Source organism: Sorex araneus, chromosome 6, assembly GCF_027595985.1.
Source record: "Sorex araneus isolate mSorAra2 chromosome 6, mSorAra2.pri, whole genome shotgun sequence".
NCBI classification, from domain to species: Eukaryota; Metazoa; Chordata; class Mammalia; order Eulipotyphla; family Soricidae; genus Sorex; species Sorex araneus.
In genome coordinates this window covers 55,262,926-55,335,014 of record NC_073307.1, presented here as the reverse complement: position 1 = coordinate 55,335,014, position 72,089 = coordinate 55,262,926, and the positions used below count along the sequence as shown (strand labels likewise).

The 72,089-nt window shown below is 42.3% G+C and overlaps 1 protein-coding gene across 1 annotated transcript; it reads left to right on the top strand.

The window, feature by feature from the left end:
- Window positions 1-29,765: 29,765 nt before the first annotated feature.
- Window positions 29,766-31,444, top strand: NDN (necdin, MAGE family member). The gene has a single exon (XM_004617497.2). The coding sequence runs from the start codon at window positions 29,901-29,903 to the stop codon at window positions 30,813-30,815; it is 915 nt and encodes a 304-aa protein (XP_004617554.2). The 5' UTR covers window positions 29,766-29,900; the 3' UTR covers window positions 30,816-31,444.
- The last annotated feature ends 40,645 nt before the right edge of the window (window positions 31,445-72,089 follow it).

Genomic DNA, 72,089 nt, shown 5'->3' with positions numbered 1-72,089 from the left:
ATTTTTTTGTGTGTGCTTCGGTTTAGAATCCTAGCAGCAATCCCCCACTAAGATGGGGCAGATTCTTGGCCTTTTCAAAATCTTTAATATTTTCTCGAGCCAGACTGAAGAGGGCAAGTCATTTATGAATTTGATTCAGTCTCTCTCCCGCAGAATAGGAGACCCGGAACTCTACATTTCCAGAGACCAACTCCGGTCCTGCCTTAAAGTAGTTTATGAGGTTAACCCATGGTTCCCAGACGAAGGAACTCTAGAAACCAAGATTTGGAAAAGAGTTAAGAATAATGTCTTTAAGGCATCTAAGAAAGGGACTGAGATCCCCGTGGAATTCTGGACTACATGGGAGATTGTTAATTCTATTCTCCTATTTTTGAATAGTGCAATTGATGTGGAGAACATTAGGAATAATATGGCCTCAGCTCCTCTCACACCTAAGTCTCGAAAGGATTTTAATAGTAAAACTATTTCTGAGGCTGGTGAATATAGCTCTACTTCCAGTGCATTAGATGGAAGTGATGCGGGTTATGAGTCTGCTGCCACTTACTCAGATTGTGAGTCCGAGAGTGACTCAGCCAAGCGGCCTCCAGACCGCTTGGGACATGCTCCCAATCGCCCTGTCCAGGCAGAGAAGCAGCAGCATCCATCTTGTCACAGGTTAAGGATGGATTCTCTCAGTCGTTTCAAACAGGCCTGTGTCTCGTACGGGCCTACATCTCCGTACTGTAGGGAGTATCTTGCATACTGGAGTAAAAAATCCTACTGGGTACCTCAAGATTTTCACATGGTTGCTAAGACATGCTTAAGCCGTTCTCAGTACTTGGAATGGAGAATGTGGCTCTATAATGAGGCCAAGGCAAAGCTTCAAGGCCTAGGCCATGCTGGACAAAACTTTTCAGGTATTCAGTTGACTTGTGAGATATTAACTGGTGAAGGGAAATGGCGCGACCCAGAAAGGCAAGTCACCTTGCCTCATGCTGTTCTTGCTCATGTGCGTGAAATAGCCCTGCGTGCATGGGAGAAAGTTGATGCAGAAGCAGAATTTAAGGGAAGTTTTACAAAGATTTTCCAGAGAGCCTCAGAACCTTATGTAGATTTCATAGGAAGGTTGATGAAAGCCATTGAAATGCAGGTTAAAGATAAGGCAGCTCAGGAACTGTTGACTAAACTATTAGCCTTTGAAAATGCTAATAAGGATTGCCAGGCCATTCTGCTCTCTATTAAGGAGAAGGAAGACATATTTGGGTATTTGGAAGCGTGCAGGAATGTTGGCTCTGCTAAACATAAGGTACAGGTCTATGCCTTACAGAGAGAAGCTCAGAAAAGATGTTTTAATTGTGGAAAACCAGGCCATTTTCGTAGAGATTGCAATGCGCCCCCAAGCCGTGCTACGAGAGCACGTCCTGGGCCCTGTCCCAGGTGTAAGAAGGGAAACCACTGGGCCAGAGACTGCAGAGCCAGACTTACACCTCCGGGGCCCTGTCCCCGGTGTAAGAGGGGAAATCATTGGGCCAGAGATTGTCGCTTTAATTTTGATGTAGTGGGTGACCCCAATTCGGGACACCTGCAAGGGGACCAGCCCCAGGCCCCTCAAAATCAGGAGATGTTCCCAGTTTCAGCCCCTTTCCCCAGTGTGGAGTTTCAGAGCTCCAATCAGTATAATCGCTGCAGCCAGGGACGGCAGGAAGCACAGCCTATTCCCTGCCCCGATAAAGTTACTACAACCCCTTTTCAGTATAGAACACTGCGGCCTTAAGCCCATCACCTCTGCATTTTCAGTGGACATATGGAATGTTAAATCAAATACAAAAAGGAGGTATTTTCTCACTTGAATGTAGCAGGGAAACTCCTCATTCGAGGAAAAGGCTATGCTTTTGTTTCAACAGATGATAACCCCGCTAAGAAACTTTGGATCCCTTTACGTCTTATCAGAAGCAGAATTCAAGCACCTGATTTGGATCTCAGACCACCAGAGTCTCCTGATTCATCGCCAAACTGATTCCACCTATACCCTTTCTGGTGGATGGCACAGCTCGGACCCCGTGTTAACCTGGGCCAGGGGTTCTGTTTTGTGTTTTTCCACAGGTCAGGGCAGAACCAGTGTGGATTCCTGAATGCCTGACACAGAAGACTGCGCCTCCAGTAGACCAAGATGTGCAAACTGGTGCTCGTGCTCAGCCTGATTCCTGTGATATGAGCTGAAGAAGCAGCTTCCTGGGCCATTGCTACAACATGGCCTGCTTTAACGCCTGTGCATAGATTATCCCCTTCCTTACCCATCTTGATAGGCCCAGAGTAGAAGTCCCCTCCATTTATCAAAGAGTGGGCGGGGGTGGGAGCAGTACTGTCCTTATTGCTTCTCGCTGCTTTGGTTTTTGCCTGGTGTCTATATAAAATGCAGCAAGAACAACTACTTATAGGGCGTGGTATTTACGGGCATTTGTGGCCCTGGAAGCACAGCAATCCCCGCAGCTTTGGCTTACTCTCGCTTAGAACAATCAGGTCTAGCCAGATGTAGCAAAGGTATTATGCAGCTGAGAGCCCTTAACTGCAGGGGACCTCCTGTGGTTGAGGAGTTTGAAAGGGTGCACTATACCCCACCTGACCCTTGGACCAACCTAAGACAGGGACCTACAAGCGAGAGGGCTCCCAATGACGGGTAAGGCCAAGGGGGCCGAGGTTGCTACGCAGACTTGTTGTTCTAAAACAAAAAAGGGGGAACTGTGGAGAGCCTCCACGGACCGTGCTTTGCAACAACAGTTGCACTGTGCTTGTAAATTGCACCGTTCTTCGTAAACAACACCTGTGTGCTTCGAAAACAATTCCTAATAAGGAAACAGGATGTCTTGCCACGCCCATAAGCTGTAACTAACCTATCAGATGCAGACACGTGGGCGAAAACAAGCAGCGAGAGGCATATAAGGAGGGAAGCTGCCTAGCTAGTGGGCTCCCCCTGGTTCCCTTTCCTTCGTTCGTCCTTAGTCCGTCCTTCGTTTGTCCTCTTTTCCGTTTGCATGAGAAGGTTTTTTAATAAATCGCTGCAAGAAGAATCTCCGGGTTGCGTGTTACTTTACACAGCACAATTTGTTAAGCATGCTTTCCTTGCTCCACTTCACATTTCATGCTCCCTTATCAAAGATTAGATGATCATATATTTGGGGGGGGTGTCAGAATATTCAACCCTGTTCCATTGGTCTGCAGCTCTGCCTTTGTTCCAGTACCATGCTGTTTTAATTACTACTGCTTTGTAGTAGAATTTGAAGTTGGGGAGGTTGATTCCTCCCATTTTTTTTCCCCAAGAATTGATTTAGCTCTTCGTGAGGGCTTATTGTTCCATACGAATTTCAGGAGTGCTTGTTCCATTTCTTTGAAGAATGTCAAGGGTATCTTTATAGGGATCGTATTGAATTTGTACAAGCATTTTATATTCTATATAGAAGTGATACATATTGCATCTGTCTTTAAAATGTTGACCTTGAACTTACCTCACTTAGCATACTACACTCAGAGTTGATTATTTTTGTTACAATTGATAGGAATTTATTTGTGACATGTTAATTTTTGGTATTGTCCCTGAAAATCATTGCCAAGGATCCTTTACTATTTTCTTTCAAGTTTTCTATCACTTCAGGTATATATTTAAGTCTACTCAACTTCAAGAACACATCTTGAGTGATGTAAGAAATGGGTCCATCTTCATTATTTTGCATATTCAATTTGGCCAATATTACATATTGAAAATACTACCTACCATTTCTTACAGAATGGTATTGGTGTCTTTGTCAAAGATTAGTTGATTATTGATAGCTGTGCTTATTCCTGGGGTTAAATTTTTGTAGCATTGATCTATGTATTGTTTTTTGCAAGATTTTATTTCCCAGCACTATTTCTTCTTATTGCTGTTGTTGTTTTGCTTGGGGACCAAAGCTGGTAGTGTTCAGGGCTTACTCCTGGCTTTGCAGCGTGAATTAGTCCTACTGGTGCTCAGGGGATCATATGAGGTGACAGAGATTGAACTCACACCCCACATACTAGAACATCTCTCTGGCTGAACACCAGTACCGTTTCTATAAGTGTAAAGAATAATTGGTACCAGAATGCTCACCTCTGTATTTTTCTTTCTCTAGTTCACCCTGGTCATTTGTAAACTTCTATAGTTCTGCATGAATTCAAAGAGTTCTTTCCGTGAAAACATATTGACATTTTGATAAAATTTTTATTTAAAATATTTATAGCTTGGGAGAGTCTCTTGCCCCTGTGCCTGGTTGTCTCCACCAGGGCTCCTCAGAGGCAGGTGGGTTGAGTTTCCCTTCCCACCCTGAGCAGAGCCTCAGAAGCCGAAAACCTCCAGAACCCAGCCACAACCATGCTCAAGGCCTCTCTCCACACATTCGGACAAGCCTCATGCATGAAGGAACCAGTAGAGGAACCCAGGTTTGAGGGACCCAGGGCTGAGATCTCAAAGCCTGCTTGGATCGGGACTGGGCCTCCTCCACCCTGATCCCCCATTTTCCAGTAGCTTGGCAGCCACACCCAAAACCTGACCCTGGCTCTCTGTAATCCCATTAATGGCCAAGATACAGAGACTATAAAACAACGCTTCTGGATTGGCGGTCACGTGACCGTTTATAGCCTAGTTTTCCCTCTCAGAGAACCTGGCAAGGTACCGAGAGCATCCTGCCTGATGGCTGAGCCTGGAAACCTCTCCACGGCATATTCAATATGCCAAATACAATAACAATGATGGGTTTCATTCCCCTTACCCTAAAAGAGCCTCCGATATAGCATTGCTGGGAAGAAAGAGTAAAGAGAGACTCCTAAAATCTCAGGGCTAGAACGAATGGATACGTTATTGGAGCCTGCTCGAGCAAATCGATGATCAATGGCATGACAGTGATACAGTCATAGTTTGAGATAGGAGGGGCAGTTTACCAATCATTTCTTCTCATTTACGAGCATAGAGTACTTTTTTCCTTATTCTCCAGATGCATTTGGTTGATTCTATATAACATTCACTGCATAGATCTTTCAACTTCTTTAAGAAATTTTTGATTAGTTGGTTCTTTTAGTCCTATTTTAAATGGTGGTTGTTTTATTAACTTCTCTCATATATTTGGTGATTAGTGCATAGTAACAACACTGATTTTTTTTGCATCCACATGTTGCAGTGATTGAGGGTCCCATAGCTGGGATTTGAACTCCTCCTGAAATTTCTGGGTGGATCACGTAATATTAGAGATTGAACCTGGGTCTGTTGTATGCAAGCAAATACTTATTTAATCCCATTTTCCATTCACCTCGGTTCACAAATTTACTGTTATTGTTGTTGATATGTTTTGTTTTTGGCCCACACAGGGCTACACTCAGGAATTCCTCCTAGTGGGTCTCAAGGTATATGTGATGCCAGAGATCAAATCTGACTGTCACATGCAAAGCAAGCAAGCACTGAACCCACTGTCCCCAAGCTTCAGGAACTTAATTGTTGTTTAGTGTCCGAAAACTTTACTGGTTTTATTAGTTCTAAAATTTTTCTCAGAAAAGATTCTAGATTTTTCCTATATGTAAGATTGTATTATCTGCAAATAGAAACAATTTTATGTTTTTCTTTGCTCTTTTAATTATTTTGCCTATGTTCCCTGAGTAGGACATATGGTTATTTAAATATGTATTTATACTTTCCTTTAATGTTCCTCCTCTAGTAGGGTAACATAATTCTTCTTTCCTTGCATGTGACTAGAAATTAGTGATTTCCTTCAAACGAATGGAAAGGGGAAGTAACAAAAATAGCCAGAAATTTGGGAAATATTAGTCTAAGTGATCTGAATTAGTGTTAGCAATAAATAATGTCTGCATTACACAATACTCTGCTATGTTATGGTGAAAGGATTTCTTACTTCTAAGAAATTGTTCCCTCAAATCCAAAACATACTCACAGTCATGTTAAAATGGCATATCCTACTACAATAAAATGACCTTGTTTTTTAAAGCCTCACCAAGAGACAAAGATAACACGTTTTGCATGTGGAAGGCCTGGACTCAAATCTTGGCATGACATAGTACCTCAAGCACCATTGAAGATAACCCCAAACACAAAACTGGGAGCAGCCAGGCCACCACATCAATGTGGGGTGTGGCCTTCCCCAAATAAGCATCATCAGTAACAACAAAAGTTTCACCAGTTCACTTCAAAGGTGCTTAATGTTCCTTTCAGTAGAATACAGAGGTCAGTCAGAGACAGAAACTAACAGGAAGTAGAAAAAGCTGAGGAGACAGACTGGTGAGATGAGCATGAGAGTCTATATTAGATTCCCCAAAACCTAAATAAATAAATAAATAAATTTGAAGAAAAAAATTAGTTAAAGTTAAAAAGTGGAACCACACAAAGAAATAATACAACTGTAGTAACTGTCCCAATATTTAGACAGGGTTTATTTTGGAATAAAACCGGAGATTACTTCAATACGAGAGGAACTATTAACTGTATTAAATATGTAAATGTTGGGGCCGGAGCGATAGCATAGTATTGCCTTGCATGCAGCAACCTGTGTTTGTTCCCCAGCATCCCATATGGTTCTCTGAGCAGTACCAGGAGGAATTCTGGAGTGCAGAACCACATAAAACCTCTGACAATGCCGGTGTGACACAAAAGCCAAAAAGAAAAAGTAGAAGCCTGGTGTGACAGGACCCACAGCACAGCTCTTGAACCTGTTTGCTGTTCCACTAAACCAGGCGAGGTCAGTCTCCAGCTGCAGTCACGGGACCTGCTGGAGCTGGGGTGAGCCCCTTACTTCCCAGTGGCTCCTAGTAGTCTTCGCAGAACGTGATCTCCCAGTTTATGTTTTGTTTTGAGAGCCACACACAGAGATGCTCAGGGGTTAGTCCTAACACTGCACTTACGAATTACTCCTGACTGTGCTTGGAAGACACTGTGGGATGGTAGGGATGGAACCGAGGTGCAAGGCAAACACCCCGCCCACTATACTATCTCTTCAGCTAATGATCTCACTGAAGAGAACAGAGATAGAAAAACCAAGCCCTCAGTGAAAGGAAATAATTAATATCAGAAGTAGAAAATAGAGAAACAATAAATATTATAAAAAAATATTTGAAAAGATTAACAAAATTGCTATTCTCTAGCCAAACTATTCAAAGAGGGAAGGACAAATTATTCACATGAATATTGTAGAAGAAAAACACACTAAGTTCCAGAAATTATTCAAGAGATAATAATGGCATATAATGAACTCATTGTTAGTAATTAATCCACAAATCAAAGAGATAACACACTTCTTGAGTGGCAGAATCTGCCAAATTGCCCTCAGCAAATACGTAACCTGAATATCTCAATATACTGAGTGGAATTTTGCAGAAAAATCTTTTAAAACTCAAGAGTAAGACCTACACCTGGCCACACCTGGCTCCATGTTGGGGGTCATTCCCAGCAGTATTCATGGAACCAGGAAGTGCTGGAGATCAAACCGAGGCCTTCTGCATGCAAAGCATGTGGTATCCTCCTTGAGATCTCTCCATGCCCAAAGAGAAGAAAATTTCTAAGAGACTGTCAATCTTTGTGAAGGCTGTGTATAATTTCAAATTCGATTAAAGAAACTGATAATAATAAAGTTTAAAAAGCCATATTGTTACCTCAGTAGAACAGAAGAGCATAATACTTAATGGTGTGAATGATGACATTATATCCCTGAATGATTAGGAACCATACAAAAAAGCCCAGTGTCATGAGTAAGGCTCTATTGAGTGCAATGGAACAAGGAAAATAAAAAGCTTTCAGACTCTCCAGGAATAGCTATTATTTTTCTTATCAAAAGATAGGATCAATAATGTACAAGAGTAAATAGAATTTTAAAAACTCAAATAAATAAAACATATTATTTTTATTGCAATTGAATTACCCTGATTGCAATAGTGTAACTTTCTTGATCTTATGGAAAAAGTTTCTGTAGCTTCAGCACCTCCAAAGTGCCACAGACCCTCCACCTTTGTCTAAAGTCTCCTCTAGTTCCCCAGTTCTTTGCTACTCCCCCCACCTATCTCCACTAATTGATCCTCTAGTTATTGTCCATCCCCTTGTTTTGTCTCTCTACATGCCATGGACAATTAAGACTATCTGCTGCTTATCCTTTTCCCAACTGACTTTTTTCATTTAACATGATGTCCAAGTTACAGCAAGCTGCAAGATTTGATTTTCCTTACTACAGCTGTATAGTAAATATATACATATGTGTATATATACATATGTATATGCATATACATATATCACAATTTCTTTATATAATCACCATTGGATATTGTTTTCATATCCAAGGGATTAAATTTATCACTGCAATGAACACACATGTGCATAAATTATTCAAAGTGTATGTGCTTGGGATGGATGCCAAGAATCAAGTTCACTGAGACATATAAAACTAGAATCAGGCTGGAGAGATACTACAGCAGGTATAGCTCTTGCCTTGCATGTGGATGACCTGGTTCCATTCCCGGCACACCATATGGTCCCCCAAGGCCACCAGGAGTAATTTCTGAATGCAGAGCCATGAGGAAGTCCTGCACACAACTGGGTGTAGGCCAAAAACCAAAACAATTTTTTTTAAAGAAACTCTCTAATCTTACTTTCTTGGGGGAATCTCCGCGCTGTTTTCCACAGAGACTGAACCAAATGCCATTCCCACCAATTCCGGATGAGGGTTTCTTTGTCATCACATCCCCACTGTTGCTGGTTATTTCTATATCTTTGACATAAACCATCTCTCTGTCGTTTGATTGGTGTTTCCCTGGTAACAACTGACAATGCACACTTTTTCATATTTCTACTGGACAACCACATGCCTTATTCTGTGCAGAGTCTGTTCACCTCATTTTTCTATTGGAATTTTGTTGTTGACCTATGTGAGTGATTTATATATTTTGCATACATCTTGTCCTCTATATCCAGATTTCCTTCCTTTATCTGATGTATGGTTGTCCAAGTATTTTCTCCTGTTTAGTAGAATGGCTTTGTTACTTAGCCTGAATTTTTCCAGCCTTTTAAAACTCTTTCAGTTATCTTTTTGGTTTATTTTAGGCCATACCCAGCTGTGCTCAGGGCTTTCTTCTGGCTCTGTGTGTGCTCAGGGATCACTCCTGACAGAATCACGGACTATATGGGGGTATCAAAACTGGGTCGGACACACACAAGGCAAATGCCTTACCTGCTGTATCACTCCCCCTACTCCCAATAAACCTTTTAGTTTTATTTGCTCCTACTTTTTCCTTTTTTTGTAGTTGTCTTTGCCAATATAGTCCAATCATTGAGGATGCCTGGGATATTTTACATACAGTTTTCCAAATGGGTTTTATGGATTCTAGTGTGATCTTGAGTTCTTAAATTCACTTTGGAGTTATATCACGTTAATTCTTTTCTTCTTTCCCTCACTGCTAGGAAACCTTGGTTTTCTATTCCAAGTTCAAAGGTTTGTTATAACTTGATACTCTTCATTCTCTGGTTTTGCTTCTTTATATATGACCAAAGAGTGAGAACATCCAGTGTTGGTTCTCTCTGTAATTTACTTAATGTTGCATGCTCTAGTTCCATTTTTATTCCATCACAGGGCAAAATTTTCATTAAGCTTGATAACGTTGCATGTGTATATCTGTACCATGAATTGTTTTATTTTCATTTTAAATTAAGGCACCATGATTCACTGTGTTTGGCATATCCAATACGCACTGGTAGCTTACCAGGCTCTGCCGCGTGGGCTCGATACTCTCGGTAGCTTGCCGGGCTCTCAGAGAGGGGCGGAGGAATCGAACTCGGGTTGGCCGAGTGAAAGGCAAACGCCCAACCGCAAACACAGTAACAATGTCTCACAATGAGAGACGTTACTGGTGCCCACTCGAACAAATCGATGAGCAACGGGATGACAGTGACAGTGACCATGATTCACAAAGTTGTTTATAGTATAGTTTCAGGCATGCAATGTTTCAAAATGGATCTCATCACCAATGTCAACTTCTCTCTACCATTGTTTCCAGCCTTTCACCTCAATTCCAGCCTGTCTCTGTAACGGGTATTGGTTATTGCAGTTTTGGTCTGACTCTCTGTGTTATTGGCTCTGTAAATTAGATACATACATACCCCATCACTGTGCCTGAGGGCCCCACCACCATCTGTTACCTCTTATGATCTGCTTCTTCTTACGTCCCTCCTCAATTTCCATCCCTATTCTCATTTTTCAATACATTAAATATTGGTCCTTTATATGATACATCATATGCTAGTATTTCCTCCAACTCAGTATGGTGCCTATTTATGTTAGCCCAAGTTCTTCTAGCTATGCAAAGCTTTTATAGTTTCATGTAATGAACATGGGTAGTTTTCATTGTCAATGCAGTCAACTCATTGAAGATACCTCTAAGTTTGATACCCTAAAGAGGTATAATCCATGCTTTTATTGGTATATTTTTATAGATTACTGTCTAATATTGAGACTTTCAGTCTGTTTTTGAATTAATTTTTGTGTACAGTGTGAGATATAGAATCAACTTCTTTCTTTCTTCTCTCTCACTTTCTTCCTCTCTCGCACTCTCTTTCTTCCTCTTTCTCTCACTCTCTCTTTCTTGCTCTCTTTATTTTTGTAAATGGCTAATTATTTTCACCAACAGGTTGTTGAAGGGGCTTTTTCCCTGCCACTTAATACAGTTAGCTCCTTTGTTGGTGTATCTGTTAATATATCAGAGGTTTAACTTCTGGATTCTCATTTTTATTTACTGGACTGAGGTCTGCTTTTATTCAGTACCACATTGTTTTGACATCTGTAGCCCTATACTGCTGTTTAAAGTAAGAAACTATAATGGCTCCTTCTTCTTTTACTCAGAATTTATCTGGATATTTAGGGAGTAAAATGGCCTATTTTGCATTATAATCAGTATTAGTAAAGTGGCATATATATGATTAGTATTAAAAGCACTATAGCACTATTGTCCCATTGTTCGTCTATTTGCTCGAGCAGGCACCAGTAATGTCTCCATTGTGAGACTTGTTGTTACTGTTTTTTTTGGCATATCAAATATGCCATGGGTAGCTTGCCAGGCTCTACTGTGCAGGTGAGATACTCTTGGTAGCTTGCCGGACTCTCTAAGAGGGATGGAGGAATTGAACCCAGGTCAGCTGTGTACAAGGCAAATGCCCTACCTGCTGTGCTATCACTCCAGTCCTAGTATTAAAAAATACATATTTATTTATTAGTATTAAAAATCCATATTATTTATTTATTTAGGTATAGTCAATAATTATTAGAAATTGAATTAAAATCTTTTAAATATAAATATCAAGGTGTAAATTTGAATAAATTGACAAAATCTATAGATATCTATACTAAACATTATAAAATATTACAATCAGAATTTATGGAAAACCTTCAATAAAACTAAAAAAAATGATTTATGGAAAACCTAAGTAAATGGAGTGACACCAAATTCAAGGGTAAGAAGACTCAATAGTGTCACCTCTCTAAACATTTGTTAACTGTAAAGAACCTAATAAAAACCATACAACTATTTTGGTAGAAGTTGAAATAGATGACTCAAAGGAGAAATTCAAAGGGCTGGAGCTTATACTTTGCATGTGAGAAGTCTGGGTTCAGCAACCAACATGACATGGCCTACCAAGCACTTCTGGGAACCACCCTCAAGAGTCATCCCAAACTGGAAGGAGCCCCTCAATGACAGAAATCCCAAAACAAAATTGATTTTCTATTCCTATTAAAATAAGACTGGAGCTCTAGTATAGTGGATAGGGTATACTTGCCTTGTATGTAGTTATCCCAGGTTCAATCCTCTGCATCCCACACGAGCCCCAAACCCTGCCAGGAGTGGGCTCTGAGCAATATTGGGTGTGCCCTCCAAAACAAGCCAAACTAACATATAAAGTTTCTAAAATAATTCAAGCACCCTTAAAAAGAGGAAAGTGGGATACTGACTACAAAACTTGAGATAATGCAAATGTTCACCAATACAGTGTGGCGTTGGTGCAAAGTATATAGAAAAGTCAATGGAATGAAGTAGAAATTCCAGAAATAGAACTGCATATATACGAACCACTAAATTCTAGCAAAATTGTAGAGTCAATTCAATGGTATAAGTATAGTCTTATTGACAGAATGAAACTTCATTTATTATTGTGCCTCACCATATATAAAATATGAGTTAGATAATATTCTATAACAAATCCAAGGAGAGGGAGAGAGAGATACAGAGAGAGAGAAAAGTGTCTGTTATATAGGAAGACTGGGAAGGTGGAGGGTGGTAGGAGGGAAATTGGGGACATAGGTGCCGAGAAATGTACCCTGGTGGAGGGACAGGTGTTGGAACACTGTATGACTGAAACACAGTTGTGAGTAGCTTTGTAATAATCTACGTCAGAGTGATTCAATTAAAAAATTGAAGGAAAATAACCTTGGAAATGCACCCCAAAATTAACCTTGAAAGTATAAGAAATCAAAGGGAAAGTAAGGAGATGAGGAAAAGAAGTGATGAGGGAGCAGGAACCAGGAGTCTTGGGTGCATCAGTAATCTGAGTACAGCTATGTATCCAAATGTAGAGTCAATGACACTGGAAACAGGAGATACAAACTACAACAACAAAACCTGAAAATGTGCCTGTTAAATGCTCAGTCTCATGGCTTCATGGCTAATCTCAGAGGAGATGCAAGTCAAGATGCTAAAACTCACAGGAACCCTGGTCTTTGGGCTGAAAAATACTGGGGTGCCCTCAGGACGGGGATAGGTAAAGTTCTTGCCCTGCTGAAGCACCAGCAGCCACACCACACCCCATGGCTGCCGCCATGCCAATAGCCCAATTTGACTGCTTCATGACTAATCTCTACAGAGACGCCAACCAAAGAAATTTTCAGGTACACCAGTTTGGGGGCTGAAAACTCTATCTCACCTCTGCCAATCCCCATTCCAGTGCTGTCAAAGCTCTAAGAGCCACACCCATATCTCACAGCTGCCCACATGTAAAAAATCGCCCAGTTCCACAGCTTCATGACTAATCTCTTAAGAGCTGCTGAAACTCATGGGTACAGCAATCTTCAGGCTGAAAACTCTGGGGTCCCACAGAAGGCAGGTGAGCCAAGATTTATCCCAGTTCTGGTACCCCAGAGGGGGTCGGGTGAGACACCTTCCTGCCCCAAGGGGCCCAGCCCCAGCAGCCGAAAACCTCCAGAACTCAACCACTGCCTTGCTCACGACCGCTCTCCACATGCTCAGGCCGAGCCTTACCCACAAGTGAACCTTTTCCTGGACCATGCACCCGCATTCAAAGCCAAGCAACGTTTCATAGGACAGAGGGTACCCATACTTTAAGACTACCACATCACATTTGATGGGATTCAAAGTAGGAGGAAAACAACTTGGAGGGAAATATATTATTTTAGTTCTGCTTTGGGACAGGGATTGGGATTCGGCATGGAAATACCTGAAATATGGTGGTGGTAAGGTGTAATAATGGTGGAATTGGTGTTTGAATATTAAATGTAATCAAATACTGTGAACTACTTTATAAAAATTTTTTTAAAAGAATTATCCCAGTTTTGCAGTCTCGGGCCAGGGCCGGAGCTCGGGCTCCGGCCGAGATTCGACCTGGGTGGCCATGCCTTTGCACAGCCGCGTGGCTGCGGAATGAGCAGGAGCCAGAGCCAGCTATATGACTTGGGGTTCCAGCAAGTGCTTGCAACCATGTATCCAGATGTGAACTAAGTTTTTGCTCTATGCTGCTCCAGGAAGGGAAATGATACAATTTCCAACTTAAATATCCCTGGACTTAATTACTAAAATACAGAAATTGTAAACCGTGCAGCCGATACTGCGGCCGCGCGACTTTTTATCTCTTCATTATCATCAGTGGAAAACTAATTATCAAGTATTTCCTTGTCAATAGGACTGTATTCTTGGGGGATAAATTCCAACAAAAATAGTGAGTCTATGTTGAAACTCCAACAACAATAGTGAGTTTTGTGTTGAAATATGGAATGTAATCAAGGTAAAGAGAAAAGGAAGTGAAATTTATCAGTTACGCAGGGGGGGGGGTTTGGGAAGTGAGGGGTGGGATGTATACTGGTTTTTTTTTTATTGGTGGTGGAATATGGGCACTGGTGAAGGGACGGGTGTTTGAGCATTGTATAACTGAGACATAAGTCTGAGAACTTTGTAACTTTCCACATGGTGATTCAATAAAATAAATTAAAAAATAAATAAATAAAATAAAATGAACAAATAAAAATGATTGACAACAACAACAAAAAAGAATTATCCCAGTTTTACAGATTCTCGAGTTCCCGGAGCATGTGGCCACACATGCAGCTGAGCAGCCACTCCAAATTGCACAATACTGACAGTCCAGTAGGAGCTCAGCAAATTAGATAGGCAAGTAACACAGAAACCCACTAGGATCAATAAACAAAAACAATAACGCAAAAGGCTCAACCAGCGACAAACAGATCAATCAGCCCTCAACAACTTTAATGATCCCTCGATGAGATATAAAAATTTCCACAAATTTTCTTTTACTGAAATTTTAAAAATAATTCCATTAAATATTGTTTTGGTGTAACAAGCAATATCAAATAAATTATTTTGTGCCTGATAAAGGGCAAGCTTGGGGGTAGGTAGGAAACTGGGGACAATGGTGGAGGAAAGGTCATGTGGGATTCGTGTCAGAACGTTGAATACCCTAAAAAACTATATTATGAATAACTTTGGAAACCACTGTTTAAATAAAGTTTAAAAATTTACCTGTCAAGGGGCTGGAGTGATAACACAGTGGGTAGGGCGTTTGCCTTGCATGCGGCCGACCCAGGTTCAAATCCCAGCATTCCATATGGTCCCCTGAGCACCGCCAGGGGTGATTTCCTGAGTGCATGAACAGGAATAACCCCTATGCATCACTGGTGTGACCCAAAAAGCAAAGAATAAAGAAAAAGAATACTAGTGGAAGGAATTTGACACTGGTAGTGAGATTGGCACTAGAACATTATATATATAAAACATTATATATCTAAAATGCAACTATCAATAACTTTGTAAACCATGATTCTTTGATAAAAAATTTTAAAATAAGATAAGAATAAAACCTCTAAAAGAAACCAAATGAGAAAGTATTTGCGATTGTTTATCTAGGGAACTAAAATTTTAAAAATTCCTTTTAAAAATTTGAGGACTCCCCTTCTCCCCGCCCCAACAAGGCCCCAAGTTGCCACCCACGAACGGCTCCTCCAGCTCCTGAACGACCATGATCCCAGGGGCACACAAACCAATCTCGGAAACCAGCGGCTTTTGCCAAAAATGCATCTGGACTGAGTATTAAACTCGGCGCTATGCCACACCAGGTGGGGAAAAGTCTTTGTCCCTTCCACCTTCCCCCCCCACTCCCAGAGGCGCAGTGGCCACCATCTTTCAGAGCCCACTGGACAGCCAGGTACGAGACTGCAGTGACAAGACACATAGGGCCTCATGGCCCCGAGTTGCTGATCACAAACGGCTCCAGACTTATTACTAAAATATCAGAAATCCAAAATTGTGAGGCTGCTACTGTGGCCATGAGACATCAGACATCATATATTCTTCATAAACAGTAACAGAAAAACGAATTTCTAATGATGACTTTTGGGCAGGTCTGATTGTTGAGGACAATTCCAAATAATAATGTGGGTCTCTTGTCGAAATAGTGAATGTAATCAAAGTAGGGAGAGAGTAACGTGGAAATCATCTGCCACACAGACAGGCGAAGGGGAGGGATGTGGGGGTATACTGGGTTCTTGGTGGTGGAAAATGTGCACTGGTGAAGGGATGGGTGTTTGATCATTGTATGAGCGAGACTTGAAACTTGAAAAACTTGAAAGCTTTGTAACTGTTGTCACAGTGATTCAATAAATAAAAAATAAAAATATTTTAAAAATACTTTTAAAGATTTACTAAAATATTTCTAAAATATAGTTTTTCTCTGTCATGAGCATATGTACAGAATATATTCATTTTTATTAATATGAAATCTGGCCCGGGTTCGATTCCTCTATCCTTCAGAGAGATTGGCAAACTATCGAGAATATCCTGCCCACACGGCAGAGCCTGGAAAGTTACCCATGGCATATTCGATATGCCAAAAATAGTAACAACAAGTCTCACAATGGAGATGTTACTGATGCCCGCTCGAGCAAATAGATGAACAACAGGACAACAGTGCAGTGCAGTGCAGAAATATGGCCACATTATACAAAATTTGTGCTATTAAATTTACTACAGCTCAAAAAAAAGTGAGGACTCATTCATTGTGCTTCTCTTGGAAAAGAGCATAAAATGACTTGCCATAGCCATGCTGCTGGACCCCATATCAGGCTGTTTCATTTGGGGCAACCCAAAGAGGGTCGGGTGAGGCCCATCCTGCCCCAAGGGACCCAGCCCTGGTAGCTGAAAATCTCCAGAACTCATCCACCGCCACGCTCACGGCCACTCTCCGCACACTTGGGCTGAAACTCACCCACGAGTAAACCTATCCCTGGACCACGCAGCTATGATACCTCACACCACTCATATTCCAAGAGTAGTGCAACACATTTGATGGGGTTTAAAGTAGAAGGCAACCAATATTAGAGTGAAATATATTTTTACAGAATATTGTATATATATATATGTGTGTGTGTATATATATTTATATATATAAGCACACAAGGCTCAACCTTTAACAACATATTAGTAGTCTCTTATAGAAGGGCTTAGTGGCTCCTGGGTGAAATACAACAATCTTCACACACTCTTCTCTAATGAAAAATTTTTGGAGTATTTTCAGAGGTTTATTCATAACACAATACGAAATAAATTATTTTGGTTCTGCTTTGAGGCAGGGGTTGGGGTGCAGGATGAAAACGTCCTAAATATTATTGTGGGAAGGTCATTAGATTGGTGCTCAAACATTAAACGTAATCAAATATTGTGAACTACTTTATAAAAATAAAATTAAATAAAAAAATTAAAAATTGACCAATTGGACATCATTAAAATAAAAATTCTTCTCTTTTTAAAATGCCATTGAGAAAAAAAAGCTAGCTCCAATTGGAAAATAATATGTGAAAAGCACATTTCACCAAAGATGATATACGGTTGATGAAAAGCATGACAGGAAACTGAATAATCATTGACCTTTAGGCAACTGTAATTATAATAACAAAGAGATACCAACATAGCCCTATGAGACTGGCCAAAATTTAGAATGTTGTACCAACAAATTGTGATGATGTGGCAAAAGGGATACATTCAGCAACTGCTCATGGAAATGTAAAATGTTCCAATAACTATGGAAAAATCTTTTGGTAAGTTATTTAAAGGTTAAGCATCCATCCACTAAGTGATCTAGCTATTCCACTGCTAGGAGAGAAATCAAAGCTTAAATCCATGTTAAGATTTTTACATGAATGTTCACAGCAAGTTTATTTGAAATAGCTCTGAACTGGAAGCAATCAAAATGTTATCATCAGAGGTTAAACAAACTGCTCAGATAGTTTAGCAAACACAGATAATGCAATGAATGTTACTTAGCAACAAAAGGAATAAACTCATGAAATATGCTCTGACATAGACAAATCTCAAAATAACTACACTTAGTAAAAGAAGTCAGTCAGAAAAGATTACATATTGCATGCTTCCATTTGTGCAAAAGGCTAAGAAATGAAGACAAATGTATTGTCACAGAAAACACATCACTGGTTATCTGAGGCTAACTGTGCGTTTAGACTCAAAAACTTCAAAAGGGAATGAGCAAACTTTCAGCAATGCTGCATATGGTTGTTATCTTGACTAAGATGATTATGTCAATGTCTTATCAGTTTAAAATATTCACAATTCATCCTCTGCCAATTATGCCTTAAAAATCTGCTAAGGGTCTCTAGAGTGAGGGGTTGAGGGGTGTGGAATTTGCATGCGTAGCGGTCCTAGTTCAGACTCCAGCACTGAGCATTGCCTACTCAGGTGAAGAGCTTAAGGCCACTGAATACTGACATGTGTTTCCCTAGTGTTTCCCAAGCACTTCTGGAGTGGCCTCCGGGGGTGGGCAGAATTGCAGGGACAGCACACCAGTTCATCCTTGAGCTGTTACTCTGAACTGTCAACTTAAGTTGCCTGAGTAATGCCCTGAATGCCCCCCAAACTCCTTCAGCACTGTTTGGGAGTCCCCCAACACACACAACATCTGTTCAGTAATATGATATGAGGATTAATTTATGGGAAGAGACAGTAATGAACAAATTGAGATAAAATAATGCCGTCAATTTCATGTACTAAACAGAACCTAATTCATTTGTCCCATGTCCCATAATAAATGAATGGAGTCTTAATACCAAGGAGAGACATCTGAGAATCTAGACCCCTGATTACATGTAAAGCAAAATGTTTTCTCCACATTACATCTACTGAAACCCTCTTTGAATTGAGTTGTTGGGCTTCAGTGTGCCCACTGAATCAAGGATGTCAGAGTACCAGAAGGAAAAACATGAATCTGGGTTGTCCAGTGAGACACTGTGGTATAACTGAGAATTTATTTAGTCATAAAGCTGTGATCGTAAACTTATATAATTTTATAGTACAATGATGACTTAATTTTAATAAAAAGACAGTAACAGCATGTAACATATAAGTGCTAAATAAATGCTACAGGTTGTTACTATCTTGTTATCTCCACATAAATATTTAATGCTTATTAAATGTTTTTTATTAAATTATGGAAATATTTTATTAGTTATGGTGATCTCTTTTGCCAAGAAAATCCAGACCTATAATGGGTTAATCTTGTTCTTAAACAGAAGAAAAACGCAAATATTGTTGATAAAATTTTGTCAACAGTTTTTTTTTTGTCTAGCAATTTTTTCCCTGCTTATTTGTTTTTGTTTGGGGGCTACACCCAGAGGTTTTCAGGACTTATTCCTGGCTCTGTGCTCAGAGGTTACTCCTGACCATGCTCAGAGGACCATCTGGGATTTTGGTGATTGAATCTGGGTAGGCTGTGTGCAAGGCAAACATCCTACCCACTGTAATTTGCTCCAGCCTCCAAGAAATTTTATCTGTAATAATGTTTTTCTGCAATGGTTAAAAAAAACAGGAATTCCAGAGCTGGAGAGATAGCACAGGGATTAAGAGTCTTGCTTTGCAACACAGCCAACCTTGCTTGAGCTCCAGCAGCATATGGTCCCCTGAGCCCTGCTAGAACTGATCGCTGATCACAAAGCAAGATGTAATTGCTGAGTATAGCTGGGTGTGGACTCCAAATCCACCCTCTTCCCTAAAAATATGGTGTGTTTTAGGTAACTGATTCAGAAATCCAAATATTCCTGTCATTTTCCTCAGTGACAAAAGTATTCTTTCTAAGAGTTAAGAGATGTGATCCCTTATGCAAAACACATACCTAGAATGTGTGAGGCCCTGAATTCAGTCCCAGCACCACATAAACACTGTCTGTCTCTGTCTGTCTCTGTGTTTCTATCTGCCCTCTTTTGGGGTTTTTATTTCTTGAATTACACTCAGGGCAACTCCACACTCATTGCCCAAGGTTTTCTGCAACTCTGAGGGGACCATATAGCATTGGGGATAGAATTGGGGTCTCCTGCAGGCAAATCTGGAGCTCAGCCTGTTGAACGGTCTCCCCAGCACCTGCCTTTCCAATATCTTGGGCATGGAACACCTCTTTGTGATAAGAGATATGCCTTAAATGTGGAGGACCTACAAAAAGAAAACTGCCGACCCGATCAAAAAATGGGGTGATGAGATGAACAGAAACTTTCCCAAAGAAGAAATCCAAATGGCTGAGAGGCACATGAGAAAATGCTCCACATCACTAATCATCAGGGAGTTGTAGATCAAAACAACAATGAGATATCATCTCACACCACAGAGACTGGCCCACATCCCCAAAAACAAAAGCAACCGGTCATGGCATGGATGTCGGGAGAAAGGGACTCTTTTTCACTGCTGGTGAGAATGCTGACTGGTTCAGCCCTTCTGGAAAACAATACGGACAATTCTCAAAGAATTAGAAATTGAGCTCCCATTCGACCCAGCAATACCACTCCTGGGAATATATCCCGGAGAGGCAAAAAGGTATAGTAGAAATGACATCTGCATTTCTATGTTTATTGTAGCACTGTTTACAATAGCTACAATCTGGAAAAAACAGAGTGCCCAAAAACAGATGACTGGTCAAAGAAACTTTGGTACATCTACATGATGGAATACTATGCAGCTGTTAGAAAAGATGAAGTCATGAAATTTGCATGTAAGTGGATCAACATGGAAACTATCATGTTGAGTGAAATGAGTCAGAAAGAAAGAGACAGACAGAAAGATTGCACTCGTATGTGGAATATAATGTAGCAGAGAGGTACAAGCTTGCAGTGATGCAATTTCCGGCAGAAATTTCTCTGGACTTAGTTACTAAAATACAGAAATCCAAAACCTCACTTCTCTTCATTCTGAGCAATGAAAAACAAATTATCAAATGCCTCCTTTTCAGCAGGTCTGACTTTGGGGCGGGAGAGAACTCCAAACAATAATAGTGAGTTTTTTGTTTAAATATTGAATGTAATCAAAGTAAAGAGAATGTAAAGTGAAATTTATCAGCTACACAGGCGGGGTTGGGGGGACATTTACTGTGATTCTTGGTGGTGGAATATGTGCACTGGTGAAGGTATAGGTGTTCAAGCATTATATAACTGAGACTTAAGCCTGAAAGCTTTGTAACTTTCCACATGGTGATTCAATTTAAAAAATGTGGAGGACCTGAGTTTGATCTCTGTTACACATAAAGGAAAAAATGGTATCCTTTCTGGTGTGATTCACAGTGAGTGATAAATAATTTCAAATTGATTTCTGATTGACTAGGAAGATCAATCACATGAATAGGGGATTGAGTTCAATCATGGGGTGTGATTCAAATATCTGTGTCTATAATGTAACATAACAAGATCTCTGGGCACCAAGACTCAGGTGTTACATGTGTGTTAGTAATTACATCAATGGATCCTAAATGTTGTGTACCTGAATTCCATGAAAGGAAGGCAGACATTTTGCCTTTGGGGATCTCTCCCAATAAAACAAAACAATCTTATGTCTGGCACTTGTCTTGCACACAGCCAAACTAGTTCAGTCCTTGGTAACATGCACAGTTCCCTGAGGACCAACTGGATGTATCCCAGACTTAGCAATAAGCCCTGAGCACTGTGACATATGATGCCCCCCCAAAAGTTTCTTCTCTAATCTCATGTACATCTTCTTCCGTGAGTTATGAGAACCATTCTAATGAATTATCCCAAAAGGACCATGGGAACAGAATCTGAAGCCATGGAAGTCTAATTTGGGCCCCTGTGGGTTTGTACTAATTTCACGTGGATCTACTGAAATTAAATTACGGCTCATGTTGCAAGCAAAACAGAACACACCTATCTCTTTATCTAGAACTTTAATGGAAAGGTGAACAAGAGAGACCATGGTTATAAAATTAGTTTCTGTCTCATATCATCATGTAATAATAAAATTAATCCCTGGCAGTCAGTGTGGACAGGTGGTAGCTGTCATTCTAACATTAAAGGACACTGAAATAAAATATATAATGGGGTCCCATCTTTGTGAAATGAAGAACCTTTCTTTATCCCAAAAGTGTGCAGTCAAATGTAATATCATGACTTATCAGTGGGATTTCAAGCCACTTTTCTAGGAGACATTCGAACCAAGCCAATGAGATTTAATGATATTAAGACAAGGAGCCTATGGAAATCCTATTATTTGTCTATAGGACACCATGCATTTAAGAGTTATCTTGGGTTTTGTTAGCTTTATCACATCTTATTAAAGTGAAGGACTCCATAAAGTTCCTTGTAAGTTTCAAGCTAATCTACATTATTTTAAAATCATATTTTTATTCACAACTCCGATGGGATGACTGTCTGAAAATAAATGGTTTTATTACGATTATTCTATTCTCTTCAAGCACACCAGATTACTTCTCTACCTCTCTTTCTCTACTGTAATTACTTCTCCTCTTCAGAAACACTTCTTAACCACATCTCACAGTTGCCGCTCTGTACACTCATCAGTCCAGCTCTACAGATTAACAAATAATGAGAAGCAAATCAAACTGTAAAAATTCACAGGTACACTGATTTCCTAGTTGGAAACCCTAGAGCACCCTTGGAAGGCGGGCAGACCAAGTTCCTGTCCTAACAAGGTAGCTACACCCACGCCCCACAGCTGCTGCTATGCCAACAACCCTGCTTCACTGAAGAGATGCCATTCCAGCAAAAGTTCCAGATTCACTGGTTTTCAGGATGAAAATCCTGGAGTCTTCTCTGAGTGCAGGCAGGCAGCCTCACAGCCACCATCATCATGTGATTCATCGGCCCAATTCTACACATCCTAGAGCTCCTGGAGTGACACCTCCACACTCCACAGTAGTAACAGTCCAATAGGAGCACCGAAAATTAGATGGGAAAGTAGCATAGAAGCCAGCTTAGCCCAATAAACCAAAACAATAACAGAAAGACTCAACTAGCAACAAACAGCTTAGTAAAACCTCAGACAAGGAGTTTATGACCCCTGGTGAGATAAAACAATTTTCACAAGTTTTCTTTCACCGAGGAATTTTTAAAAATAATTCCATTAGCCACTTTGTTGTAAAAGGCAATATAAACTAAATTATTTTTGTCTAATAAGGGAGCAGGCTGGGGGTGGGGAGTGGACACTGAGGACAATTGTGGAGTAAAGGTCACACTGGGGGGGTAACTGGTGTTGGAACATTGTATACTTTAACCACTAAACCTCTAAATTATGAACAACTTTGTAAACCAAAGCGTTTAAATAAAGACAAGCCAAAAAACCCCGTAGCCACCCACATTGGGCTTCTGCCACTGCTAGAGAAATGGTCTAGCTGAAGGATTGATATCACAGAGATGCCAGAGAGACACTAGCAGCTGAGCAACCCAGCTCCAAAGCTCCTGAAGTAACACCTCCAAGCTTCACAGAGCTGACAACTCAGGAGAAGGAGAGCAAAATCAGATGGGAAAATTGAGTAGAAGCCTCAATCAGTGAAAATAACACACAAAGCCAAATTCCCACCTACCAGCTCAGTAACTCCTCAGGCCATGACTTTCACAACACCAGTTTGAGATATATGTTGTATCAAACAACAAAATGTGAGAGAGCATGCTTGAAGGGTAGGTGGGAACCTGGGGACATTATGGAGAGACAATTATGTTGGTGGTGAGGTTGATGTTGGAATATTGAATACCTGAAACAATTGTATTGTGAACACCTTTGTAATTCATGGTGTTTAAATAAATTCAAATTCGAGGCTGAAAAAAATAATTTATTAATTAATTTAAAAATTACTTAAGGCTATATCAGGCAGTTGTTGGGAACTACTCTGATTCTGTGTTAAGAAATCAGGACCAGTAATGAATAGGGGACCATATGCATTGCTGGGGATCTAAACAAGGGTCAGTCACAGGAAAGGCAAGTGCCTTAATCTTGTACTATCTCTCTGGCTCCAAGAAATACTTAATTTATGTCTCTACTCCTTAAATTTATGGAATATCTGGCCTAATTTGACATGTTTTTCATCTATGTGGCAGACTAAAATGCACTTCCCAAATATATACATAGCCTGATCCCTGGGGAGATAATTGTTGCCTCAAATGGAAAAGGTGTCTCTGAAGGGATGGTGACATCCTGGATTAAGGCTGACACACTGGTATGCCCCCACCCCTTAAAAACAAGAGAACAGAAGGTGACAAGATTAGAGGACAAAGGCAGAAGGTCAAAAAGCCTCTGTTTGTAAGGAATCTTTGAGAAACAGACCCCTCAAAAGTGTCTGAAAAAGAAATGGGAGAGGTCATACAGCAGGTAGAGCATTTGTCTTCCACGTGGCTAACCTAAGTTCAAGCCCCAGCACCACATATAGTCCCCTGAGCACTGAAGGAGTGATTCCTGAGCACAGAGCCAGGAGAAAGCCCTGAGAACCACTTGGTGTTGTCTTTCCCACAAAAAAATACATCTGAAAAGGGCAGACACAAGAGTTTTCAGTTGTCCTAGAAGTTCTTCAAGTATGAAGAGAATGCAGGGAAAAAATACCTATGGCTAGGAAAGGGTGGAAGACAAGAGTATAAGACTAGATATAGAAGAAAAATTGAGCACTAAGAGGAAATCAATTAAAACACTGCCTACTTGCATAAAAATAGGCCAACTCTTAAAAAAAACACACAAAGTAACAAAACACTCAACTCCAAGAAGATCATATGATATTTAAAAAATTGGATTTGGAGTTACAACCCATGTGGAAAATACATTTCTATGTACTGATGCTTTCACTGAAAAATTCTACCAAAAATTTAAAGAAGAAATAAAACCAATTCTACACATTTTCTTCCATTAAAAAAAAAGAGGGAGGGAAAAGGCTCTCCAAGGACTTTTATGAGACTATAATGCCATGATAGCAATACCAGATAAAAACAGTAAAAAGACAGAAAGAGAGAAGATCACAGATCTATATATGATGAACCTGAGCATGTATATGTATGTGCATGCATAAGCACACACAAATACACACACACAATCCTGAAGGCAGAATCAGCAAATCAAATCAAGCAATATGTGAAAATAATCGTAAACCACATATTGGAGCCTAGGATCAGTTTGAACAGGATTTGTCTTCACAATGATGGTTGAAAACGAAGCAATGACTGTTCAGAAATAGATCCAGAGAGAGAATCGTGAGTCTGCAGAGAGAGCACCAATGCCCAGAATCTGTTGGTGGATTCTGCCTTTCCACAGTACTCTCTCCTTGTGATTTTCAGAGTTCCCGAGTAGGGAGAGCACTGTCCATGAGTGGACTGTCGGCCGTATATGGGGAAGATCTCCTTTCTGCAGGAAAGCGTCCTTGCTCTTTCATAAGGTGTTTACAAAAAGAATGGAAGTGGCGACTGCCATATTGTATTTTGCACTCCTAACAAACAACACAAAATCAGTCTAGACACTCTACTGGGTGATACTTTTCACAATGTTGACCTTCTAAGCGTCTCTCTTCCAACCAAACCTCTTCTCTGAGTCTTATACATCTAATTATTTTCTGGGCATGTCTTCTCTCTCTTCCTCCAAGAGATCTTTCCCTAGAGTCCACAGAGCGGTGCCCCCATATCTTACCTACACATCACTCACTACTTGACCCCCTCATAATCAAGAGAGGTTCAGTTGACCCTGGTATTCACAGTCTCTCTCTCCACCTTCCCAGATTGCTCCAATCTTTCTTCAACTCCTAAGGCTATCAGGTTCCCTCGGATCCACTCTTTGTGGCCACAGTGTGATGGTTTTGCCCTGCACATCACCCGTAATGACTAAGGTTGCTCATTTTTGTTCTTGCTTAGGATTCATATATTCTCTCCTGGGTCCCCTCACTACGTATGACAGAGAGACCTTATCTCTCTGCATCATGTGCCCCAGGCACTGTGTCTGAAATCTAGTGCTAAATAAGGAGATGCAGGATGAAGGGAAAATGCCAGGCATGATCCTCTCTCTGACAGATTCTTGCCAGTGGCCTCCTTGCTGGTCTCTGCCTCTCCTCATCCACCTGCCCCCAATTTGTCTTAACTCTGATTCCGGTTGACCTTTCTAAAAGAGACTTCTGACACCATTGATCCCTGAGACCAGGCAGGCTGCATCTGGGGCCTGGACACCGCTAGCATGTCTCCGGTTTCAGAGTGCTGGGGTGTCGGTTTGACAGGTCAGTTCAGAGGGACCAAGAGAGGTTGGAAGGGGGATGGGACACCAAAGTCAATCCCTTCCACCCCATCCCCCTCGCCTCCCCCAGCCTTCCTACTGTGCAAAGCAGCATTTCCTGTCCTCCCTCTTTTATTATTTCCTAGCAAAAAGCGCTTTGACTGCCAAACAATCCCGATGTGACTGGTCCCCCCTCCCCCCCGGGAATGAGTTACTTTTCTAAAATGCAAAAAAAAAAAAAGAAATGTTCAGGCATATGGTAGACATTGCTCAATATTTGCTGAACATATTAATGTGAATTCCCTGTCTCCGTTCCTTGGCCTGCGAGGCATTTGAGGCCCCGTATAGGGGCTCCAAGGTGGAGGGTGCTGCTTGTGTGGACAGGAAAGAGCCAGAAGGATTCACATTTCATCTGGGGCCTCTGGGCCTCTGCTCTGAAAGCATGCACCCTGCCCACCGGAGGCTGTGTGGCGGACCCCCCTTCCTCCACTCACTATGGAAACCAGTGCCAAGACAAGCCTCCCCTCCTAGCCCCGAGTCTGCCAAGAACAGCCTATTCCACAGCTGTGTAATCTGTTCCACATTACAGAGTTTGAAGTAACCCACCAGCAGAACTGTCTGCACCAGAATATTTTCAGTGAAAACTTCTCCATCGACTTTCTGTATCCCGGCAACTTCTATTTACAGAAGCTTGATCCAAAGCGTACCCCTGTGTGGGTTTTTGTTGTTGTTGTTGTTTGAGTGGGGGAGATTGTTTGAAAACTTCAGGCTTTGGTTTTGAAACTTCTGACTTTGAGAGAACTCACAGCTTCTATTCAATAGGGCAGACCCATCGCAGGCGGTCAAACGGATCCCAAACATTGCCAGGGCACCTTGGAAGCTCCGTTGACTTAGCACAGTCAGGATGCCTCTTGAGAACGGGCCTCCCTGTCCTTCCTATCATGTCGCCTGTCCTTTCCCTTGTCTTTCTCAAGGTCTGTGTTGTGGGTCTATGGGAATCTCATGATGAACCTACTGCCACGTGTGAAGGGCAATCCTGAGGGTTTCTGTTCCCCATCCCCCACTGTGAATTTTCCTCTTGCTGGGATGTGGAGCCTCTTCAGCTGACCTTTTCCTGGAAAGACCATGACATCATTTTTGCAGGAGCCTGGTTGGGCTCGAAGGCCGAGCAGAACAAGGAGGCTACCCCGGCGCTGTCTTAAACTTGTACAACCATTCCCGGCTTTCAACCCTCATGGGAGCCGGAACAAGCCCAGTACATTCTTAAAGGACCCCTAGTGAGGGGCGTTAAGTGAGTGGGGTGGGATGTGGGGGAGGGTGCTGTTCACCACTTCACCAGAATGAAGTTCAGTCAACTCAGAAGGACTGCAACCCAAAGAACGCTGCTGTTTCACTGCAGCACGAGCTTACATAATTTTATAATTATTGTGCTTTTATGATTGCTTTCATAAGTTTTTAATAGAAGTGTTTTTTATATTTTCCTAGTTGTTGTGCCCAAGCTTGTGATTTAATTCCATGAATCTACTCAATGTAGGAGGGTGAACTATGAGGATATAATTTTAATAACCTCACAGTGACAAAAAAATAGTGGCACATGGCCAAAGCTTAGCTGAAGTTTAAATAATAGGCTCAAACATTTTCATTATTAAAAATACATCAAGTGAACCAGTTAATCCAAAGAGTTAGGAAAGAATAAACACCCAAATAAAAGGGGGGGTGAGTATAAAATTGATGGAGGCAAAACATGTAGGAAATAAATATTATATTTAAGAAGAGCAACGCAATAAATTGAGTAGAGACATTTGTCAGAATAGTGAAACAGGGACCAAAGCGATAGCACTGCGGGGAGAGTTTTTGCCTCACACACAGCTGACCCGGATTTGATCCCCAGCATCCCATAGGGTCCTCTGAGCACTGCCAGGAGTAATTCTTGAGTCTGGTACAGCCAGGAAAAACACCTGGGAATCACCAGGTGTGAACCAAAAAGCCAAAAAAAAAAAAAACCCTAATGAAAACACCTTTGGAAATGACACAACTCTGTAATTAAGGATATAGATAGAAACCACAAAGATCATAAACAAGTTCTGAAGAGCCGCATTTAATGTGGAGGAAACGTGTGTGAAAAAGATGAGCTAAGGAGTCAGTGGAAGCACTAGATATAAGGAAACAGAACAGACCCCAGTCAAGAAGCTATTTTAATTATGCTGGGATCCAAGGTCACCACAGCCTGCCTGGAGAATGCTGCTGAGGACGCCGAGGAGGGGCTGGAAAAATTACACGGGCTCGAACCAAAGAGGCTCATGTTTACAGATGCCCTTTGTTTCTAGATGTTTCTAGATGCCTTTGACCCTTGGACATCCGCTTCGTTTTGGCCCAACATGGGCCTGTTTTCCACACTGGGAAACACAAACGCTCACAGGTTGTTGGACCAAGATTATTGGATGTGTGGGGCATGTAGCTGTGTGCACCAATCTGCGAGGAGACTAGGGATGTGTTGGGGTGTTGGGGTTGGGGTGCTGTGAGAAGGTGAATTTTCCACAGGAATTGAGCAGAGGCGCTGGCAGCTGGAAGGTGCTGAGCAAGCACCCGGGGATGCTGTCACAAATGGGACGGATGGATGGTGGGTTCTTACTGGGAAGAGTTAAGTGTGTATGCATGAACATTCAGACACTAGTCATGTCCTGAATGCGCATTTCTCTGGTTTAACCGTCTGCTTGTTAGGGACCCAATACAGATCTTGGTTGGGCTTTAGGATTCTTATCTCAGACTGCTCTACAAAGTTCCTGAACGTTCTCTGAGCACCCCGATTGTGCCTTCTGTTTCAATCCTCCCCTTCATTCTCTGGGCCACCAGGCTCTGCATCCAGAATCCCTGTCGTCGACTCATCTCTCCTTTGATTTGCAATCTACCCGCTGGGACCTTCCCCGCAAAAGAAAGCCGAGGGCCTGAGCAATAGGCCAGCGGGTAGGGCATGTGCCTTCCATGTGGCTGACAAAGTTTTAGGTCCCCGGTCCCACATAGGGTACCAGCGCACCACCAGGAATGATTCCTGAGCACAGAGCCAGGTGTAAGCTGGGTATAGCTTAATAAACAAAAGAAAAAGTTGGCCTCTGAGCTGGAGTCCAGCAGGTAAGATTCTTGCCTTGTACGCGGCCGACCTGGTTCAATCCGCGGTGTCCCATGGGGTCCCTCAAACGTATAATTCCTGAGCTCTGAGCCAGGAGCAAGCCCTGAGCACTGCTTGGCGTGGCTCTGCAGCACTGTCGTCCTGTTGTTCATCGATTTGCTCCAGTGGACACCAGTAATGTCCCCATTGTGAGATTTAGTGTTACTGTTTTTGGAATATCGAATACACCAGGGGTAGCTTGCCAGGCTCTGCCGGGTTGTCGGGATACTCTCGGTAGCTTGCTGGGCTCTCCGAAAGGGACAGACGAATCGAACCCAGTCTGCTGCGTGCAAGGCAAACACCCTACCCTCTGTGCTATCACTCTTAAACCTCAGGACGTGGCTCAAAAAAAACGAAAAAGGGAAAAAGAAAAAGTCAGGGTTAGAGTAATAGTACAGTGGGTAGGGCGTATGCCTTGCATGCAGGCTTAATCCCAGACACCCCATATGGTCCCCTGAAAGCCCCCAGGAGTTATTCCTGAGCTCAGAGACAGGACAAGTCCTAACCACTCCTGGGTGTGGCTCAAAAACAGGAGAAAAGAAAAACGCCGACGTCAGCATCCGAGCGTCTCAGCGGCAGAAGGGAAGTTAGCATGCGGTTCCCTCGACTTGCTCCTTCTCCAGTGCTCCTCCTCCCCCACGTCCACCCCCAGAGCTCGGGAGCGCGCGCGCGACTCCGCGGATAGGGCTGGGGCCGCGAGGCGTTCGCCCCCAGCCCCCGCCCGCGCGCGGGGCTGTCCCGGGGGTCCCCCGCGCCCCGCCCCGGGCCGCGCGCGCGCGCACGCGCACTGGCCGCGCCGCCCCGCCCCGCCCGGGCCCTGCGGAAGGCGCCGCGCGGCCGCGACGCGCCACTTCCTCTCCCGGCTAGCACGGAGCGAGCGGCGGCGCCACGAGCTCCCAGCCCGGCCGCCCTGCCCCGCGCCCCCCGGCCCGCCATGTCGGAACCCAGTGAGGCCGCGCGCGAGCCCCCCGGCAACGCCGACGCCGAGTGCCCTGCCGGGGAGACCCCGCAGGCCGCCACCCAGGACGGGGCTCCCGGGGCCGCGCCGCCGCCGCCACCGGCCGCCGCCGAGGACGGGGACCCCAAGGCCCCGCCGCCGGCCGCAGCCGGGGAAGGCCGCGCCCTGCAGGGCCCTGTTGCCGCGCAGCCCGGGCCGGGCGCGCCGGCGCCCGCGCAGCTGGTGCAGAAGGCGCACGAGCTCATGTGGTACGTGCTGGTGAAGGACCAGAAGCGCATGGTCATCTGGTTCCCCGACATGGTGAAGGACGTCATCGGCAGCTACAAGAAATGGTGCCGCAGCATCCTGCGGCGCACCAGCCTCATCCTGGCGCGCGTCTTCGGGCTGCACCTGCGCCTCAGCAGCCTGCACACCATGGAGTTCGCGCTGGTCAAGGCTCTGGCGCCCGCCGAGCTGGAGCGCGTGGCGCTGGGCAACCGCATGCCCATGACCGGCCTGCTGCTCATGATCCTCAGCCTCATCTACGTGAAGGGCCGCGGCGCGCGCGAGAGCGCCGTGTGGAACGTGCTGCGCATCCTGGGGCTGCGGCCCTGGAAGAAGCACTCGACCTTCGGCGACGTGCGCAAGCTCATCACGCAGGAGTTCGTGCAGCAGAACTACCTGAAGTACCAGCGCGTGCCCCACGTGGAGCCCCCCGAGTACGAGTTCTTCTGGGGCCCCCGCGCCAGCCGCGAGATCACCAAGCTGCAGATCATGGAGTTCCTGGCCCGGGTCTTTAAGAAGGACCCCCAGGCCTGGCCGTCCCGCTACCGGGAGGCCCTGGAGGAGGCCCGGGCGCTGCGGGAGGCCCAGTCCCCGGCCCACTGCCCCCGCAGCGGCCCGGAGGATTAGCCAGGTGCGCGCCGCCGGCTCCCCGACCCGCGCCGCAGCGCGCGCGGGAGGGGTGGGTGGTTTCGAGTCCGCGGGCCTGGCAGTGCAGTATTTCACATGTTAACTTTGGAAGTTTCCAGTGCCCCGTGCTTTTCTACCTTCCCAGGCGATGTTGTTGATTCCTTTCCACCCTGTCTCGGTAGTATGTACGACTTATGCATGTGCATTTCTAAGTCTGGCCCCCACCCTCCACCCGTCGGTGCTTTTTTCGCTTCTGTATCTCTCTTGAAGTTTTATGAGTTTCTGGTTTCTGTTTTCTCCTTTTGTACCAGAGATGTGCTAACCCCGAAAGAAACACATTGAGAAAATTTCCATCTACTTCTTTTATACGGGACGGATCGTGGGTGTTGGGGCGGAGGGCGCCTGGGGAGTTGGGAAGGGAGTTTGGAAGGACTTGCCCAGCAAAACTGGCCTAGCCCCTGGCAAGGCCAAGCAACCCCCCACCCCCATTCTTTGTGAACTTGTTGGGCCGCTGGAACATCTGTGCGGAGTGAAGCAGTCTCGATGTGGGTACTTGGCACACTTTACAAATACAACCCCACCATGAGTAAACTTGGAAATCAACATTAAAGATTCTTGTGATACAATCATTTTTTGAAAAGTGTACTTTATCCTTTTCTTTAATAAAAAAAAGTGGTTGGGGCTGGGGAATGAAACAAAGAATTCTCTACAGAATGCACCCTTGGAACTGTGTCTGGGCTGGGTGGGGATCACAGCGCTGCACCATTACTCAGAAATGTGGGAAGTTCAGGGTGGTTTTTTTTTTTTAATGTAAGTCACATGTTCAAGACTTTGACAAATAAGGAAAAGTATAAAAGCCAAAGCCAAATTTCTCAGAATCACATCAGTAGAATTAACTGTTCGCGTTTCATTTCCTTTCTTACATTTCTAATTTTATTAATTAATAGCTGTCTTTTGTGGGCACTCAGACTGAGGCTTTGTCCTAAGCCCTTTATGTGCATTTTCTCCTCTTACTTAATCCTCAGGACAGCCTGAAGAGGCAGGCATTTATTGCTTCTGCATGGTGGAGGTAATGCAGGGACAAAGTAGATAATTAATGTTCCCATACACCTCAGGAATTGGAAATTGGACCCCAACAAAACCAATTCAGAGTCTCTTAAGTCCCACAGACTCTTACCTTTAAGTGTCTTTCTAAAATACTCTATTTCAGGGTTTGTGCTTAGCTCTTTACCCCAACACACAATATCCCGAGAGATTTTATTTTAATAGAGAAAGCCATCATCTTTAGATTAAACCAATGAGTTAAAATTCGCTTCGTTCCTGGCGCAGCAGGGAAGCTAAGGTTCAAAACCTGAACTCAAGTAGGCATCTGACCAGCGATGCTGTTGGAACAAGACCGGGAGAGATGCACTTGGAGGGGCTTGGGGGGGAGAGTGGGCACATCCGCCACCCGCCACGGGCAGTTCTTGGAATGGGCCACTGAGGAACCCCTCACAAGGCTAAATGGGATGAGGACAGGAGTGGGGGAGGGGGGTAATGAGTGCAGATAAGCCATGAGGCTTTTGATTAGGGAAAGGGGAGAAAGGCTTTTTGGAAGACCAGAAATTGTTATCAAGTTGGGTCAAAGCCAGACCTTCCTTCCAGGAAACCTAAGAGTCTCATCACAGCCCTCTCAAAGAGGTAAACTGAGGCTGCACTGGGGCAGGGGTGTATAATCCGAACTGGGAGGCAGTATCCCCAGTTCTTGTTGACATGGAGGGGGAAGCTGTGAAAAATACTGCAGAAGGCTCAGGTGAGAAAGAATTTATCCCAATTCAGTCCATTTCTGGTGAGCTGGCACCTCAACCGGGGAGCAGATGGACACGCCTGCCATTCCTGGGACAGACTACCCTAACTCTGAGACCCCCACTATCCCCCCTACCCCCCCCACACGCCACGTCTCTTCTCCAGAATCAAAATGACTGCCCAGGAATTGCAGAATTGTTACCAAGTTTGACTTCTGTCTCTCCCAAGCACTTTCAGATTAAAAGAGCACTGCCCCTTTAAATTTTTTCCTTGCGGGACTTTCCAGGATGTTCCATTTCTGGTGCAGGACCACACAGCAAGGTGCTGGTGGTGGTCACTTTCTCCACTGGCCTGATATGTTCCTGTTTGTCAACTCGGCCACGTGCCGCAGCTCCCACCCTGGGCACACTTTTTCTTCACCCCTGAGGTCTTGAGGAAGCCTGCCCCCCTCACTTTTCCGCCCACCCCAATAACTTGCTTTCTGCTCCAGCATTGGGGAGAAAAAGCTGCCACTCATTCGCCCATACCACACTGGCCTGGATCCCAGAGGCGTGCTGGAACCCACAAAATAAAACTCCCCACCTCCCCAATCCTGCAAGTCAGGAGGCCGGCAGAGCTAGAGAAAGAGGTGGTCCATATGTGGTATGGTTAATTCATGACACCTGGTCCCAAGGGAACAGCAGCTCTGGACACAGAGAGGGAGGCACTTCGGGGTTTTCTCCCTGAGTTGGGAACAGATGCAGTGGAAATATATTTCAGAAGGTCACCCATGGAGGGGTCCACAGACCCTGGGTGTTCCAGTCAGACCATTCTGTGAGAGGCCCAGAACGCCAGGGCCTAGAAAGTGATTTTTTCTCCCCCAATGTGATGTTTCCTTTCCATTTCTCCTGCCAGCTGGAACCTCACTCCTTTTTTTTTTCTCCTCCCAAGCACAGACATATTTCACTGTAATTAACTTCATTTTACTAAAGTCTTGAAGGGCAAACAGTCTTTGTACATTCACAAAATAGAGAGCCACATTCTAGTAGGAATGCAGGAAAATACAAATACTGAGATTTGCCACTAATCAGAAAGAAGAACGGCCGACCTTTGTATATAGGATCATTACGAAATAGGAAAGAAATGTTTTCAATTAGCTTGTTATGTAGCTAGTACTTCCTTTCCTTGGAAAGTCTTGCATTACCCCATCCACTCTGAACGTTACCTGACCTCCTTGTGACCCTCCTTCCAGTAAGAATGCTCTCTGGGACTCCAAACCCAGTGATATCCCTCATGCCAGTACCTCTGGTAGCACCTGAAACTTTTTCCTCGATATAAACATATTTACGCAATCTGTTTTTCCACTTGGTTGATACCAAAAGATTAGAACTGTTGGGGCTGGAGCGATAGCATAGCGGGTAGGGTGTTTGCTTTGCCTGGGGCCAACCCGGTTTCGATTCCCAGCATCCCATATGGTCCCCTGAGCACCGCCAGGAGTAATTCCTGAGTGCAGAGCCAGGAGTAACCCCTGTGCATCGCCAAGTGTGACCCAAAAAGGAAAAAAAAAAGGATTAGCACTGCAGTGTAATCCCATTGTTCATTGATTTGCTCGAGCTGGCATCAGTAACGTCTCCATTGTGAGACTTGTTGTTACTGTTATTGGCATATTCAATATGCCTCGGGTAGTTTGCCAGGCTCTACTGTATGGGCAGGATACTCTTGGTAGCTTTCTGGGCTCTCTGAGAGGGACGGAAGAATCGAACCCGGGTCGGTTGCATGCAAGGCAAACACTGGGCTATCGCTCCAGTCCGTTCCTTGACACCTAATTTAGGGACTGATAAATATAGGTGCCTATAAGAATTTGTTATATGACGGAAGAAACACAAATATTATAGAAGACCTATTCAGCCTCATGGGGAAAATAGCAATAATCAGTCCATGCAGTGTAGAGGAAACAGAAAAGTTAGGAGGACTGGGAAGAGAGTCTCTATGCATGAATTAGTTTAAGTAAGTTCTCAGACAGCCCAAAGAAAATAGGTCAAAATCTTGCTGGGTTTAGTATTTATTTATTTATTGAGAGACAGTTGAAATATAGCATATTAATGTTCGGTGTGTAACTTAATGACTTGCTATATGTGATAGACTGCAAAATGATCACTGCAATAACGTTTGTTAATATATACACCACATGGCCAAAAGTTCTTATTCATATTATCTTTCTTTTTTTTCTTTTCTTTTTGGGTCACAGCCGGTGATGCACAGGAGTTACTCCTGGCTCATGAACTCAGGAGTTACTCCTGGCGGTACTCAGGGGACCATATGGGATACTGGGAATTGAACCCGGGTCAACTGCTATTTCTCCAGCCCCTCATTTGATCTCTCTGAGATATACTTCAAGCAACTCAGTGACATGCACAGCGATGCTAAATATGGCTGCTGTTATGTATATCACATCACCAAGATTCATTTATCTACTTTTCCTGTGGTCTTTGGGCCACACCCGGCAGTGCTCAGCACTTACACCTGGTTCTGTGTTCAGGGATCGCTCCTGGTAGTCCTCAAGGGATCCATTCAGTGCTGGGGATCAAAACCAGTCGACCACAGGCAAGGCAAGCATCTGAATCCCAATACTGTCTCTCCAGCCTGCATTTGTTGTTTAGAAAGATTGTTGTGGGGGAAGGGGCTCCTCTGCACTATGGTCAGAGCTGGGGACATAGGGTGCCAGGGATCAAACCCAGGGCCTTGAAGTGAGAGGGGCATGGGCTCTACCACTGAGTCTCCCCGCTGGCTCCTGAACTTCCTTCTTTATAAGTGGAAGCACCTTTCGATCATCATATCACACGTGTCTCACACTTCTCATTAGTGTCCCACCCCTACCTCCATTTCTGGCATTTACAATTCTGTCCCCTAAATCTCTGAATTTTTTTTGTGTTGGTTTGGACTCTACACAGAAGTGAGATAATACCATATTAGTTTATTTGAGTCTGGCTTATTTAACAAAACAGAGTTCCCACAAGATACATGTATGTTGTAGATCCAAGCCTTCTTTTTTTGAGGGGCCATAGGGCCTTTCAGACAGTGTTTAGAGACCCAAGAGATCTCCTAGGATTCTGGGCCAATGAGGTCTGCATGTTAAAGAAAGGGCTGAGGATGCAGTGCTGGCTGGACCCTTCGGTGTTAGCGATTGGCTTAAATACCCAGTAGATTAGGAGGAATCTGGGGTTATTCCTGGCAGTGCTTGGGAGATCACATGTGGCCAGAATTAACCCAGGGTCAGCCACAGGTGAGTCTATCCTTTGCCATAACCCTGCACTTTCTCCCTAACCCCAAACATTCCTTTTTATGATTATTCTTTTCAATATGTCTCTTTGTGTGTATATACACTCTGTTCACTATTGTTCATAAGGATTTATGTTACTTCTATATTGTACTTTTAAAGTTAATACTCTACTATAATAATAATGTAATAATAATTATATGATCACTTCCTTGTAGAATGGTGAGATCCTGGTGGTGATCCACAATACAGCTCATGGAGGATTTTGATATACTGAGTTTGAACGCCCTGTTTGGCCAGGACTTCGATGACTGCCTCAGTCTCAACAGAATTTAAGGCCTTCTTTAAATCAATGAACATTAGACAGAGCAGCATCTTGAACTCTCGTGAAACTTCAATGTGTTTGGTCACTGTGTGGATAAGGTCTATCGTGCTGAATCCCCTTCGGAACCCGGCTTTCTCGCATGGTTGTCCTTTATCTAGTGTTCTACCTATTCTATTCAGGATGACATGAGTGAACAACTTGTAGACGACAGACAGCAGGCAGATTTGGTGATAGTTGCCAATGTCGTGGATGTCTCCCTTTTTGTACAACAGAATGGTCCTACTGGTTTTCCACTGAGACAGAACCTTGCATTCAGACAGTAGTGTGTGAAGAGTCGAGTCAGTGTACTGAGTACTGGCGGAAGATTCTTCAGGTGTTCGGGTCTGACCTTGTCTGGACCAGGTGCTGTATGCATCTTTACCAATGAAAAGGCGTGTCAGATTTTAGAAGGGAGAACGTTGGGAATATCCATCCTGCGGAATTTGGTACTTGGGCAGGTGGACATGGCTGTCAAAAGATCCGAGTAGAAGTTGTGAATAATCCTGTCCATTGTCTTTCTGGAAGAAGTGATAGATCCATCGGGACGTCGGAGGGCAGTCATCTTGGTCTTGTAGTTGGCGAAGGACAGGCGAGCGTTGCGAATACTTTTCCCGGCTTCTGCTGCACTGGCCAACACTGCTGCTCTTCTCTCTTTAAGGTCTTCCTTTATTGCATCTCTGCACAGCTTTGTGAGCTTGGACATTAGCTTGTGGTTGCCTGAGGCTCGCGCCAAACCATGTTGGAGAATGAGCTCGACAGTTTCTGAAGACAGGCGTCTGTTTGTGGCTTTCTCACTCTCGGCATTCTTTGCACAGTCATGGAGGTGCTGAACCAGTCGATCGTATTCCTCGTGGATGTTGTCAAGGACGGCATCTTCCCACGTTGCTACAATAGTGCCAAAGAGCTCCCAGTTGGTGGTCATTCTGGGAGTTGTCTTCTTAGACTTAAATTTTGCAGACTTTTCTCCCCGCTCTGTGAAGTAGAATTTTGCATGAAGGAGACGGTGGTCCGATCCCGTTTGGAATTTTAGGACAACAATGACATTGGTCAGGCAATACCTTCAATTGAATATGATGTGGTCAATTTCATTGTGGAACTGTCCACCGGGAGATTCCCATGTCCAGTGTTTAGATTCGGCCTTCTAGAACTGTGAGTTACCATGGATGGTCTTGGTTGACATGATGAATTCAGACAGTTTCTCACCCTGATCGTTCCATTCTAGGCCATGTGTCCCAATGTAGAGTTCTTTGGGCGACCTTCTCTGACCTATCTTGGCATTAAAATCACCAACAATGATCTTGTAGAAGGTGTGGTCTTCTTTATAGAACGTCTCCAGTTCCATGTAGAACCCCTCAATTTCTTCTTCATTGTAGAGAGGGGTGGGGCAGGGTGATACCATTTCACTGAAACTCTTCAGTGCCACCCTCAAGAACATCATGCGACAACTGGAATGGGAAGGAATGGGAGTGAAGATAGATGGTCGGCAACTACACCACCTCCGCTTCGCTGATGACATCATTCTCATAACACTGAACATTAGCCAAGTGGCACAAATGCTGGCTGACTTGGACCACGAGTGTGGAAAGGTTGGATTGCAGCTGAATCTCAACAAGACGATGTTCATGAAAAACGAACTGGTCCCTGAAGCTCCATTTGCTCTCAATGGAATGAACATCTCCAAATGCAGCAGCTATGTATACCTGGGTCGAGAATTCAACATGAGGAATGACTTGGTGCCAGAACTGCGCAGGAGGAAAAGAGCAGTGTGGAATGCCTTCAAGAGCGTTGAAGAAGTGGTTAAGAGAACGAAGAACCTCCGACTCTGGGCACATCTTTTTGATTCCACCGTTCTTCCTGCACTAACATATGCCTCAGACACCTGGTGCAAACAGGATGAGAACGCTATTAGGTTATCCCAAAGGGGAATTGAAAGAGCTATCCTAGGAGTATCACGTCTCACTCAAGCGAGAGAAGGAATCCGGAGTTCTGACCTCCGTCGATGGTCAAGAATCAGGGATGCTGTCTCATTTGCCAAGGCATCAAAAATCAGATGGGCTGGTCATGTAATGCGATTCAGAGATGACCACTGGACTAGAGCTGTTACTGACTGGATTCTCCAGGACGTCAGAAGACCTCATTGCCGCCCACCAACTAGATGGTCAGATTCTTCGTCAAATCCCTGAATGAGAAATTTGAGGCTCTTCCTGTTCCTGGAGCAAGCAGATATCATTGGGCTGCACTAGCACGTGACAGGGACAAATGGATACATTATTGGCGCCCGCTCGAACACATTGAAGATCAACGGGATGACAAGTGATACAAGTGGTACAAGTGAATAATAATTATAATAATAATGCTATAATGAGCAATGTTGGAAGCTTGCCACAAGAGTGTGTGGGATGAGGGGTCGTTCGGAAAGAGAAGGAACCAGTATCACAATAATAGTTGGAAATGATTATTTTGGACAGGAGCTGAGTGTTGAAAGTAGGTAAAAGGATATACCTGATAACCTTTTGGTATCTGTATTGCAAGCCATAGTGCCCAAAAGGAGAGACAGAGAGGAAAAGTGACTGCCATAGAGGTGAGCGGGGGTGTTATGGGAGGGAAACTGGGAACATGGGTGGTGGGAAATATACACTAGTGAAGGGATGGGTGTTGGAACGTTATATGACTGAAATCCAACCATGAATAACTTTGTAACTGTGTATCTCACTGCCTCAATTAAAATAATAAATTCAGGGGGCTGGAGTGATAGTACAGCAGGTAGGGCGATTGCCTTGAAGGCGGTCAACCTGGGTTCGATTTCCAGCATCCCATATGGTCCCCCAAGCACCACCAGGACTAATTCCTGAGTACAAATCCAGGAGTAACCCCTGATCATCACCATGTGTGACCCAAAAAGCCAAAAAATTCATTTTAAAACATTATATGAACATAGGAGTGTGTATATCATTGGAGACAGTGATTTCATTTCCTCCTGATAAATGTATAGAAAGGAATTTTTGGATCATATGGTGGTTAAATATTTTAATATTTTAATATTAAATATTAAATATAATATTTAATTATTAAAATTTAAATATTAAATATTAAACCAGTTCGTTTGGGGGGACACACTTGATGATACTCAGGGATTACTCCTGGCTCTGCACTCAGGGAGCATGCCAGCCAGGCATTGGGGACCATATGGGGTGCCTAGTATCAAACCTGGGTCTGCGGCATGAGAAGCAAATGCCCTACCGCTGTACTATTGTCCCAGCCCCTGTTTTTAAATTTTTTGAGGACTCTCAATAGTTTTCCTTCATGGCTATAGCAATATGTATTCCCACTAATGGTGCATAAGGATCCTCTTTTCTCTATATTTTCACCAATTTTTCCTAGTTTGTTTGGATTTGTTTTGGCCACCCTCATTGTTACTCTGGGGTTACTCATTCCCTGGGCTCAAGGGGACACTTTTGACAAGGCACAGTTAAGTCTGTGGTGCTGAGCATTGAACCCAGGTTAGTCGTGCGCTGAGTGCCTTTCACACAGGACTCTCTCTCCAGACTCCTCATGCCTTTTTTATCTTAACCATTCTAACAAGTGAAGGATATGTGAATTGTTTTTTTATCTGTTTAGTTTTGTGGCCAAACCCAGCGATGCTCGGGGCTTACTCCTGATTCTCAGGATTCACTCTTGGTGGTGCTTAGAGGACCATATGCAGTGACAGGGATCAAACCAAGGTTGGCCATATATGAGGCAAGTGTCCTACCTGCTGTACTGTCTCTCCAGTTCAAGATATGCACAAGATATTTTTTAAGGTTGAATACAGCAAATAAAGAGCTTCTTTTCAGGACACAAAGGCTAGTCCTCCAAATGTAATTTTGATAGCAAATGTAAAAATGAAGTAATGAAAAACTACAGTCATTACTTAGCATTAAATCCCTTTATTCAATCAAAAGGCCCCTGTGAAATCCCACTGCATGGCCCAGAGAGAGAGAACAGGTGCATGCCTTGCATATGGCTGAGCCTGGCTTGATCCTCAGTACCGCATTGTTCCCTGGGCATCCTTGGGCATATCTCCAGAAGTCCCCCAGCACTGCTGGATGGCTCAGGCAACCCCTGCCCCCATCATTTCTGGGCAGCACCCGTATCCTCAGGCTTGGTTAGACAGAAATCTCCAGAAGGTACACACTTGGTCTCCTGAATGCCAGTTGGGAACCATTCACTGCCCCTTCCCAAAGAATACAATTATGTTAAATGAATAAAAATGGGGATATTATGTCAAAGCAAGCTGGAATTCAGGACCCTTCCCACATGCTCTGGGGTTATCTCCCTTCCTAGGTGACCCCAGACACATTCAGAGAAACTCAAGGACATGGTTGATATTAGTTGGAAAACAAAGGATCTTGTCTCCTTTCCCATTTCTTATATGAGCCACACTTATCACTAAATAATTTTGTATGTTAATTGACCTAATATAACAAATATATACTATATAATCAAATTAAATAATTTTATATACTGATCAAAGACATAATGAAAGTCAGTATTTTTTCAAAACCAATATTCTTTACTAGTAACATTTGATGTTCTTTTATATTTCTCTAGGTGTGGATGTCAGCCCATGATGTCTTTGTTGCTTTTGTGGAGGGGAGCAGTAACTACCAGAACTAGCTGTACTTAGGAGTGATTCCTACTTCTGAGTTCAGGAGTTGCTTCCAATGGTTCTTGGGGGATCATGTGGTATCAGGAATCGAACCCAGGCCTCTGGCATGCATGCTTGAGCTCAGCCCGTTAAGCCCCCAGCATGTGGGTTATTGCCCCCAGCATACCCAGTGCATTGGAGAGAGGTCAACGGGTGTGAGTTCCACTTGGGGTGGTGAGCACCAACCCAGCTGAAGTTCAGACACTTGGGAGCCCGACAGACATGCAGCCTGTTCAGAATTTGTCAGAGAAGTGACTCTGAAGTCAGCATCATTGGGATAAGAAGGAATCGGTGACCCCAAGTTGTGTAGGTGTGAGGGGAGAGATTCTTGGTGACTTCAGGGCCATTGTGTGAACACACTTATAGACATGGGAGACCATAAAATGCTTCTGGAAATTTGCCCAAAGGAGATTGGAAGTTTTGTAATAAGTGAGAGACTATTCCATCATAGAAGGGAAAAAGGGTCCCAAGTGAGGAGGGCTCTGGCCTTGCACCCAGGTTTGATCCCTGGTACCGCGTATTGTTCCCTGAGCCTGCCAGGAGTGATCCCTGGCACTGCCAGGTGTGCCCTCCAAAATCAATAACAAAAAAACAAAAAAGGAGTGAAAAGAGCACCACACTAAAGACAATCAATGTCCTCTAAGACAAGAAATTTAGTAACATGTTTTAGCATTCTACAAATACTCAATTCATTAATTCAAACGCAATGATTAACTAATCATCGGCATACTTAGACAGAACTGTGCTGAAAGACAGGTTCTTCTAAGTAAACACTTTGTTTTCAAATAACTAATTCTGAGTCTAAAACATTACTCCTTATCTCTTCATTTTCTTTTTTTGGCAGTGTTACAATGGTGACACTCAGGGCTTAGTCCTCCCAGCTCTCTGCTCAAGAATCACTCCTGGTGGTGCTTGGGGGACCATATGGGATTGGGTTTATGCTCATATGGGTTTATGAGCATTAAACCCAGGTCAGCCACATGCAAGACAAGTGCCTTACCTGCTGTGCTATCTCTCCTGCTCTCTTAATTTTCTTCCTTACTGTTTCTGCTACTACACTGTTTGGAACCTTTAACTATGTTCCAGAGTCTAAAATGTCTAAATATGTTGCAGAGTATAAAAGGTTTCCTGTGTTCACTTAATAGCAACCGGCTTGATATTTAAAAATATCGGCACTTTTTCTGGTTGATGTAAACATTCATTTGGCTATGCATTTATTTAATATGTACCTACCATATTTCAACTATATGGTCAAATTGTTCTGGTACTGGGTATATATTTGTAAATGTAATAAAAATAGCACCTAGACTCAGGAAGCTAAAGTCATAGTGCTCAAGGGTTATGATAAAATTGTAAACAAATACACCATTACATAAAAATTATATACCTGGATAAGAAAATGAAATAAGTGACTTGGTTAGAGAGATAAGAACTTTGCAGTGGGGATCATAATGTAGTCTATACAGACAATGATTTATAACTGTGCACCTGAAATATATAATTTTATGATGCAGTGCTAGTCCATTGGAAAAAAGTGATAGAAATCAGGTAATGCATTATGTTGAGAAAAGGCTTTTCTGAAAAGGTGAAATTTAAAGTGAAAGTTGGACCGGGAAACACCGAGCAAAGAGATGGTGGAACAGGATTCTAAGGAAAAGGCATAAAGGTGGGCTCTCTTCTATTCCCTTTTACCATATGACACATAATTATCTAAGGGTTGACTGCAGTGAAATGTGGAACTTGCTTTTCTGGGCCATTTTCTAACTGAGGGAGCAGGTGGTAAGTGTTAGCTCCAGCAGCCTTTCAGTTCAGTTCTGGTCAAGGGGTGTTGGTGCTTTCCTGTCTTGCATACTACCAATACAGGAGAAATATAAGGAGTTCTGGGATTTCCCCATCTCCACTGAGGCATAACTGACATAAAATTTTGCATGTGTAAGGCCCACAACCTTATAATCTGATCATTTATATATCACAAAGTGATGACCATGCCAATTTACACAGTTAGTATTTCTTTTTTTGTGGTGAGAACATCTAAGATCTACTCTCAGAAAACTTCAAGCATAGAATACTATGCTCTTTTTAATTTGATTTTTATTTTTTAGAATACCAAGCTCTTTTTAAAATTTTTTTAATTTCTATTTTTTAATTATTTAATTTGTGAGTCACCATGAGGGTACAGATACAGATTTACACATTTTCGAGCTTGTTTTTCCCTCATACAATGTTCGGAAACCCATCCCTCCACCAGTGCCCATTCTCCACCACCAATAAACCCAGTATTCCTCCCACCCCCCAATCCCATCTCCCCCCACCCCACCCTGCCTCTGTGGCAGGGTATTCCCTTTTGATATCTCTCTCCAATTGGGTATTGTGGTTTGCAATAGGGGTATTGAGTGGCCATTATGTTCAGATTCTAGTCTACTTTCAGCACGCATCTCCCTTCTCACGCGGGATCTCCAACCACATTTTACTTGGTGTTCCCTTCTCTATCTGAGCTGCCTTTTTCCCCAGCATGTGAGACCAGCTTCCAAGCCATGGAGCCAACCTCCTGGTACTTATTTCTACTATTCTTGGATATTAGTCTCCTATTCTGTTATTTTATATTCCACAGATGAGTGCAATCTTTCTATGTCTGTCTCTCTCTTTCTGACTCATTTCACTTAGCATGATACTTTCCATGTTGATCCATTTATATGCAAAGTTCATGACTTCATTTTTTCTAACAGCTGCATAGTATTCCATTGTATAGATATACAAGAGTTTCTTTAACCAGTCATCTGTTTTGGGGCACTCTGGTTTTTTCCAGATTCTGGCTATTTTAAACAGTGCTGTGATGAACATATAAGTGCAGATGTCATTTCTAATATGCTCTTTTGCTTCTCTGAGGTATATTACCAGAAATGGTATTGCTGGGTCAAATGGAAGCTCAATTTCTAATTTTTTGAGAAGCGTCCATATTGTTTCCCAAAAGGGCTGACCCAGTCGGCATTCCCACCAGCAGTGTACAAGGGTCCCTTTCTCCCCACATCCTCTCCAACAGCGGTTGCTTTAGTTCTTTTGGATGTGTGACAGTCTCTGTGCTGTGAGGTGATATCTCATGGTTGATTTGATCTGCATCTCCCAGATGATTAGTGATGTAGAGCACTTTTTTATGTGCCTTTTGGCCATTCGTATCTCTTCCTTGGGAGAGTTTCTGTTCATTTCTTCGCCTCATTTTCTGATGTGGTTGGATGTTTTTTTCCTGTAGAGTTCAACCAGTACCTTATATACTCTTGATATCAACCCCTTATCTGATGGGTATTTTTTCCCATTCTGTAGATTGTCTTTGTATTCTGGTCACTGTATCTTTTGCAGTGCAGAAGCTTCTTAGTTTAATGTATTCCCATTTGTTTATCTCTGTTTCCTCTTTGTTGGTCAGTTGACTTAGAATACCCTGCTCTTAACTGAAGTCATCATGTTGTACACGATTACTTTCCATAGAAGTTATTCTTCCTATATATGGAAGTTTTGTGCATTAATGAACCAACAACTTGCCATTCTTTCCCCATTTCTTCCCCAAACCATTATCACAATCATGTTCTGTTTCTATGAGTTCAGATATTTTATGTTGAGATCCCACACAGAAGTGATGCCGTACAGTATTTGTCTTTGCCTGACTTAATTCACTTAGCAAAAAGCCCTAAAATATCCATAGAATTGTTGTATATGACATGCTATTTTTTATTTTGGTAGCTGAATAATATTATCATGCAGGAATAATTGTGTAGAATATCTTCATATACTTGTGAGACTCACATGGAGACGTTACTGGTACCTGCTCAAGCAAATCAATGAGCAATGGGATGACAGTAATACAGTGATACAGTGATCTTCATATACATTCATTTATCAGCAGGCTCTTAGATTGCTTATGTATTATTTCAAATTATACTGCAATGGTCATGAATGGTCTATATATAATGATATGTGCATTATATATGTGTATATATAATTTAAGATCATGTTCTTCATTTCATTTCCATGTATATCCAGAAATGGGATGGGTCATGCCATTCTTTCTTAATGAGAGTGGAGCTGTTGTTTTATTTGTATTTAACTTTTTGAGAAATCTCCTAGCCTGCAGCATAAAACTCTTAAAATTTTATTAGTATGACTTTTGGGGATACACTTGGCTATATCAGGTTTTATTTCTACCTTTGTGCTCAGGGATTAATTACTCCTGGTCATGCTCAGGGAACAATGTGTGGTGCCAGGAATAGAACCTGGGCTAGCTACATGCAAGGAAAGGACCATACCCACTGTACCTCTTTCTGGTTCTTTGAATTTAATTTATTTAGGTACCATGACTGCTTTTCATACTGTAACTATCAATGCCTTTGGGGACACAGGGGACAACCGGCCCTGCTCAGGGCTTGCTCCTGGCTCTTGTGCTCAGAGATCACTTTTTGCAGGGCTCGGGATTCCACATGGGTTTGCTGGGACTAAACCTGAATTGGTCACATGCATAGAAAGATCCTGACCTGCTGTTCTATCTCTCTGGCCCACCACTATCTCTGGGCTCTTCTCAAATTTGAGACAGAGAGAAAAAGAGAGAGAGAGAGAAGAAAAGTGCCTGCCATAGAGGAGGTAAGGATAGTGTGGGAGGGAAACTGGAGACATTGGTGGTGGGAAATATACACTGGTGAAGAAATGGGTGTTGGAGCATTATATTACTGAAACCCAATTATGAATAACCTTGTAATTGTGTATTTCACTGTGATTCCATTAATAAATAAAAAAACAAATTTTTGAAATGCCACCCCTCTTAGGAAACCAGGTCTACAGGCACACTCTAAGGGATATAATTGTTGGCCAGTATTTTTTCTCTATTTATATATATTCAATATAAATATAATAAAACCCTTATTCTTAAACCATTATTCTTGTAAATTTTATTTTGTTTCTTGAAGTTTGAAGACGATATAACAAGTAAAACTTTCCAAGTATTTTCTTCCAGTGTCTCAGTGAGGGGGGGTTGGAATTTATTTAGGGTTAACTGAACCATGGTCAAGTCCTGGTGAAGTTTTCCCAGCCAAATTACTCTATTTCCTTGTTATAGCACACGATGAGTTGTACTTTAGCTCAAGCATAGGCAACTGAGAACATGGAGGTCAGAACTTTACTTAGGTATTGAAAATTGCAATGGGAATAAGGATACAGTTATTGGTTTGGAAGCTTACACTTTTCCCCCCATTTTTATTAGAAGATGTATGTGTGTCTATGTGTATGCATGTGCATGCAATAATATACTAAGTCATCTTTTAATTTTAAATCAACTTTGTTATTTGACTAAGAAACCCTTTAGGACATTGAATCTAGAGGCATCTCCATTGATTCAGCACCACTGAACAAGCAAACAAAAGCAAAGATTAACAAATGGGACTGCATCAAATTAAGAAAAATCAGCACCAACAAAGAAACAATGACTAGAAAAATATATCCCACGACTGGGAGAAGATATTTTCGAACTGCTCATCTGAAAAAGGCTTAATATTTAAGACATAGAAAACATTTATAGAGTTTAACAGCAACAGCAAAAACAATCCCTTAAAAAGCTGAGGAAAAGAAATAAACATACATATCCTCAAAATAAAGGCATATAGATAGCTAACAAGTATAGAAAAAATGCTCTGCATCACTGATAATCAAGGATATGCAAATAGAAACAACTCATACCTGGGAGACTAGAACACACCACATATAACAAAAATAAACAGTCAACAGCGGATATGGGGGGAAAATGAACTCTCATCCACTGCCAGTGGGAATGCCAATAGGTTAAACCTCTTTGGAAAGCAACATACAGACATTCCTCAAAACCCCAGCAACCCCACATTTTTGTATCTATATCAAGAGTCCAAAAACTCTATTCTGAAAAGATCTTGCCTCTCCTATGCTCTCTGTAGCCCTATTTATAATAGCCCAAATCTAATATAGAAACAACTTTAGTGTCCAAGAACAGATAGCTAGATAAAGAAACTGTGCTACCTATATTACCACCAGATTATAAGAAAAAGACAAAATCATGTTATTTCCCACTATGTGGATGGATCTAGAGAGTGTTATGCTGATTGAAATTAGTCTAAAGGAGAGGGAAAGAATGATCTCCCTCACATAAAAGATAAAAAGAAACATAGTAAGGGAATAATTCATGCCCAAAGTCAACAGAACATGAAAACTGCTCTTCAGAACTCAGCTAATGATGAGAAGATTCAAGGGTGGAAGTGGGGGTGGTATTGGAAGGAAGGGCAATCTAAACACTCTGGTATATGATGCAAATGCTCTAGTGGATGATGTGGTGCTGGAATGTCATGTGCATGAAACTTGAAACTCTAAACTCTACAATGAACAGTATTAGGAATCATGGTGCCTCAAATCAAATTAAAAAATCTAAAATTAACTTTTATTTTACACCCAAGAGTAGTAGAGATAAGAACCAGGAGATCTGCCCCACAGCTTGGAAACTGGCCTCACATGCTGGGGGAAAAGGCAGCTGAGATAGAGAAGGTTGAGAATGTTGGGAGGACCCACTTGGGTTGAAAGTTGCATGCCAAAAGTAGACTACAGATTGAACATGATGGCCACTCAATACATCTATTGCAAACTACAACATCCAACAGGAGAGAGAACAAAAGGGAATGTGCTGCCGCAGAGGCAGGGTGGGGGTGGTGGGAGGGATACTGGGAACATTGGTGGAGGAGAATGGGCACTGGTGGAGGGATGTAAATGAAATGCAGACATGAAAGTCCATAAGTACAGTTAATTTGTAACTGTACCTCATGGTGATTCACTAATAAAAAAATTTAAAAAAAGATAATATAATCCTAAAAATGTAAAATGAAATAGAAAATCAACTGATTAAAATATTAATGAACAGTCATTTATGGGATATAAAATTGTGAGATATAAAAAAGTATGAAATTAATATCCAACGCCAAGTAAAAATGGGGCCAGAAGGACTGGTCAATGGTTGAAGGCTAGCCACAAGTGTGTGTGGGGTTGGGGGGCAAAGGGCAGTTAGAATAGAGAAGGGACCAGTATGACAATAATAGTTAGAAATGATTACTTTGTACAAGAACTGAGTGTTTAAAGTAGGTAAAGGGATATACCTAATAACCTTTTAGTATCTGTATTGAAAACTATAATGGCCAAAAGGAAAGAAAGAGAGAGAAGAAGGAGGAGAAGGAGAAGGACGAAGAAGGAAGAAGGAAGGAGGAAGGAAGGAAGAAGTAGAAGGAAGGAGGAAGGAGGAAGGAGAAGGAGGAGGAGTAGAAGAAAAGTGCCTGTCATAAAGGCAAGGGGCTGGGAGGGAAACTGGGGACAGTGCCGGTAGGGAATACACTGTGGTGAAGGGACAAGTATTAGAACATTGTATGACTGAAACCCAATTATGAACAATTTTGTAACTATTTATCTCACTGTGATTCAATTAAAAATAAATAATTTTTTAAATAATAAAAGAATTATAACAAGAATTTAAAAGAAATCCACCAAAAGTTCCAAGCTCTTCCTCTTGACAACACTTAAACAATTGACTTATCCACATTGAAAGCCCCTTGTTGGAGCAGTTCAAGAAAAACCCTTTAGAACTAACTTTGCAGAAGCAAGCAGGAGGCATGAAAAATATCTAAACATAAATAGAAAATCAGATGATTAAAATGCTAATGAAAAGAAATTATGTTAACAGAAGCCCAAGTGGTAGCACAGGTTTGTCACATGCCTGCCTGCCATCCACTCTGGTTCCATCCTGGCACCCACTGATTTCCAGGGACAGCTCAAGAAGTCTCTGAGCACCAACAGGGTCCCCTAAGGGAATTTCTAGCCCCACAAACCCTCACAACTCTCATATAACTGTATCCTGCCCCCGGGCCTTCAGATTGAACTGCCAGGGTGGTTGGTTGAGAATCAGAGCAGCTCCACTGGGGATCCCTTTAGAAAATCATGCTAATACATGGCTGCATCCTTGATGGTAAAGGATATATAATTAAGACAGAAAAGAGGGCAATAGGCCAATCCTTATCGACAATGATAATCAAGCAAATTGTATTAAAGAGCAAAGAGAAATCATGGAAGAGTCCGGGACTGATTTGATTGACAGTCTGCATTTGAAATATTATTTCAATTACTACAGTCAAAGTGAGTAGAGAGGGGGCAGAGTAGAAAGTGGGAATTTGAGAAGAGAGCAGGAAGATGTACCAGAAGAGGCTGTGGACACATGTTGAACTTAGGCTTGGGTTTCTGTCTTGAGCATGGGTAAAGGGTGTGATTGAATGAGAGAAAAGAAAGGAGAAAGGGCAAGTTTAGGGGTCAAGTCACCCAGTATTCATACATAATACTGCAAGAAAAATGCTAAGAAGATTTAAGACTGGAAATTAATAGAGCTATCTTACTTAAGAAAAGGAAGCATAAGTTTTTATTAGGGTAATACATTGATCCAGGGGCTGGAGCAATAGCACAGCGGGTAGGTCGTTTGCCTTGCAGGCAGCCGACCCGGGTTCTATTCCCAGCATCTTGTATGCTCCCCTGAGCACCGCCAGGAGTAATTCCTGAGTTCAAAGCCAGGAAGTAACCCCTGTGCATTGCCGGGTGTAACGCAAAAAAAAAAGGAATATAAATAAACTTTAAAAAAAATACATTGATCCAGATAAAAAGTTTCAAGGAAAAAACACATGCATACATATATGTAATTATACTACATTATATGTTGATAATATAATACATATATATGTTCACGATTTTATCAAAAACATTTTCATGCCTGGCATTAAAGAAAGAGCTTATAAAGTGACTGAGAAAATTAAGTTAGATGAGAGATTATTTTTTAAAGCCAACAGAGTAGTCAATCACAAAAAATTAAAAGCTTAGCATTCTTTGATCGAAGAGATAATGCAGAGGGCAGGAGGACATTTTCCGCATTCCTGGGACCCCAGTTTGACCCCAGACACAGCATGGTACAACCAGCTGTGACCCTGTTGATCTCTGGCACTTGGGGGCTCAAGCAGCATTACATTGTTGAGTACTAGCATTAATCTTTCAGGCATCATTGGTCAAGTATCACCCAGAGTGGCACCAAGAACTCCTTGAACATGGTTTAGGATCCCATTATCCCCCCAAAAATGAATCAGCATTCTCAGCTGGGAAAATTGGCCAGTGGTGGTAAAAACTCATGGTAGGTTAGAAGCATTGAACAGGGCAGGGGATTATGTACTCACAGGGTTGTTTATGACTGGAGAGAAGATAAGAGAACTAAGTTCTAAGCACACAGTGAATTATGCATTAACTCAGGTGTGAAGCCATAGAGACCACAGCCTAGGAGTGAGTCATGGAGATGGGGAAAATGCAGAAATATTTTGAGATTGACTTGATAGACATTCATGATTGATCAGATCAATCGATCAATCTTTGGTGAGATAACCAAAGAATCAAGGAGTGGATTTATATTGCTGGTACCTGTTGCTGTGTAGTACTGATTCTTGAGTTGGGGAGAGTTTGCATAGGTAGGACTGAATTCGTTTCAGGCATGGCGAGTTTGATCTGAAGGTTGGACACCAAAATTGAGATGGCAGTTGGTTGGAGAGGAATTTACCAGGCAGAAATGGAAAGGTAGGTTAAAAACATGTAACCTTCTAGGAGGAATGCATGGAATTTCCACTGGAGAATGATGGAACTTGGAAAGACAAGCTGGACTTTGAGATTGGGGCAGGGCTTATTCACTTTCTGACACTGATTCCAGATGTTCTCAGATCTGTGCTGTTTTCCAGTTTTCAAGGCACATGAGTTTTAACATCCTGGAGAATGAGAGGGAAGAGGTGACAGGCTTAACGCTGAAGAGCTAAATGTTAAGTGAGCAAGAAGAGTAAGAACTCTCAAATACTGCAATAGAGAGTAGGCCGGGATTTGGAGCAATAGGGGGCCTTGTGAACATGGTTCTAGAATGCTACAGAAGAAGAGAATGACAGTATGACCACTTACAGTGTGAAATCGAGTTGAGGTGCAAATAACTTAGTATATCCACAAACCTCATTGACAAAGGTCATTTTCCTCTAATGAGCTATTTCCACAGGATGGGTCTTGACAGAAGACAAAATCCAATTAGTTGAGAATAAAGATGCCCATGAGAGCAAACAACTTCTTCAATGACTGAAGAATGACTGATGGGATGAAGACAGAGTTGAGATACTCCTCAAGACAAGATTTACAATTTCAGAAGACTTGCTGTATTACACAGCATCAGGAATGCTCTCTTAGGGCCTGAGATATAGCACAGTCTTGCTCGAAGCTGACCTAGGTTTGATAACAAGCACCCTGTATAGTCCCCGGGGCCCTGCCAAGTGTGATCTCTGAGCACAAAGCAAGGAGTAAGTCCTGAGAACTGTAATGGGTGCTATTAAATAAAATAAATAAACATATTATTTGTAGAGATGATATAGGAGGATAAAATGACTCATCACTGGACCATGGAAAAAATTCAATGGACTAGAGCAAATGATTTGTATGCAGGAGCCTGGGATTGATCTCTGGCAGCACATGTCCCCCAGCACCACCTGGAATAACCCCTGAGCTCCTGGCTGGGAATAGCGCTGGATCACCACTGTGTGTTTAAAAATAAAAAATAAAATAATTAAAATTAATAAAAGGCTGATCATGTGTAAAAGCATTTGTATTTGTGGCAGGAAGTTGTTGATGCTCTATTTTCTCAGGGTAATGGCAGAGAAAGTAAAATTTATAACTGAGAAAGCAAGTCATGAGAAGCAAAAACTAGAGAAGGAAGAAGTTTGGGTTCTTTCCAGGAGAGCCTTCCAGGGAAGACTCTGGGTGATAAGTAAAATGTGTAAAAACAACATCTGTAAAAACGAATGTTATACTCCTAACAAATTTCATAATTACTCTAAGAATACAAGGTTTCTTCATTATTTAATGGTCAATCACCATGATCCATCCTATTATCACCATTAAGGAGATAATCACATGATTTTATTAATTCATGCAGAGGCAACATTTGGCCAAAGTCAACTCCCATTTATGATGAAAAAAAAGCAACAACAGCCAAACCACTCAGCAAATGAAGCATAGGAGGGAACATTATCAACCAGATAAGGAGCCTCTGAACAAAGTACACACACATAGCAGACATTACTGAAAGTTTAATGGTGAAAGAGGGAGTGCATCTCTTCAAGATAAGGACCAGGAACAGAAGAGCTATGCCGATTATTCATTTCTTTTAAAAAAATTTAATAAATGACCAGGAGGAGCAGTTACAGGCTTACAAACTTTCGTTCTTATATTTTAGTCATACAATGATCGAGTACTGATACCTCTACCAGTGCCCATTCTCCACTACCAATGTTCCCAATATCCCTCCCACCCCCCCATCCAATCCCCCGCCCCACCCCACCCCCTGCCTCCGTGGCAGGCACATTCCCTTTTACTCTCTCTCTCCTTTTGGGTGTTGTCACTTGTCATTTGTCATCCTGTTCTTCATTGATTTGCTCAAGTGGGCAGCAGTAACATCTCCATTTGTCCCTGTTGTGTGCTAGTAGTGTAGCCCAATGGCATCTGTTCACTCCAGGAACACAAAGAGCACCAAACCATTCATTCAGGGTTTTAATGAAGAAGTCAGACCATCTTGTAGGTGGGAAATCAGGTGTGCTTTTGACATCCCATGGAATCCAGTCGGTAATGAATCTAGTCCAGCAGTCATCTCTAAATCACATTACGTGTCCAGCCCATCTGATTTTTGCCACCTTGGCAAACGAGACAGTGTCCCTGATCTTCAATCATTGATGGAGGTCGGAACTCCGCATTCCTTCTCTCACTTGAGTGAAGCATGATACTCCAAGCATATCTCTTTCAATTCCTCTTTGGGTGACCCGAATAGCGTTCTCATCCTGTTTTTGTAGGGTCCAGATCTCTTAGGCATATGTTAGTGCAGGAAGAATGGTGGAGTCAAAAATATGTTACCGGAGCTGGAGTTTCTTCGTCTTCTTAACCTCTTCTTTGACACTCTTGAAGGCATTCCATGATGCTCTCTTCATCCTGCACAGCTCAGGTGCCAGGTCGTTTGTCATGTTGAGTTCTTGACCTAGGTACACATAACTGCTGCATTTGGAGATGTTAGTTCCATTGAGAGCAAATGGAATGTCAGGGACTAGTCTGTTTCTCATGAACATTGTCTTTATGAGATTCAGCTGCAGACCAACCTTTCCACACTCGCAGTCGAAGCCAGCCAGCATTTGTGCCACTTGGCTGATGTTTGATGTTATTAAAACGATGTCATCAGCGAAACAGAGGTGGTATAGTTGCCGACTGTCTATCTTCACTCCCATTTCTTCCCATTCCAGTCATTACATGATGTTCTTGAGGGTGGCACTGAAGAGTTTCAATGAAATGGTATTACCCGGCTGAACCCCTCTCTTTACGTTGATTATCACTTATTTGTAGAATGGTGAGATCCTGGTTGTGAATCCATAATACAGCTCGTGGAAGATCCTGATGTACTGAGTTTGAATGCCCTATTTTGCTAGGGCTTCTATAACTGCTTCAGTCTCAACAGAATCAAAGGTCTTCTTTAAATCGATGAACATTAGATAGAGCAGCATCTTAAACTCTTGCAAAACGTCAATAAGCTTAGTCACTGTGTGGATATGTTTGATTGTGTTAAATCCTTTTTGGAACCCAGCTAGCTCGCATGGTTGTCCTTCATCTAATGTTCTGCCTATTCTATTCAGGATGACTCGAATGAACAGCTTGTAAACAAAGGACAATAGGCAGATTGGGCAATAGTTGCTAATGTTGTGGATGTCTCCCTTCTTGTACAACAGAACGGTCCTTCTGGTTTTCCATTGGGATGGAACCTTGCATTCAGACAGGTAGCGTGTGAAGAGCCAAGCCAGTGTATTGACGAGTACTGTGGCAGATTCTTCAGGTGTTTGGTTCTGACCTTGTCTGGACCGGGTGTCGTATGCTTCTTTACTGAAGAAATAGCGCATCAGATTTCAGAAGGGAGAACACTGGGAATGACATATCCATTCTGCAGAATTTGCTATGTGGGCAGGTGGATGTGGCTATCAAAGAGATCCAAGTAGAAGTTGTGGATAATCTTCTCCATTGCTCTTCTGAAAGATGTGATTGATCCATCAAGACGTTGCAGGGCATTCATCTTGGTTTTATAGTTGGCAAAAGACAGGCGGGCATTGCTAATACATTTTCCAGCTTCTGCCATGTCAGCCAACACTGCTGTTCTTCTCTCTTTGAGGTCTTCCTTTATCGCTTCTCTGCACAGCTTTGTGAGCTCGGACGTTAGCTTGTGATTGCCTGAAGCTCGTGCCAAACCACGTTGTTGAATGAGCTCGAGAGTTTCCAAAGTCAGGTGTCTATTTGTGGCTTTCTCACTCTTGGCATTCCTTGGGCAGACATGGAGGTGCTGAACCAGTCTATCATATTCTTCATCAGTGTTGTCAATGGAGCCATCTTCCCATACTGGTGCAATAGTGCCAAAGAACTCCCAGTTGGTGGTTGTTCTGGGAGTTCTCTTTTTAAACTTTGCAACCCTTTCTCCCCGCTCTGTGAAGTAGAATTTCACACGTAGGAGACGGTGGTCTGATTATGTTTGGAATTTTGGGACAACAGCGACATTGGTCAGGCAAAACTTTAGATTGAATATGATACGGTCAATTTCATTGTGGAACTGTCCACCAGGAGACTCCCATGTCCAACGTTTAGATTCTGCCTTTTAGAACTGTGAGTTACCATGGATGGTCTTGGTTGACATGATGAACTCAGTCTCTCACTGCGTTTGTTCCATTCTAGGCCATGGATCCTGATATGGAATTCTTTGGGAGATTTTCTTGATCCTATCTTGGTATTATAATCACTGACGATGAACTTCTCAATTTCTTCTTCATTGTAGTTGGATGTTGGTGTGTAGACACGAAGATAGAAACTGCCAGCAATGAGCCACAGATATTCAAACATAACCGTCCGATTCGGGTTGTTAGGCATTCGAATGTATCAATGCTCATGGCCAAGTTCATGTTGATGAGGACACCGACACCACCGATGCCTCTGTTGTCGCTTGTTCCGAGGAACAGTTCTTCTCCAAGTGTCAAAAGTGGCGTGATGTGATCTATGCCTTCTCATCTTATTCAGAACAATGATGTCATTCATACTTGATCTTCTGCGCTTGCACCATCAGGTCCTCGATGGATACTTCCAAAGCCAGCATACGTGCGTTGAAAGTACAGATAGTCATTTTAGTTCTTCGTTTTTGGCAGCCTAGTTTGGCCCTGAGACTTTATCAGTCTCTCCTTGCTCATTCTTCTTAATGCTGCCATATTGTGGGCTCTTTCAGGGTTAGGCGCCAAGCCTCATACATGAGCGAAGTCCCAAGGAACCCAGGTAATACAGAACTTTACGACCTTTGACTCTGGGTTAAATGGGACCTGGAGCAGAAATCCTCTGCCTGCTTCCCCCAACCTTCAGCGAACCAGGGGTCACATCCATAAGCCACTCCCTGGCGGTGCCATATAATCTCCTTATCGGCCGACCTCTGCCACCCAAGCGCTGCCACACTCAAGGCCACTTTCCGGACTGCGCAGCTGTGAAACAGCTGTGTGACACATCATAAAACACTTCCTACCAATTTTTCATAATTACCACACTAAATTTGATTTGAAGGGGTTTTGGGTGTTAGGGTTTGCAATACAGGTATTAAGTGACCATCATGTTCAGTCTACAGTCTACTTTTAGCACATATCTTCCATCCTGAGCGAGTCCTCCAAGCATCCTTTACTTGGTAGTCCCTTCTATATCTGAGCTGCCTTTTACTCCAGCATGTGAGGCCAGCTTCCAAGCCGTGGAGCAATCCTCCTGGTTCTTACTTCTACTATCATTGGGTGTTAGTACCCATTATGTTACTTTATATTCCACAAATGAGTTCAGTCCTTTTATGTCTATCCCTCTCTTTCTGACTCATTTCACTTAGCATGATACTCTCAGTATCAATCCACTTATATGCAAATTTCATGACTTCATCTTTTCTAACAGCTGCATAGTATTCCACTGTGTATATATACCAAAATTTCTTTGCAACCAGTAATGTGTTCTCAGGCACTCAGTTTTTTTTCCAGATTCTGGCTATTGTAAACAGTGCTGCAATAAACATACAAGTTCAGATGTCATTTCTACTACACTTTTCTGCATCTCCGGGATATATTCCCAGAAGTGGTATTGCTGGGGTAAGTGGGAGCACAATTTCTAATTTTTTGAGAAACGTCCATACTGTTTTCCAAAAGGACTGAACCAATTGGCATTCCCACCAGCAGTGAAGGAGAGTCCCCTTCTCCCCACATCCAGGCCAACACCAGTTGCTTTTGTTTTTTGGATGTGTGCCAGTTTCTGTGGTGTGAGGTAATGTCTCATTATTGTTTTGATCTGCATTTCTCTGATGAGTAGTGATGAAGAGCATTTTTTTTTCATGTGTCTTTTGCCATTTCTTCGAGAAAGTTTCTGTTCATTTCGTTACCCCATTTTCTGATGGGATTAGATATTTTCTTCTTGTAGAATTCAATCAGTGCCCTGCATGTCCTTGATATTAACCACTTATCAGATGGGTATTGGGTGAATATCCTTTACCATTCTGTAGATAGTCTTTGTATTCAGGTCACTGTTTCTTTTGAGGTACAAAAGCTTCTTAGTTTAAGATTTGTTTATCTCTGTTTCTACTTGTTTCCATTTATTTATCTCTGTTTCCACTTGCTTGGTCAGTGGCGTGTCATCTTTGAAGATACCTTTAGCTTCAATGTCATGGAAGGTTTTGCCGACCTTGTCTTCAATGTACCTTATAGATTCTGGTCTGATGTTGAGGTTGTTAATCCATTTTTATCTGACTTTTGTGCATGGTGTTAGGTAGAGGTCTGAGCCCATTTTTTGCATGTAGCTGTTCAGTTTTGCCAGCACCATTTGTTAAGGAGGCTTTCCTCGCTCTACTTCACATTTCTTTTTCCCTTATCAAAGATTAGATGATCATATATTTGAGGATGTGTATAAGGATATTCAACCCAGTTCCATTGGTCTGTGGCTCTGCCTTTATTTCAATACCATGCTGTTTTAATTATTACCGCTGTATAGTAGAGTTTGAGGTCAGGGAATGTGATGCCTCCCATCTTCTTTTTCCTAAGAATTGTTTTATCTATTCATGGGGGTTTGTTGTTACATATGATTTTCATGAGTGTTTAATCAATTTCTTTGAAGAATTTCATGGGTATCCTTATAGAGATCACATTGAATCTGTATAATGCTAAGGGGAGTATTGCCATTTTGACAATGTTAATTTTTCCAATCCATGAGCAGAGGATATGTTTCCATTTCCTCGTGTCCTCTTTCATTTGGTGAGGTAGCATTTTGTATTTTTCTTGTACAGTCCTTTACCTCCTTAGTTAGGCTGATTCTGAGATACTTGATTTTCTGAGGCATGATTGTGAATGGGATTGCTTTCTTCATGTCACTTTCTTTTCTCTCATTATTTGCATATGGGAAAGCTATGGACCTTTGGGTATTTATTTTTTAACCTGCAAGTTTACACGTCTATTGCTTCTAGGAGCTTCTTGGTTGAGGCTTTAGGGTTCTCTAAATATAGTATCATATCATCTGCAAATAGTGAGAGCTTGATTTCTTCCTTTCCTATCTGGTTGATTTCTTTCTTTCCTACCTGAATGCCCTTAATATCTTTTTCTTGCCTAACTGCTATGGCAAGTACTTCCAGTACTATATTGAACAGAAGTGTTGAGAGTGGGCATCTTTGTCTTGTCCCTGATCTTAGAGGGAAGACTCTTAATTTTTCCCCATTCCCATTGAGGATAACTCTTGCCATAGGCTTGTGGTGGATGGCTTTGACAGTAATGAGGAAAGTTCATTCAATACTATTTTGGTGAGAGTTTTCATCATAAACTGGTTCTGGATCTTGTCAAATGCTTTCTCTGCATCTATTGCTATGTCATATGGTTTTTATATTCTCTTTTGTTGATATGAATTATGTTGACTGATTTCCGAATGTTAAACCATCTTTGCATCCCAGGGATAATGCCACTTGATGGTGTTATATGATCTTTTTGATGGGTTTTTGGATTCTATTCGCTAATATTTTGTTGAGGATCTTTGCATCCCTGTTCATCAGGGATATTGGACTGTAATTTTCTTTTTTGTGGTGTCTCTGTTTGCTTTTGGTATTAGGGAGATATAATCCTCATAGAAAGTGTTTGGGAGAGCTTATGTTTCTTCAATTTCCTGGAATAGCTTGAGAAGAACTGGCAATAGGTCCTCTTTAGATGTCTGAAAGAATTCGCTAGTGAATCCATCTGTACCTAAGCTTTTGTTTCTGGGAAGACTTTTGATTACAGTGTCAATTTCCTTGATAGTAATTGGTCTATTCACGTATTCCAAATCTTCTTGATTCAGCTTTGGGAGATTATAGGAATCTAGGAATTTATCCGTTTCTTCTAGGTTTTCTTGTTTCATGACATACAGACTTTCAATGTAGTCTCTGATGATGTTTTGAGTTTCTTTGGTTTCTGTTGTGATGTACCCCTTTTCATTTCTGATTTGGTTTATTAGGGTTCTTTCTCTCTTTGTTTGTGAGTCTTGCTATGGTTTATCAATTTGGTTTATTTTCTCAAAGAACCAGCTCTTGGTTTCATTGATCTTTCAGATTATTTTTGGGTTTCCATATTGATAATTTCTGCTCTAAGTTTTTTTTTTCTTTCCTTATATCTGGTTTGGGCTCCTTTTGTTGGTCCTTTTCTAAGTTCTTGATCTGTGAAGTCAAGTTATTTATGTGGGCCCTTTCTTCCTTCCTGAGAAATGCTTGCACAGCTATAAAATTTCCTCTTAACATGGCTTTAGCTGGACCCTACAGATTCTGGTAACTCGTGTCTTCATTCTCATTTGTTTCCAAGTATCTTTTGATTTCTTCTTCGATTTCCTTCCTAATCCACTTGTTGTTCAACATTGAGTTGTTTAATTTCCAAGTGTTTAATTTGGTTCTTAATGTTTTTGGTTGATTAACTTCTATCTTCAGTGCATTTTGGTCTGAAAAGATAGTGGATACAATTTCTATCTTCCTTATTCTACTGAAGTATGTTTTGTGACCCAGAAAGTGGTCTGTTTTGGAAAATGTTCCATGTGCACTGGAAAAGAATGGGTATTTTTTTTCGGGGGGGGGGAGGGAAAATGTAAAGCCCTGTATACACCTGTTAGTCCTCTCTCTTATATTTCTTCCTTCAAAGCCAGTGTTTCCTTGCTGAGTTTTAATCTTGTTGATCTATCCAGAAGTGATAAGGTGGTGTTGAAATCTCCAACTACTATTGTGTTGCTACTAATATCCTTCTTAAAATCTATTATCAGTTGTTTTAAGTATTTACCTGGTCCTTCATTGGGTGTGTATATGTTTAGGAGTGTGATTTATTCCTGCTGTACAGGAAATAATACCCCTTAATTATTAAAAAAGTTAATTCACTATCCCTTCTAATCTTTTTCAACCTGAAATCTATGTTGTCGGATACCAGTATGGCCACCCCGGCTTTTTTGAGGGAGTTGTTTACTTTCAGGTTTATTTTCCATCCTTTGACTTTGGGTCTGTGTTTGATCTGATTGTTCAGATGTGTTTCTTGTAGGCAGCAGAATGTTGGGTTTAGTTTCCGAATCCATTTTGCCACTTTGTGTCTCTTAATTGGTGCATTTAGACCATTGACATTGGGAGAGATTATTGTCATGGGGTTTTGTGCCATCTTTCTGTAGAGGTTTGTTGTGCTTATAGGGGTTTTTCTTGTCTTACAGTAGCCCCTTTAGTCATTCTTTTAAGTTTAGTTTTGAGTCTATAAAGTTTCTGAGCTGTTGTTTATCCATGAAATAGTGTATCATTCCTTTGAGTTTGAGTGAGAGTTTAGCCAGATAAAGTATTCTTGGTGAGGGTTCATTGCATTGAGTTTTTTTTTCACTATATCCCACCATTGTCTTCAGGCTTGGAAGGTTTCCTCTGATAAGTCTGCTGTAAATCTAATGGGTGCTCCTTTGTATGTGATTTTCTTCTTTGACCTTGTTGCTTGCAGTATTGTGTCTCTATCCATGGTATCCGTCATTCTGATTATGATATTTTTTGGAGTCCTTTTATTAGGATGTCTTTTAGCTGGCACCTTTCAGGTTCTTTGGATCTGGATGCCTGCATTATCTAGCTCTGGGAACTTCTCAGCGATAATATCTTTAATTGTGGCTTTTTCATTGGGGTTGCCTCCCTGTCCTTCTGTTACTCCGATGATTCAGAGTTGTTCCTCTTGAGTTCCTCCCCTGTCTCTGATTCACCCTAGCGCTTTTGAGGTCTTTCCCCATTGTATGTTGTTGCCTGTAAGATTTCTGCAGCTCATTTTCAAACTCACTGATTCTTTCTTTGTCTGTAGTCATTCTACTTCTTTCTTTGTCTGTAGTCATTCTACTATTGAGGTCACCCACTGAGTTTTTTATTTCATCTACTAAAATCCTTTATTAGTGGCACTTCTGTTTGTAGCTTTCATATTTCTATTCTCATTTTTCCTGTATTTTCTTGGCTGTTCATCCCACTGTTTCTTTCATGTTCTCCTTTAGTGTACTGGATGCCTGTTCCACCACTTCTTTGAGTTCATTGAACATCTTCAACATTTCATCTCTGAATTCTTTATTGGAGAGATGATATTTGTGGGTAACCACTGTTGAGGCTTCTGGACTCTTTTCTTCATCATCTCCCCATGGTGGGAATTTGTGTTGTTTCTTCATGTTGTGGTGGTAGTATGGAGGTGGGACCATCCAGTTCACTATCAGTATTCCCCTCTCAATGAGAGAAAGGATTCTAGGTGGGTGAGCTTGGTCGATGGTGGCAGCCTTTCCCCCCCTTCTAGAATACTATCTTCCTTTTAGGTACTCCTCTGTGAGTTATGTGAGGTCTCTAGTGAAGCTTCAGAGGATGTGTTCTTTTATATTAGACTTGTACAGCTTCTTGTGTTCTCCGGTAATTTGGTGAGATTGGAATAGGCTAGTAGACTATTGGCCTAATGTGTTTGAGATAGCCAAGATGTTCTCTACAGAATTAGATAATGGAGATGAAGATGTGAGTCCTGAGTGCTGGGAAAGGGGAAAATAACCGCGGCTGCCCCAATAGGCCACGCCCCCTGCCACACTGTAGGTCCTGAGGGATGCTGGGAGGTGTTGTCCTCCGGGTTATGGGTTGGGACACACGCAGAGAATGAGTCATCAGCCATTATCAGTGCAGGGAGGTCTGCACACCTGGTGGTTGTGGGGGTTGGGGCAGCGCTGCAAGTGGGCTGCAAGTCCAGAACTTCACAACCTTAAAATTTAATTAACAGCTTCAGGGCCATCCTGCATGGAAAAAGTGAGAGATGTGCCCTGGAAATGTTCCTCCACCAAAAATCTCAAATAATCCATACCAGAAACATCTGAAAACTCAAATTCTTCCATAGTAATGAGTACATTTAGGATCTTAGGGACCAAGATTACCACAGACTACCAATAATATTTCCAAATATTAGAAATTAGCAATTAGAAACGAAAAACTAGGACTCAGTATAATATATATACATATATATATTTCCATGGTATATTCGATATGCCAAAAACAGTAACAATAGGTCTCATTCCCCTGACCCTGAAAGAGCCTCCAATTGTTGGGAAACACAAGTAAGGAGAGGCTGCTAAAATCTCAGGGCTGAGTGTAATAGAGACGTTACTGGTGCCTGCTCGAGTAAATCGATGAACAACAGGATGACAGTGATACAGTAATAATGCTAGCAGTGTGGAAAAAATCAGTACAGGAGTTAAAGAAATTTTTTGCATCCTGCCAACCCGAGTTCAATCTCTGTCACTTCGTATGGTACCCTAAGAACCACCAGGAATTATCCCTGAGGATGGAGCCAGGACTACACTCGAAGAACAGCCAGTGTGGCCCCAAAATCTAATAAAATACTTAGGAATCAACTTAACAAAACACATACAGGATCCAAATGTTGATAAGCAAAGAAATGCTGATTTTAAAGTCATATTTAAAGCATTAAGGATGGAACACGCTCAGGCCAAGCCTCACCCACGAGTTAATCTACAGGAAACCCAGGTATGCAGGACTCTGTAACTGAAAACTCTGGGTTCACCAGAACCCGAAATGCCCATATCCCCATTTCCAGCAACTCAGTAGTAATGCCCATAAGCCACCTCTGGTTGGCACAAGATAATCTCATCATTGGCCACAATCCACAGTCGCATTTCCTTCTCTCCTAGAAGGGAACATAACAACACATGCCATAACCATGCCACCAGACCCTGCACCAGACTTTTTCATTCAGGGAGTCCCAGAGGGGGGCGGATGAGACCCCTCTCCACCCCAAGGGGACCCAGCCTCAGCAGCCCAAACCTCCAAAACTCAAACTGCCTCTGTGCTCATGGCCGCTCTCCACACACTCGCACTGAGTCTCACCCATGAACAAACCTATTCCTGGACTGTGTGGCCACATTCATGGTGAGTGACAACTCATACTTCACACCACCCATACTCCAAGAGTACTGCACCACATTTGATAGGGTTTATTTATTTTTTATTTTTTTTTGGGGGTCACACCTGGCGATGCACAGGGGTTACTCCTGGCTCTGCACTCAGGAATTACCCCTGGCGGTGCTCAGGGGACCATATGGGATGCTGGGATTTGAACCCGGGTCGGCCACGTGCAAGGCAAACGCCCTACCCGCTGTGCTATCTCTCCAGCCCCGATAGGGTTTATTTTTAATTTTTTAATTTTTTTTTGCTTTTTTGGGTTACACCCAGTGATGCTCAGGGTTTACTCCTTGCTTTGCACTCAGGAAGTACTGCTGGTGGTGATCGGAGGACCATGTGGGATGCTGGGAATTGAACTCAGGTTGGTCGCGTGCAAGGCAAACGCCCTACCCATTGTACTATCACTCCAGCCCCATTTGGTAGGTTTTAAAGTAGGAGGCAACCAATCTTCACTGTCACTGTCACTGTCATCCCATTGCTCATTGATTTGTTCTAGCGGGCACCAGTAACATCTCCATTGTGAGACTTGTTGTTACTGTTTTTGGCATATCGAGTACACCACGGGTAGCTTGCCAGGCTCTGCTGTGGGGGCAAGATATTCTTGGTAGCTTGTTGGGCCCTCCGAGAGGGGCGGAGGAATCGAACCCGGGTCAGCCGCATGCAAGGCAAACGCCCTACCGCTGTGCTATCGCTCCAGCCCGTAACCAATCTTAGAGGGAAATATTTTTTACAGATATGTATATCTGTAAATATATATATATATATATATATAAGCACACAAGGTTTAACCTTTAACAACATGTTACTGATCTCTTGTAGAAGAACTTATTAGCCTCTGGGTGAAATACAACAATCCTCACACTCTTCCCTCTAAAGAAAATTTTTTGTAGCATTTTCAGTGGTTTTTCATAACAAACAATACAAATTAAATTATTTCAGTTCTGCTTTGGGGCAGGGATTGGGTTTCAGGCTGGAAATATCCAAAATACAGGGGTGGAAAGGTATAATGGTGGTGGGATTGGTGTTCGAATATTATGAACTACTTTATAAATTTTTTTAAAAAATAAGTATTAAGGAGGAAGCCAGAAGTACAGTGTGTAGGGTGTTTGCTCTGCACAGAGCCAACCTGGATTCGATCCCCAGCATCCCATATGGTCCCATGAGCTCCCCCAGGAGTAAGTCCTGAGAGCAGAAACAGGCATAACCCCTGAGCATTGCTGGGTGTGACCCAAAAAGCTAAAATAAACAAACAAATAAATTAAATATTAAGGAAGACATAAAACGAAAAGAAACACCAATTTGAGAATGTCAGAAGATACCATACAGTAATCTATCAAATTCATTTCTTGACAAAAGTTAATTCCTATGAAAATTACAGGTATTTGCCTAGAGTGTTCCTGGGGGTAAACAGTGTGTCTTGGGATAAACTGCTGTGGATATGATAAATCTGAAAATTTGTCTATGTAATGAAAAATTATTGGTTGGGGGGCTATTGAAGCCATCTGAAAGCCCCCTAACACAGGCTAGATACATTTGTGTGCCAAATTGATACAGCATAAATAATCTGCTTTCCATCCATGTTTGCAAGTATTTGTTTCCTATTGCCACTTATGTTAGTGACCATGATTCACATTGTTCCATAATGAACAATTATTCGCTGCTTTCAAGAGATGTACTGGAAATGTACAATTGAAGCATGTTGTAATCATGAGGTTAGTCCAGATTTCATTTTACCTGTGGATTAACAGTTCTGTTTTGCATCAGTCTGCGCCAGTTCAATTCTTGCCTTGATAAATATTGTGAATATGTTTTCTGAGAAAACTGAGAACAATTCCAGTAGCAAATCCAGCATGTTCCCAAGTTCCCTGAAGTGATGGATACATGATTATGTATTTTAAAGACATACAGAGGACACATACTACTCAATGCTAAGGTCAATAAGCAACTCAGAAGATACTACATGAGGTATAGAAGGTAATTGGAGATCAGGTATGGTGGAAGAAGGAATAAGATTTGTGTTTGGGTTTCTCAGTTTTCAGATTCAAAGCATACAAGCTGAAGCACAGAAATCTATGCCCTAATAGTTATAGAGCTGAAAAATCTGACATCAAGTCACTATCAGAGTTAGTGGCTATAATGAAAGAGTTTCTGAGGGCTATAATGAAAGAATCTGGTCCAACTGTCTCGTCTGGGTTACATCTTTTCTGCATTGAGAAGGAACATCCTAAGTAGGTAACAAGACCAACAAGAGCTGTAACTGAATCAGAAGCAGAGCCCCCCACACTTTACTTTCTATCTTCCCTTCCCCTCAAAAATATCAGTGCTCTGTTGAAAGTTTCATCCCTGAATTAGCATGGGTGTACAAAATACACATTGTCCTATCATTGTCTTGATTGTGCTCTAAAATGACCAAATTCACACCACCTCATAAGTCATGACCAAAATGTGTGTTAGTCAAACCAACAGGAAAAGTCCAGTAAGAACTACACTGCCTGTGCCCTTGTGGCACTGACCTTCTAGAGTGTGACCGCCCATTGTACTTTGTACATCTCTATAAGGGAGGGGTGCCTCCTGACACACAAAGCTCTTACAACCAGGAGTAGACCCTGAGCACCCCCCTGAGCACCCTTTTACAGATAGAAATTTGAAAAATGAGGCTTCTACTCACCTTCTTGGTTCCTGTGAAACATTTGATGAAGCACATGAAACAAGAGTTTGTTGAAACCTCAAACAAATTCAAAGTAGACTTTCACAACTATCTTCGTGTTGGGCAGATAGCACAAATGTCAATGTGACACGTTCTATATTCCATCTACAAACTTCTCGCCGAAATAATGGTAAAAGCCCTTGTTTGCAGTACTCCCAACATACCTTTTACACAACACTACTGAGATGTGACAGGACAAGCTTATCTGGGATTTATTTTTTCTGGAGGTACCTCCAAAATATTCCTCAGGGGTCCTGGAGACCATTCCCAATGAGGGCCAGCAAACAATGTCCAACAGTTCAAGGCTCGGTGCAAGGAGGAGATATTGCTCAAGCCAGTGGACTGGGACTATCAGAACCACACCCAGTAGCGAGTTCTTTTGACTCTCAAACAGTGTTTGGAGAGTCTAAGGGCTGCTTTTGACAAAGCTCCACACAGATGCTCAGGCTGGAAGTTTCACTGCTCATGCCCCGGGTTTTGGGGGCCATCAGGATAAGCCAAGATGGCACTCGGGGGCCATGTGGTGAAAGGATTATGCTCGGGGCCATGTGCATTCCAGGCCTGCTCTCCAGCTCTTTGAACTCTCTCCTCAGCAACTTCTCTAGGACTTTGAGGCTTTCTTAGTGAAAGTTTTTGATAACTTCAGTTTTTCTGAGAACATTAAGGGTAGCATTAAGTGTATAAGATGCATTAAGGGTGTTGTTGGCAGTTTCACTCACTCACCGGCCCTGATCTACTGATTCACAACTAGATTTCTGAGGAGATGCAAGCCAAGCCACTAAAATTTGTGCACACACTAGTCACCCTGGTTGAAAACTCTGGGGTGTCCTTGGGGGTAAGGGGCCAAATCCCCACCCTGCAGAGATCCCAGAAGCCACACCCATAGCCCACTGCAGCAGCCACACCAAGGGCTCAAATCCAAGGGTTTTCTTACAATTCTGCAGAGATGCCAAACTGCAAAAAATTTCAGGTACCTGGTGACCAGGCTGAGAACTCTAGGGTCTTCTCAGAGTGGGAGTAGGCAACTTGTTGCCTGACCCCCATATTTCCAGAAGCCCTAGCAGCCATGCCCACCTCCACAGCACCACCATGTCTACTTATGGGCCCAGACCACAGATTATGGAGATTGTGGACCACACAGCCACAAACACAACCATTTGATATCTCCAGATTCCTCAATACTGAGGGGCCGGAATTAGCACAGCAGGTATGGTGCTTGTCTCGAATGTGGCTGACCTGTATTCAATCACCAACATCCCGTATGGTCCCTGAGTACCATCAGGAGTAAGTCTTGAGCACCTCCGATATGGCACCCGAAAAAAAAAGCAAACAAAACTTGTAAACAAACAAACTAAAACCCAAACCCACAAATTCCTCAATACTGAAATTCTGGTTGGGGCACACCAAATTAGGTGGGAAAGTAACATAGAAGCCAACTAAACTCAATAAACAAAAATAACACAGAAGGGTCAGTTAGCTGAAAACATGTCAGTAATCCTTAAACAAGGACATAACAAACCGGTGGTGAGATACCATGCTCACATTTTAAATTTTGAGTTTTAAACTTATCTATTTTAATATTGGAGCATTGTATTCTAATCAGTTTCAATCGTAGAATTGTATCAACAGTTGTAGCTTTGTCTTCATTAATAAAGAAATAAATACAAGACACTAGTATAATTGTACAAGAAAAACACCTCCAACCCCATCAAAAAATGGGGAGAAGAAATGAACAGAAGCTTCCTCAAAAAATACAAATACAAAAGGCACATGAAAAATATGCTAAAATATGCAAATCAAAACAACAATGAGATATCACCTTACACCACAGAGACTGGCCCACATTCAAAAGAACAAAAGCAACCAGTGTTGGTATGGTTGTGGGGAGAAAGGGACACTCTTTCACTGTTCGTGGGAATGCCGACTTGTCCAGCCTTTTTGGAAGACAATATGGGCATTCCTTCAAAATCTAGAAATTGAGCTTTCATATGACCCCGCAATACCACTTCTGGGAATATATCCTAAAGGCACGAAAAAGCACAGTATAAATGACAATCTGCACCTGTATGTTCATTGCACAATTGTTCACAATAGCCAGAATCTGGAAACAACCAGAGTGCCCGAGAACAGATGACTGGTTAAAGAAACTTTGGAACATCTACACAATGGAAGACTATGCAGCTATTAGGAAAGATGAAGTCATGAAATTTTCTTGTAAGCAGATGGTCATGGAGAGTATCATGCTAAGTGAAATGAGTCAGAAAGAGAGGGACGGACATAGAATGGCTGCACTCTGTGGAATATAAGATAACATAATATGAGACTGACACCCAAGGACAGTAGAGACAAGGGCCAGGAATATTGCTCCATAGTTGGTAACCTATCTCATGAGCTGGGGATGAAGGCAGCTGGAATAGAGAAGAGATCATAAAGTTAATGATGGTTGAAGGAATCATTCGGGATAGGAGATGTGTGCTGAAAGTAGATAAAGGACCAAACGTGATAGCCTCTCAGTATCTATATTGCAAACCATAATACCCAAAAGGAGAGAGAGTATGAGGGAAATTGTCTGCCATAGAGGCTGGGGGAGTTTTGGTAGGAGGGGGTATACTGGGGATATTGGTGGTGGAGTATGTGCACCAGTGGAGCGATGGGTGTTTCATCATTGTATGACCAAAACTCAAACATTAAAGCTTTGTAACTATATCTCACAGTGATTCAATTAAAATAGAAAAATGGAAATAAGTAGTATCATTATTTTGAAGGACATAGGAAAAAGACAGGACCTTAGTTGTATTTTTGCAAATTGGCTTCATTACTGTTGGCCAGATAGAAAACAGAAAAATGTTAACTGGTTTTTAGACCATATATTTTAAGACATTTGAAATCAGACCCTGTTTGATTTGGAAATAAATTTAAGGTAAGAGTATGGTAAAAAAGACTATAAAGCAAAACTAAGGGGATATTATGCTGCCAACAGGTCAAGCTGTAACTGTGGGGCAAGTGAATCAGCAGCCTGATGGTGTTTTCAGGCTTACTGACAGCCCAAAACTGCTGATTTGCCTTTGGCCAGACCACAACAACTTGGGACCAAGTTTACCAAGAAATTAAATAGCCAAAAATTAGGTATGTGGGAGCCATGCTACAAACCACCTCCGGCTCAGCTATATAAGCTCATTTATTGGACTTATCTCAGAGACCCATAGATTAAACTTGAAAGAGCCAAAAATCACAGTTAATCTTGGACCTGTGCATGGCTGAACAGACTGGGGTAAACTGGAGGGGGGCTGGTTGGCCTGTGCCTGCCCAAGCAGAGCCCCCAGCAGCTGCTTGCTTCCACAATCCAAAATTGCCACCTTACCACAGCCTGACTCCACCATCTCAAGGACGGACCTCACTAAGATATAATCTGCTGAAAATTCAGGTATACGGATTTTGTGACTGAAATCCCCAGGCTTTCATGGAGTTGGGGTGGGCTGCCTCCCCCCACTTTCCCAATACACATGGAAAATCTGGCAGTCACCTCACAAACCAACTCTAGCACCACCTTGCAAACACTATTACTAGCCTTGCTTCAGAGACCCATAAATAAATCTCAAAGAGTTCAAAAGCCACGGTTTCCGGCCCCAGACCCCTACGCACTGGTCTAGCTCCACTGCTTTCCCGAACAGGTGTGTGGGACCCTCCCAGCCCAGCCCAGCCCAACAGAGCTGCCCCGCCTGACCGGCGCAGCACCCCTGAAGCTCCTCAGGACCCCGGTTTCTGGCCCCAGGCCCCCCTGTGCCCCCTAGCTCTGCCATTTCCCCCAACAGGTGGCTGGGGGCGTGGCCTCTATGTCAGGGGGTGTGGCCTAAACCGAAGGGGTGTGGCCTCCTGTGGTGCCACAGTTATCCCCCCCTTCCCTGCACTGTGGACTTAGGTCACAATCTGTATAATCTATTTCTTTGAAGAACACCCTGACCATCACAAACACTATATGACAATAGTCCATTAGCCTATTCTAATGTCACCAAAACTATTAGTGAACACAAGAAGCTGCACAAGCCCTTTATAAAAAGAGCATAGCCTCAAGTCTTCACTAGAGGCCTCACATAAACCAGGAGGAGCTCCTGAGAGTAAGGAAGTATTTTAGAAGGGGAAAAAGGCTATGATTATCGAGTTAGCTCATCCAGAATCCACTCTTGCAGCAATAGAGAATAGGGATAAAGAACTGAAAGGTTCCACCTCTAGTTCCATAACAATATGAAGAAAGAGTAAAAATCCCCACCACAAGCAGAGGATAAAGAAAAGCTTCCAGAAGCCCCAAAAGGGGTTACCCACAAATACGATCTCTCAGAGATGAAATGTTGAAGATCTCAATTCAGAGATGAAATGTTGAAGATGTTCAATGAACTCAAAATAACCATGGAACAGACATCCAATAAATTAATGGAGGATATAAAAGAAATAATGGAACAGTCCACCAAGAAAATACAGGAAGAAATGAGAGCATAAATTCAAAGCTACAAACAGAAGTGACACAAACAAAGGAATTGGTAATCAAATAAAAAACTCAGTACGTGCCCTCAACAGTAAGATGGCTACAGCCGAAGACAGAATCAGTGAGCTTGAAGATGAGCTGCCAAAAGCTTACAGGCAACAACAAATAATGGCAAGAGACTTCAAAATAGCTCTATGGCGAATCAAAGTCCTAGGGGATGACCTCAAGAGGAACAACATAAGAATCATCAGAGTACCAAAAGGACAGGGAAGTAACCCCAATAACAAAAAATACACAGTTATGGACATCATTGCTAAGAAATTACCAGAGCTGGAGAATGCAGGTATCCAGATCCAAGGAGTCTAAAGAGTACCAGTTAAAAGAGACCCTAATAAAAAGACTCCAAAACATATCATAGTCTTGGGGCTGGAGCAATAGCATAGTGGGTAGGGTGTTTGCCTTGCACGTGGCCAACCAGGTTCGATTTCCAGCATCTCATATGGTATCCTGAGCACCGCCAGGAGTAATTCCTGAGTGAAGAGCCAGGAGTAACCCCTGTGCATCATTGGGTGTGACCCAAAAAGAAAAAAAAAACATATCATAGTCAGAATGATGGATGCCACCAATAGACATAATACTGCAAGCAGCAAGGTCAAAAAAGGAAACCACATACAAAGGAGCACCCCTTAGATTTACAGCAGACATATCAGAGGAAACCCTCCAAGCCCGAAAACAATGGGGGGATATAGTGAAAACACTCAATGAAATGAACGCTTCACCAAGGATACTTTATCTGGCTAAACTCTCACTCAAACTCAAAGGAACAATACACTATTTCATGGATAAACAACAGCTCAGGAACTTCATAGACTCAAAATCAAACTTAAAAGAAGGTCAAAAGGGGTTACTGTGAGACAAGAAAAACCACTACAAGCACAACAAACCCCTACAGAAAGATGGCACAAAACCCCATGACAATAATCTCTCTCAATGTTAATGGTCTAAATGTACCAATTAAGAGACACAGAGTGGCAAAATGGATTCAGAAACTAAACCAAAAATTTTGCTGCCTACAAGAAACACATCTTAATAGTCAGGGCAAACACAGACTCAAAGTCAAAGGATGGAAAATAATCCTACAAGTAAACAAAAAAATCCCTCAAAAAAGCCGGGGTGGCCATACTAGTATCCGACAGCATAGATTTCAGGTTGAAAAAGATTAGAAGGGACAGCGAAAGTCATTTTTTACTAATCAAGGGATATATTCATCAGGAAGAAATCACACTCCTAAACATATATGCATCCAATGAGGGACCAGCTAAATACTTAAAACAAATGATAACAGATCTTAATAAGGACACTGCTAGCAACACAATAGTAGTTGGAGACTTCAACACTGCCCTATCCCTCTAGATAAATCAACAAGATTAAAACTCATCAAGGAAACACTGGCTTTGAAGGAAGAGAGAGAAGAGAGAGGACTAATAGATCTATACAGGGCATTGCATCCCAAAAGAAAGAATACACATTTTTTCCCCAGTGCACACGGAACATTTTCCAAAATAGACCACTTTCTGGGTCACAAAACATACCTCAATAGAATCAGGAAGATAAAAATTGTATCAACTATCTTTTCAGACCACGATGCATTGAAGATAGAAGGTAATCAACCAAAAACATGATGAACCAAATAAAACACCTGGAAATTAAAGAACTCAATGTTTAACAACAAGTGGGTTAGGAAGGAAATGGGAGAAGTCAAAAGATACTTGGATACAAATGAGAATGAAGACACGAGTTACCAGAATCTGTAGGATCCAGCTAAAGCCATGTTAAGAGGAAATTTTATAGCTGTGCAAGCATTCCTCAGGAAGGTAGAAAGAGCCTACAAAGATAACTTGATTTCACAGCTCAAGACCTTAGAAAAAGACCAACAAAAGGAGCCCAAACCAGACAGAAGGAAATAACAAAGCTGAGAACAGAAATTAACAACATAGAAACCTAAAAAAATATCCGAAAGATCAATGAAACCAAGAGCTTATTCTTTGAGAAAATAAACCATATTGATAAACCACTAGCAAGACTCACAAAGAAAGAGAGAGAACCCTAATAAACCGAATCAGAAATGAAAAGGGGGACATAACAACAGAAACCAAAGAATTTTAAAACATCATCAGAAACTACTTTGAAAGTCTGTATGCCACAAAACAAGAGAACCTAGAAGAAATGGATAAATTCCTGGATTCTTATAATCTCCCAAGGCTGAATCAAGAAGGTCTGGAATACCTGAATAGATCCATTAATATCAAGAAAATTGAAACTTTAATCAAAAGTCTTCCCAAAAATAAAAGCCCAGGTCCAGATGGTTTCACT

Excerpts from the sequence above, each read along its gene's own strand:
- NDN (XM_004617497.2), top strand. The coding sequence starts at position 29,901 with ATGTCGGAACCCAGTGAGGCCGCGCGCGAGCCCCCCGGCAACGCCGAC.